Below are 60,665 nucleotides of genomic sequence, written 5' to 3'. Positions count from 1 at the left end.
TCCAAAAAAGAAATCCATCTGAGCATTTCAATGGGTAATTAAATGTTAACTTACCTTGCAGGATCATGAATAAAATTGCTGCAATACTTAAAGTTACGAGGATAATGCTGAAAGCCAAACCGACTTGACAGATCATTGATCTGAAACATTGTAACGGTAATGATAGTTGTGGCAATGTAAAGCAGCTCAGGTACCTAAATTTAATCTTGTAAAGTTTGAACATTCTTACAATGGCATGAAGGTTTACACCATTTTTTTTCCTCTGACATCACAAAAGGTATGGAGAGGGCTAACTTACTGTAGACAATTATGTTAAACAGGAAATTCAAAAGATTTCATGGATATGGGGGGAGATAAGTTACAGAGTAAAACTGATGGTCCCGCCCTGTCAACAAAATACAATTTAAGTTGCAGACAGAAAAAGGGACTGAAGGAACTAAAGGGAATAACCATCATAGATCAGAAGAAACTGGAATGCCACAAGTTGTGGTGATGAATGGTCGAGGCTAGTCTGTTTATAAGATTGTTTTATCTGGAGCTTAGATTATTGAGAACACAAAATACCTGAAATTTGAGATGCAATAGTGGAATGAATGTTTGAGATGCAAAAGTGGAATAATCAGAAATTATTGAATTCACTCCAGAATGAAGAGGTGATTTTCCTCGATTTTACTTTGTTGGAGTACTACAAGATCCAAAGATGGATGTCGAAGTGTGATTTATACTTCTGGAATCTGGAAGCTCAGTTGCTTTTGTTGGGTCTGGAGTCACAATGGTCATACCAGTTTAGGACAGATTGTCGTATCTGAAGGTCATTAGTGAAGGACATTGGCTTGCATGCCAATCTAGTAATTTCATTGTTACCTGACAGAAACTAGTTTTAAACAAAATGTATCCACTTTTTGCCCCAAATTGTCTCACTCTACCCCTCCTCCTCTCCCTCCCCCCTTCCCCCCCACCTCCATATCTCCCAGGAAAGTAGTCAAGACCTCTGGATTACTAACCAGAATCACGTGCCCATAAAACCATATGCATGAAACACTGAAAATCAAACCAAAACCATCACTACAAAAATCACATGGTTCAAATTGGGCTTCGTTTTTTTAAATACATGCATTGTACACTCATTTTCTCTCTACCTGCACCATGTAAAAAAACAGGTTAAAACTCTTGCAAATATATATTGTCTAAAACAAATAAATCTTAATATTTTAATTTCATACAGGATATACTTTTTGCAGAAAGCTAACACGATTCCTATTGCCCTGCACCTCCTGTTCCTAATGTATTTTCCCCAAATATCCTTTATAGCTTTCAAACTCATGTTTGTGTTTTCTTGCTGTGCATTCAGTGAGGGGAATTAACCTATAAGCGAAAGGACAATTGGTACCTTAAAAGATACTGTCCAAGAAAAAGTCAAACTTTATTTCACTGGAAATGTCAATGATACAGTTCAATGAAATTACAAACACACTCAATTTGTATCCCTTTTGCTCTCATTATTGGGCATTATTTGCCACAACTTTTCATTAACTCCTTTAATGATTGCAAGTGACCAACAATGCAAAATATTTCCATACTAAGGAAGCAATACATAACTGCCATTACACACAATGGAACCAAGATTCAGAAAAACAATTTCAAAGTAAATCTCAATTCGTGATCTGTTAGAGTATGATTTATTTTATTGCTGATCAAAATGCCAAAGGTCATGTCACTCTGAAAATAAATACCATAGCCTCCATACTCCCTCTGCGCTTAACACTGCTCTTCAAATTCAGCTTTCTTATGCCAAAAGGCAGAGTAATGCAAGTCAGTTTTAATTGGTACAGAATATATTGGTTGGTCAAATTTAATCAAAACAAAATGAATGATGCTTTTCTTTTTAATATATATTTTGGATGCATCCATTTCATTCCCTTTTTCTTCACCTACCTCACTGTTGCATTCTTCCAGGACTGAAACCTCCTGCAATCGAAATACAAGTCCAAGTCTTGCCTCCAATTTTCTCTGCTTCCTGTCACAGATCTATATTCATCACTAAAATTTCAGTATATCATCACCAGCAACTTTTTTTTAATAATAAATAGAATCTTAGTAAATTATCTCAGATGCAATAATCAGATTGCTATAATCTAGCAATTATAGTACTTGATTTTTAAATGTTGGACTAAATTCTATTAGTCATGAAAATTAATTTGCCAATTTGTGAGCCAGCAGCAAAAAAAATGTGCTCACACAAGCTGGTTTGTTGCAAAAGCCTAATTTGCTTAATATTGTCACGTACAATGGGTTTGTATTTGTGTCAAGATTCCAAGTAAAGGAATTCGCCATCACCACACAGTCTTGCCTACATGAAACCTCCAATCCCACTTTTCCAGTTGATTATATATATATCCTTAAGATCAGCAAGGCATGTGTAATAAATACTAGACCACCAGAATAAATTCTTCCAAAAATAAAAAACGTACCAAACATATCTCAATTTAATTTTTTGAAATGTTCAAAATCAAATTTAGTACATCATTCCCACTTATGGAATGAGGAATGAACCCTAATATTGATATCAATTTGTTAGATTGTTGTGCAATGGAGGGAGCAATAAATTTTGTAATAATAGAAATTGCCTATTTTATGCTCAACTTGTACAAATATAAAAAAGTGAGACTAGTTGTAATATTACCAATTGTTGGTTTACATGACCAAATGGATAAATTGAATTTAAGAAAATCAGCATTCCTTAGTAAGAACTGCTTTCCAGCAAGGATTGATATAACATGCCAAGACTTTTCATTGTGCAATGATGGGGAATATACACATCTTAAGTAAAAATACCATGCTTTCCTTCACTTTGAAAACAGCTTTATAATAAAGACAAACCATGAATTTTTAAAAAGGACAATGCATGCACTAACATTATTCAATACATCTAAAATGGATGTCTGCAGTTGTTTTGCAATCATTTCTAAGTTGAAAAGAGATTGAAATAGAAAAGCTAATAGAAGAGGGCTTAATATAGGGAAGTGCAAGGTCATCCACTTTGGACCCAAAAAACATAATATTCTCAAATTGCGAAAATTGAAACTGGGCAGTTATTAGGCTCTACATATGCAGTTATCACAAATTTTTACTTGGTATGTAACATTTAATAGGGCAATAGATTTTATATTAAAAGAGGCTTGAAAAGGATAAGTTGCAATTACAAAGGCTCCAATTATAGCTAACTTGGCATACTGAATTTACTTCTTGGATCCTCATCACAGGAAGATATACTATTCAGTTGAAAGTGAAGGATTACAAGTAAGCCAAAAGAAAATGTCCATCATCCAAGATTCTCCCGTTCCTGTATACTGACTAGTAGGTAGGAAATAAAACAAGCAATTAAAATCACATAAATAGCTTAACTAATAGTTTTACTGTTAATTGGACGTAGTAAAGTCATGTCTCCAATGCATAATGATTGAGAAGCTAGCAAATTTGGCACAGACTTTGTGGGCCAAAGGGCTTGTTCTAGTGCTGTACTGTTCTATGTTCTAACTTGTTAGCTATTTCAATTCTAATAGCCAAGTTTTATTTTGCACACAAATGTGACTACGCCAAGATCCCAACAACTGATGTAAACCAAGATGTGTTGCAATCTGAAAGTTTTGTATAATAATGCAATCTATTTTTAAATAAGTCATATTTGTGTTGAAAATAGAAACATCTTAAGGACAATTCTGCTAGGTCAAATAAAGGCCATGCAGAGAATTAACAGAGGAGATGGAAGCAGGATATTGGGATGTGCAAGCAGTGTCCCTTGTCCAAATTGGTACCTAATTTTAAACACCAAGGCGAGCCTTTTAAATTTAAGGAACCAGGAAGCGATGATGCTCTAAGTGAGGATTTCACCAGTAGATGGGTTGAGGTAGCTTTCAGAAAATGGACACATTTTGTGATTAAAATTATATGGAGATGAAAGAAGAAAATTGGGAAATGTGTTTCAAAGAGAGCACCAGTTAAGGAAACAGTGTTGAGAATATGCAATGCCATTTATCTCACCTATCATTAGTCTCACCTATATTAAGGTGCAGGAAATTGAACAGGTACAAAACTGATTTTTGAAGCATCCATCAGATAGTAGGTTTATGGTTCTGCAAAGCTTGGAGAGCAACTTTAACAAGTGTGTAAACTCTATGCGCATAAACTATTGTCTAGAAGCAAAGGGAAAGTAGCCACGGACAGATATCTGGTGTGAGTGGGGGGTTCCCGATAGGAAGAAAACTCTATTTAAGATAGTTAGTCTGCCTATAATCAGACCAGAAACACTGCATCCAACCAGTTCTACTCAGCAAGACTGCAAAGAGAGGCAGTGGTGGAGGATGTAGACTAAATTTAAGAATACTGAGAGGGAAAATACAAAAATGTATTGATTCACTCTTGAGGCCATAACAATGTTGTGAAAACAATTTAAAACAAAATATTTAAATAATTATCAAGCATATATTGAGAGAAGGTGGGAGATTAGGTGCCAATGAGAATAGTGGTCAAAAAGCATTCTAATGAAGAGGCAGAGTGGTGGGAGTTTGGGTGCCAATGAGAATAGTGGTCAAAAAGCATTCTAATAAAGAGGCAGCATGAAATAAATTAGTTTGTTTGTATGTAGCACTACTATGCTTCAATGTACATGGAATTATACTGCAGTAACATGCACACACCAAACTGCCAATAAAGATTGCAATGACAGTGATTTTGGTGGTCATGGGAAGGATAGGATGAAGAAACATTTCTCCAACTACTGCTGCAGATTGCAAGTGTTCCAAAGCAGAAAAATGCTTGGAGTACTCAGCAGACTAGTCAAATCAGGGGGAACAGTTAACTTTTTGCGCGAATTACTCTTCATTAAAATTTCACATCCTTAACATTTCCTGTTTTCAATTTTAGATTTCCAGCACTCTGTCTCTCTTTTCAATAACAGGTTTATAATGCCAATGGAATCTTTAATCTGCACCAAATTAAGGAAAACAGGATCTCGATTCAATTTCCCTTTGTCTGGATATATAGAAAGCAAGGTTCTTGTCCTAATCCATTAGTGTGTTGGACAGCAATTCTTCAAGTAGTGGACAACAGTGATACCGACACTTATTGCAACTCATTCCATCCTAAGGCACTTAATCATCCCAGAAGCATACATGTTGTCATGAAGTTCCTGCAATGGGATATTATGAAAGAAAATATTAATTGTGACAATATTCTGCATATATCATAAAGATAACACCCATACAAGCAATTTCTCCACAAACAGCAATCCCAAATACACGCAACCTGCACTTGGTGAAAAGGTCAGGAAAACCCATCTTTAAAACATCCTAGAGAAATTCAGTAAACTACAACTCAAGTAAATAGTAATTGATAATCTTTGAAATTGGAGGTGATTATGGAAAAAGTTAATAATTAATGTTTACACTCTTATCATCTCTGAAGGTGTCAATGAAGTATTAGAGTGTACTAAAAAAGCTGTATTGCAAAACAAAGTGCATTTCAACAGTGGATGGAAAAATATATTTTCCAAAAAATCATCACTAGCGTCCTGTGAACAAACAGATGTAGTAAGCTAGGGCAAAATTGGCAAATTTTGGATTAACCCATATCAGAAGACACTTCCCAATACACTAGTTATCCACATTAGTCTTCTCAATACTAAGATTTCATACGTTCCAACAACAAATTTAGGAAAGCTTTGTACTTTAGCTCATGCCTATAAAGAAGGTGGCTTGCAAAATGATATCCATTCCATCATCCAAATGGCCAACGGTATAGGTCAAATTCATTCTCCTACTCAATCATGTGAAATGACATCAAGACAAACCACCTAAGCTATACAAAATACCTGTTCTGCTGTGACCAACAACTGGTTTCACTAATTACCAGATGACATATAACAACTATTTTTGAGTTAAATTATCTATGCCTAAATATTTTCTGGGATCAAAAACTAATTTGATGACAGCATCCATTTGTGCAATGTTATAACGAGATGAAAATAAGTAAGATGTGTATATTCAAACTTGGCATGTGCAAATTTCAAAAAAATGAAACGCCACTTCACTATCTGACATAATGGTAGCTCATTTTTTGTTAACATTCCAAAAATACACTTATTAGAACTTCAGCAACAGAAAGCTGTGTTTCCACAATACAGCATTTTATTCAAAATCCTGGTTTCCAGTATTTCTGGCTCACCATAAATACTAAAACATCCACAACATCAAGGTGGCTCAGCAAATTGAGACTCTAAATCCAGTGCCTTAAGAATTAGTGGACAATATAGGTTGCTGCAGAGTAGAGTCTCACTTCAACAACCAATAGGAGAGATGTTAAATAGAAGCCAAAACAAAATGGCCAAGACAAACTGGTCCAGCAGAAGCTGAACAGCAGAGGCCTTGGAACGCAAATCCCACCATTTCTGGGAAAAGTGTATGGTCCTTTGAGGTTTCTAAATAAGCAGAGGGAACTAGAAGACAGTAGGCAATAGGGATTAAGAATGTATACCAAGTAAGAAGGTATGGACATGATAGTAGCTTTCAAAACAAAACTATATATCTGTAGGGATTATTTCAGGGATATGGGAAAAGTGGGGTAACGAGATTAAGCAGAATTCTCTTTGAAAGAGCTGGTGCAAATTTGATGGGTCACCTCAGTATTCCAGGATTTAAATACTTTAAAATATTGATATTTACCAGCACTTACCATTTAAGACTTTACAGGAAATAAATGTATCATCTGCACAAGCGTTTGGTGTTAAAAGATTTTGATCATATCTGCTCCATTAGCTACTTAAAAAAAAAACTTTCAGAATGCACCACAATCAAATGCTGGGGTAGGCTTTGGAATCCTAGCCCATTGCATTGTCAAACTGCAATTGAGAACTTTCCAAAAAAAGTATTCTGGAGATTGGTATGTTCTATTCTTATACAATGATGCACTTCCTCCAAACCAGCTGTACCAGTTGAGTAGTGCATCAGCACCATACCAAACTGCACCAGGACTGAATATCCGTTGAAGGCAAGAGGATTCTAAAATGTATTGAAATAAAGCACCTCATTGGACTCATTTATGCACACTCCTCACAGCTATATTTTTAAATTGGAAATGCATATTTTCAAGCAGCAATACAAAAAAGTATCAATCCATGAAGAATGCATAATTTCTGAAAATTTATTATGAAAACAGCTTTTTCCCTCTGCTACCATTTTTGTGGATATAAAATCAGCTATCAATATTTGTTGCTTCTGTGTAGCAAGAGAAGTCCATTTCAACAATTCCTTGTGAACAGTTCAGAGGTGTGAATGGCATGGATGATAGTCTTTTTTTTCTTTTTCTGTTAATATGGTTGAGAAGGGTTCCTTAAGCATGCAAGCCTCACAGAGTGGGAGCCTTCCCCCCCTCCTCCAGGGACTTCAGGCCAGGCTGACGGCTTCCACTTAGGCCAGAGCTGGAAAAGCTTCTGGATCATCAACATTTGGAACAGAGATGCTAGACTGTAAAATTAAGAAGAACTTTGATTAATAGTGCTTAACATGCAGCAGAATATATATATTTTTAATCATTCAAGTTTCTAGCGCTTGTAATTAAACGTTAGTGCTTAGTATATCTGCATACAAATATCACATGTCCTCTTCATATCCCTGCCTACCTGTTCTGCAATGATCAGGAATCTATGGATTTGGTTTAGAGAGAGCATTGAAACAGACCCTTCAGCCCACCAAGTCCACACAAACCATTGATCACCCTCACACACCAGCTCTATGCCATCCCACCTCCTCATCCACTCTATACACACCAGAGACAATTCTATAGAGACCAATCAATCCACAAACCACAAGTCCTTACGACGCAGGAGGAAAGTGGAGCACCGGGACACCAATGCGCCCATGGGAAAACGCTTAAACTCCACTCAGACAGCACCAGAGCCCAGGTTCGAATCCGGTCTCTGGCACTGCGAGGCAGCAACTTCACCTGCCGCAGCACTGCGCTGCCCAGCTGGGATGGGAATATTTGGAGTGTCATGAACACTATGAACCAGAATGTACAATATGGAAACGGGCCTTCTTGCCATATGGAAACGGCCCAGCTTGCCATTGTCATTCAAGTTGGCAATTTGGGCACGACCCACTTGCTTACTATCCATATATTTGTCCAAACTCTTACCACTTATTTTTCTGACCTACCTTTAACTTTCCAAATGCATCACTTCACACCCGTCAGGATCACATTCCATCTGCCAATGCTCCACTCAACTTTCCAGTTGATCAATATCATGCCTAAAATAATCCACTTCACTACCGGCACTACCAATTTTTATGTGACCTGCAAACTTACTAACAATTTCTCCTACATTCAAATCAAATTAATTGATATGTATCAAGGATTAAGGGTCTCAGATCATTGAGATAGCATTTCATTGTCCATGCTTTCAACCTGCTGCACGACATGTACATCTAGGGAACAAAATTCCTGCACCCACATTAAAATCGCGCCAACGATCATCCATCCATTCTTCCTACCAAAATGCACCACCATAATTTCTTTGAAAAAATATCACGCGTCATGGGACTACCATTTCACCACCCCATGTCTTGTCAGCCTCATCCTATCCTTCACAAATACCCCAGTTGAAAGCTTTTAGTTAATGTTGTTATTGTAACTAACTCGATGACCCCCCTCTGGCAGCTTGTTTCATATACCCACCACTCTCTGTATGTAAAAGTTGCGCTCAGATTCCTAATAAATCTTTCCCCTTTCACCGTAAACCTATAACCTCTGGTTCTTCATTACCTTCTCTGGGTAAAATACTTTATGCATCTACCCTATCTATTCCACTCATGATCTCATACACCTCTATAAGATCACCCTTCTTCCTTCCGCGCTCCAAGGAATAAAGTCCTAGCCTGCTCAAACTGTCCATGTAGCTCAGGCCTTGAAGTCATGGTAACTTCCTCGTAAATCACCTTTGCACGTTATCTAGCTTAACAACATATTTCCTATTGCAAGGCAACCAAAACTGAACGCAATAATCCAACGCGACCGCAAAAACGTCCTGTACATCTTTAACATAACACCCCAACTATACTCAATACCCTGACTGATGAAGGCCAATGTGCCAAAAGCCTGCTTGACCACCCACACTCCAAAGACGTACAGTTTTGTAGGTTAATTGGCTTGATATAAATGTAATTGTCCCTAATGTGTGCAGGATAGCGTTAGTGTACGGGGATCACTGGTCAGCATGGATTAGTAGGGCCAAAGGGCCAGTTTCCGCTCTGTAACTCTAAACTAAACTAAGAATGCTGTACCATGGATGCCAATATTGGATGATCCTTCATTGTGGATGTCAACATTCATACACAAATCTAGCCGGATTGTGTATAAATAGTTAAATCATGGAAGCTGTCCTTTCAACATATATATCCAAATGCAGATTCTCTAGAAATTAAGTTATGATCAGCAGCAGAAACTATGGCCAGATTTCTTTTGTGTGCCTCACAAGTAAAATTCACCATGCCAATCGCCTCAGTTTGAAAGAAACTCAAAGAACACAATGTTTTAGTAGTGAATGATAATGCTATTAGCCAGTGTGGACAATTACGTTTTCATTAACACTCCATTGTACATAAATACAAAAAGCCGTTCTCCCAAAACTAAAGAGCAGCCGTTGATACCTTGTCTGGTCTCATTCCACGAATGCTCCTGCCACTGCCACCGCCGCCACCACCACCACCACCACCACCACCACCACCACGGCCACGGCCACCTCGGCCTCGGCCGCCACGGCCTGGGCGACCCAGATCACCAAAATTGATCTCCAGCTGAGAGGTTATATCGTTTGCTGGTTTGCGGAAGTGATGGTCCAGACCAGATTCATCAGTAGAGACCTAATATTTAAAAAAATTAATGCAAATTTAATCTTTCAATGCAATCGTTCTATAAATCACTCAAACAAATCTTTTGTTACCTCAAAACCCAATGAATTTTCCAAAACACAGGCAGCATAAGATCATCCCATCCTTAAAAATTAACACAATCAGAAAACAATGAAGCTCTACTTTTCTTAAAACGAATCCTGTAGTCCGAATTGGAAAACCCAAAAAGGGTTTCCAAATATAGGATTCTCCTTTTAAAATTGTACAGTTTTTTTTGGCATCAGCTCAAATGCTACACACTTGAAAATACAACTGGGAATACGACATACCACAAAAGAGGAAATTAACTGAATTTTCAAAAATAGTCATGGGGTCACACAGGGTGAAAACAGGCCCTTTGGCCCAACTTTCCCACACCGACCAACATGTCCCATCTAAACTAGTTCCACCTTCTTGCAATTGGCCCATATCCCTCTAAACACAACCTATCCATGTATCTGCCTAAATGCTTCTTAAACATTGCAATAGCACCTGCCTTTTCTACCTCCTCTGCCACTCATTCGATACACCCACCACCCTTTGTGTGAAAACGTTGCCCCTCAGATTCCTATTCTTAAACCTATGTCTTCAGGTTCTCGATTCCCCTATTCTGGGCAAGAGACCCTGTGCATCTTCGCAATCTATTCTTCTTATGATTTTGTCCACCTCTATAAGATCACCCATCGTTCTCCTGTGCTCCAAGGGATAGAGTCCCAGCCTGCTCAACCTCCCCCTAGAGTCCTGGCAACATCCTCGTAAAAATCTTCTGTCTCCTTTCCAACATCTTTCCTATAACATGGTCCCAGAACTGAACACAATACTCTAAATGCAGCTTCGCCAATGTCTGATATCATTACAACATGACTCCCAACCCCGATGACTGATGAAGGCCAACGTGCCAAAATACTTTTTGACCATCCTATCTACCTGTGATGCTACCTTCAGGGAACTATGTACCTGCACTTAGATCCCTCTACTCAACAACACTCCCCAGAGCCCTACCTCTTACTTTGTAGGTCCTGCCCATGTTAGACGTTCCAAAATGCAACACCTCACATTTCTCGGTGTTAGAATTTGGGAAGTCATGTTGCAGTTGTGTGAGGCTACATTTAGAGTATTGTCCTGAGTTCTGGGCACCGTGCTATAGGAAAGATGTTGTCAAGCTGGAAACGTCACAGCAAAGATTTATGAGGATATTACCAGGGCTAGAGGGTCTGAGCTATAGGGAGAGGTTGTGTAGGTTGGGACTCTATTCCTTGGAGCGCAGGAGGATGAGGGGTGATCTTATAGAGGTGTAAGAAATCTTGAGAGGAATAGATCAGGTAGATGCACAGTCTCTTGCCCAGAGTGGGTGAATTGAAGACCAGAGGACTTAGGTTTAAAGTGAAGGGGAAAAGATTTTAGTACTCTGAGGGGTAACTTTTTCACACAAAGGGTGGTGGGTGTATGGATCAAGCTGCCAGAGGAGGTAGTTGAGGCAGGAACTATAACATTTAGGGACAGGTTTGGAGGGATATGGACCAAATGCAGGCAGGTGGGACTAGTAAAGCTGAGACATGTTGGCCAGTGTGGGCAAGTTGGGCCGAAGAGCCTGTTTCCACACTATAGCACTATGACTAAATTCCATCAACCATTCCTCAGCCCACCTACACGGTGCAATTTTTGACTACCATCTTCACTTATCTACAATACAACCCACTTTTGTATATTCTGCAAACTTGCTAATCTTGCCATGTACATTCTCATCCAAATCATTGATATAGGTGACAAACAGTAATGGGCTCAGCATTGAACCCTGAAGCACACCATTAGTCTCCAATCGTGAAGTAACCTTCCATTATCACCCTCTGATCACCCTCTGCTTCATGCAATGAAGCCAATATTCTATCCATTTAGCTATCCCTCCTTAGATTCCATGAGATCTAATATTTCAACAAGAATGCCAATGTTGATTATGAGCCAAGGATATATAAAAGTCCCTCTACAATTGTGAACCTTAATTTAAATTGCACTTCAAGAGCAGACAAGTTTACATGCAACTTTCAAGGAAAGAAACAATATAAGCCATATTATCAAGTTGCACTCATGGAGAGATTTGGGCAACTCACAAAAAGTTGCAAACCCCAAGGCCTCAAGATCCTGGAGAAAACCCAGGTCGCAGAGAGAATGTACAAACTCCGTACAGACAGCACCCGTAGCCGGGATCAAACACAGGTCTCTAGTGCTGCAAGGTAGCAACTCTACCGCTGTGCCACCGTGCTGCAGGTATTAATGCAGAGGTCCAACGAAGTTTATTTTTGAGTTGGTTTGTGGAAGATTTCAGTAAGGAAAGGGGTTGAAATAATAGTCAAAATGGATGGCCTCACTTAAATGCTACCTAGGGCAAGAATAGAATAGGTCAGATGAATGCCTGGCTGAGGAACTGATGCAGGGGGCAAGGATTCAGGTTTTAGGATTTCCAGCAGGGCTATATGGGTCGAACTTAATCAGGAAAGGAATGAGTATGCAACAGGTCCAACAGCAAACTCCATCGCCCTGGCTCTAAACTCATCTCTGGAACACCTAAACAACAAGGACACCTAATCATCTGTTAGCTCTGGCTTCAATGCCACAATTCCACCCAAACTCATCTCCAAATTAATGGAACTAGGAGTCAGCACTACACTCTGCCACTGGATCCTCGACATTCTGACCCATAGGCCAACTTCAGTGAAGATAGGCGACAACAAAACCTCCACAATAATTCTCAATGCTGGTACGCCGCAACAATGCCTTCTCAGTCCCCCACTATACCCCCTATACACTCAACAGTGAAGCCAAATTCTGCTCTAACTTCATCTATAAGCTTGTAGATGACACCACCGTGGTGGGCCAGATCATAAACAATGATGAGGCGGAGTACAAGAAGGAAATAGCCGAGTATGCTCTAATCAGCATCAATGGTGTCGAAATGGAAATAATTGAGAGCTTCAAGTTCTTTGGAGTGAACATTACCAACGACCTGTCGTAGACCAACCAAATTGAAGCAACAGCCATGAAAGCACACCAATGCCTCTACTTCTTCCAAAAATGGAAAATGTTTGGCATGCCTGCAATGACTCTTACAAACATCTGCAGATACACTGCAGAAAACACACTGTAGGGTTGCATCACAGCTTGGTTTGGGAACAGCTCTGCCCAAGACTGCAAGAAATTGTGGATGTAGCCCAGTCTGTCACAGATCAGACTCTCAACCATCTACAGTTCACACTGCCTCGTGAAAGCAGCCGACACAATTCTCACCCCAGTCATTCCTCCTCCTTCAGAAGTGCATGATATTAAGGGAATAGATTAGCTAGAGCTTCATATTCTGTATTGATAAAGGTACAAACCTCCTTCCCAGATATCAAGAAGCAGCTAATTACTCAGATGAGGAACCATGATCTTACTCTCCTGGTTATTTTTGTTTGGGGGGGGAGAAACAGTTAGGATTGAAGAATCAAATCAGATCAAATAACATTTTGTAACCTTTTGTAACCTTTACCTAAGCAGCAACAGGGCGTTAAAAAGTTTTCATTCCAGAAAATTCTAAATACAATTAAAAGTCATTTGACCAACAACACTCATGGCTGCAGGTTGCCCAGAATTTAGCCTACTGTGCAGGAACTTTTAAAATGAAATGACCCATTAAATGTGATGCTGATCATCCATTTTTTTTTTTGAATAAGCACTTCTATTATCAGGGTTTAAGCAAGCTTTACCAGATTATAAATGGATTGAATCCTAAAGTCTGCCCATATCTAGTGTTTTCCCTTTGTTGAGACTCCAAACATCCATTATGCTCTCAACATTGATCCCAAAGATTAGTACACCAGAGAATTATATAACAGGTCCAAAACCTCCTGTACAATTATATCATTGAAGAAACGAGAAATTTCTGTTGGCAAAATTTAGAGCAGACAATTTCCATGAGGTCTTAATTAGACTTTAATTCTGCAACAAAAATTATAAACATGCAGTGACATTTGTAACATCACAGCCAAAGTGACATACTAATAAATAAGTTCATGACAAAGCACGAGCTCAAGTATGCAAATACACTAAAAGAAAATTGAAAAATTAGAATGAATTACCGTATATTCCAAAGGACTGACATCTTCATTCTCAAAACGTTTCTAGCAAATAAAAATGCAAAAGAAATCTGAATACACATTGTTGGTAATGACAGAGTTACAAATATGCATGGTCACTAACCACTGAAAAGGAAAAAAAACAATATTCATGGCTAGGCTCAGGAACAATTTCTTCATCTCTGTTATCAGGCTTCTGAACGGTTCTTTTAAAAGCTAGGTCGCGGTTTCGATTCCCCTCAACTACAGTGATTACATTGGACTTTGTCTAACGAAGTGATGCGCTACACTGCTGCAAACCATATTCTCCACTTTGTATCTTCTCCTTTGTTCCATCTATTGTACTAGAGTTTGAACTGATTGTATTGATGTATGATATATCTGTTTGGGATAGCATGCAATATCATGCTTTTCATGGTACCTTAGTACACGTGACACTAATAAACCTAAACCTTATACAATTTATAAAGACGAGAAACAGTTCAGTGACTTTCATAATAGTGAAACTGATATTTTCACAAGTTCTATGAAAAAATATTTACTGCAAAAAAAAACAAGATAATGAAGGTAATATAACAGTTTTGTTCTGCAATCCAAATTGTGCCATGCGTACCTCCTCAGTTTTAGGCTTGCGCAAAACGAAACCCTTTTTCCACTGACTGCTATCACAACCCTCATTGGGTTTGCGAATATTAAACTCAGCTTTTGCCCGTTCTTTATCTTGCATGGCTTTCCATTCGTCGAGAGTCATTTCCTTTGGACCTTCCTCCTTGACTTCTTCTACTTCATTTTCCCTGAGGGCAGGTAAGCATTAATCAGGATAGAACCACAGAAGTCCAATTTTGAGCTGTAATATTTTCTGAACAAGAACCAGATTGCACACTTGCTCATGACAAAATCTTAAAACTTAAACTTTATTCTATTCTATTTGCTTTTCCAACGAGATATTTTAAGCAACCACGGTCGGAGTTCACAAAATTTCAATTATATTTCAGCGAATATCAGAATCACAGAAATAGTTACAACACAGGAAGCTCCCAATCTGCTCATGTCCATGCTGGCACTCTACTACATCAATTCTAATTCCACACCCTTCCTCTCTGTAGTCTTGCAAATATTTATTTATCTGTGCAATATTTACCCAATTCCCTCTTGAAGGCTACAATGAAATCTGCCTCCACCACATTTATAGGCAGTGCATTCCAGATTCTAACCACACTGAAAAATAACACACCATTTTCTTTCATAGCCCACTTAATTCTCATTACATCACATGGAATGACATCAAAAGCTTTCTAGGAATCCATGTACACCACTTCAATTGCAATATCGTCACCAACACCTTAACTCAAAACGTAGTTAAATTGGTTAAATACAATTTATTCTCAAATCCTTGCTGGCTGACATTAAATCATTTTCTACCAGATGAATATTAATTTGGCCCCAAACAATATTCCTAAAACTTTTCCTACTCTTCGATAGCTGCTGCTCATATCTAGAGACGTTTATCTTGGCCAGGCACCTGGTATCAACGACCAATGACATCATGATTTCCTCCTATTATGCTCCCAAAATTCTACAATACAAATGTCACCAAATTGCTCTTCCACCTTTAACACCAGTCACCTGGCCAGGCTCGTTTTCCCAATACAAGGTCCTGTATGATCCCTCCTCGAGTTCAACTATCCACATACTATTTAAGGAAACCTTGGAGACAACCAACAAATTCTGCCCTATCCAATCCTCTTGCCCCGACTAAGTCCCAATCAATATTGGGGAAGATAAAGTCACCCACTAAAACAACCCTGTGGTTCTTGGATCCTTCAGTAATGTCTACATATTCCCCCACTGGCTGTTGGGTGGCCTATAATATAATCCCATGAAGGTAATTCATCATCATCATCATATATATACAGCCGGAAACAGGCCTTTTCGGCCCTCCAAGTCCGTGCCGCCCAGCGATCCCCGTACATTAACACTATCCTACACCCACTAGGGACAATTTTTCCATTTACCCAGCCAATTAACCTACATACCTGTACGTCTTTGGAGTGTGGGAGGAAACCGAAGATCTCGGAGAAAACCCACGCAGGTCAAGGGGAGAACGTACAAACTCCTTACAGTGCAGCACCCGTAGTCAGGATCGAACCTGAGTCTCTGGCGCTGCATTCGCTGTAAAGCAGCAACTCTACCGCTGCGCTACCGTGCCGCCCTTATTTGTACCTTATTTTTTAGTTCAACCCATAATGCCCCAGTAAACATATCCACCAGCATGCCCTGAGTATTTCTGTGCCATTCCCCCCGATTAGTAAAGCAACTCCTCCGCCTCTTTTAACCCCCCCCACCCCTCCAGTCCGAAACATCAAAACCCAGGTACGTTAAGCTGCAGTGTTGTCCCTTGTGTTTTCGTAATGGCTTCGTAATGGAACCTCATAATTCCAAGCATTGATCCAGGCGTTTTTAAGTTCATCAGCTTTACACACAATATTCCTTGCACTGAAGTAAATGCACTTCAGCCCTTTTACACGTAAAGGGGGAAAGGGTAACTACAGAGAGAGTGGGATCCCACCGCAATCAAAGCTGTCATCCCAGTGTGGAACCACATGAGATTGGCAAGGTCCTCAATGAGTATTTCTCCTATGTTTTTACCGTGGACAAAGACAAGAGGACTAAGGAACTAGGGGCAGTCACTGGAAGTGTTTTGAGAGCAGTCAGTATTAGGGTCGAAGAGGTGCGGAAGGTACTGACACGTATGTAGACAAATCCGGACCAATCAGATATATCCGAGAACATTGTGCGAAAGGAAATTGAAGAAGCCCTGACTGAAATTTATGAGTCGCAATTAAATACACGAGGGTGCCGGAAGACTGGAGGGTGGCAAATGTTGTGCCTCCAAGAAGGGCTGCAGGGAAAAGGCTGGGAACTGTAGGTCATTGAGTTTAACATCTGTAGTTGGAAAGTTACTAGAGAGTATTCTGAGGGATGGCATATACATTCATTTAGATGGACAAGGTCTGATTAGCGAGAGTCAGCATGATTTTGTACATGGGAGAACGTGTCTCACAAATCTGATTGAGTGCTTTGAAGATGGTTAATGAGGGCAGAGCAGATTTTCTATACATGGGTTTCAGCAAAGCATGCAATGTGGTTCCACTTGGTAGGCTACTCTGAAAGGTTAGATATCTAATGGGAAACAAGGAGAGATAGCTGAATAGATAGAAAATTAGCTTCAAGGAAGGAAGGAGGATAATGGAAGGTAATGGTGAAAAGTTGCTTCTCAGACTGGAGGCCTGTGACTAGTGGTGTGCCTCAGGGTTCAGTGCTGGGCCCATTACTGTTTGCCATCTACATCAATGATTTGGATGAGAATGTACATGGTAAGATTATTAGCAAGTTTGTAGATGATACAAAAGTGGGTAGTATTGCAGATAGTGAAGATGGATGTCAAAATTTGCAGCAAGATCTTGATCAGTTGGCCATGTGGGCTGAGGAATGGCAGATGGAATTTAAAAAAAAAGAAATGTGAGGTGTTGCATGTTGGATAGTCTAATATGGATGGGTACGACCAACAGTGAATGGTATGGCTCTGCAGACTATTGTAGAGCAGAGGAATCTAGGAGTGCAGGTACAGAGTTCCTTGAAGGTGGCATCTCAGGGTGGTCAAAAAGGTTTTTGGCACATTGGCCTTCATCAGAGTATGGAGTACAGAAGTTGGGAGGTCATGTTGCATTTATACCAGACATTGGCGAGGCTGCATTTAGAATATTGTGTTCAGTTCTGGGCACCAGGTTATAGGAAAGATGTCGTCAAGTTGGAAAGGGTACAGAGAACATTTAATTTAAGGGGATGTTGCCAGGACTTGAGGGTCTGAGCTATGAGGTTGAGCAAGCTGTGATTATTCCTTGGAGCACAGGAAGATGAGGGGTGTTCTTATGGTGGTGTACAAAATCATGAGAGGAATAGATCAGGTAGATGCAGAGTCTCTTGCCCAGGTAGGGGAATCAAGAACCAGAAGACATGGGTTTAGGGCAAGGGGGAAAAGACTAATAGGAATCTGAGGGGTACCTTTTTCACACAAAGGGTGGTGGGTGTATGGAACGAGCTGCCAGAGGAGTTAGTTGTGGCAGGGACAATTGCAACGTTTAAGAAACAATTGGACAGGTACATGGATAGGATAGGTTTAGAGGGATATGGGCCAAACACAGGCAGGTGGGACTAATGTAGATTGGACATGTTGATTGACGTGGGCAAGTTCGGCTGAAGGGCCCGTTTCTACGCTGTATGACTCTAGTCTTTCCCAGTTGGCTCTTTGTCCAATTGAAATCTGGTTTGCATCTAATCAGTCCCATTATCACTTGGCTATTCATCATTTCAGATATATCCCTATATAGCCCATCATATCACTCAATTCCCTGGTGTTAATGCAGTCACATCTAGTTAAAAAATAAAATGGCTTTATGCATATTACAGAAATTAATCCACCTTTCTACCTATATCTACTGACATATTAATTAAAAGAATGCACTCATCCTATATATTTTCCACAACATTCAAACGCATTCTAACTGCCCCCATTCCAGCAAGTACAGATTCTGATTTTGTTCCACTCTCATTCCAATGCTTCAAGCTGCAATACTGGCACCTATCCTTTCCATTCCTGTACTCTTAAAACATACTTAAATAGTAGTATTCAGCTTTCAATTCAAAACTGATCTAAGCAAATACTGCACATATATTCTTGCGGCAAGGAATTACATTTTGCACATCAGGTTCACCAATTTCATTCAATGCAGCAATCTTCCTTATTTTCACGTGCTCTATCTGAACTGCTTTTTTGCCCATCTTTCCGACAGGGCAGGAAATTTCCAATTTCATCCAGTTGCACTAATAAACAATTTGGGGTTAAGTTTTATTAAAGTCGCAATTTTTAGGAACTTTTCTTGTACATTCACAGATTGCATCATAATATAGAATATGCATGACAAAGAAGTGAATTGTAGAAAAATTAAATACTCATGCACTTCATATTGAGTTTAAGATTGTGTAGGAATACACTCCGGATTAGTTACAAGGACTAGATTTTGACTATTGAAATTTTCACACATCCCTGATATCACTGCAGAACAAACATATTTTCCTATAAGACGCCATAGAATAGTAGCAAAATATTTCAAGGTTCTTCACATGATCACTCAATCACACAAGATGTTTGTAGCAGATACCTAAAGGTTCAACAAAGTCAAGTATGCAAAGAGAAGAAGAAGAGCAACAATGTGAATTGGTAGGTGGAGCACGGAGCGGAGGTTGTGGATTGTAAGACCAGGACCTGAAGGCGCAACATAAGTGGAGGAACAATTAAATTTCCGGATTATCAGAAGACCAGAATACAAGGAGTGGAATTCTTGCAAAGGTTATAGGACTATTGCTAACAGAAAACTAAAAAAGGAAGCAAGACCATGAACGTTTAGGCAAATAATTTTAGGATAAACATTTAAAAAACTGCTGGTTAAATCAAGGGTAGATACAAAAAGCTGGAGTAACTCAGTGGGTCAGGCAGCATCTCTGGGGAGAAGGAATGGGTGACAAGAATGAATGCACTGGGATGGTCGAGCCTAAAGATAACAAAGATATGGATAATGGTTTAAGCATAGGCCAAAACAAAATGAACAACATGGTAGTGGAGAAAGGTGGTTTCAGTGCTGTCGTTCAAAACCCATTTCAGGATCCAATGGTATCACATTATGGCAAATAGACCTGGAACATCTAACTATCCTACGCCGATCATTCTACCTACCCCGGGAGTTCAGCTCGGTGATCATCACAGCCGTCTATATCCCACCGCATGCGGACACCGACGTGGCACTGTCGACCCTACACGATGTGTTGTGTCAACACCAAAACAAGAACCCTGATGCGGCTGTGCTGGTGGCTGGAGACTTCAATAGGGGAAATCTCAAAAAGGTCATGCCCAACTTCTACCAACACATCACGTGTGTCACCAGGGGGGAAAGAACTTTGGACCACTGCTACACGCCGTTCAGGAAAGGCTACAAGGCCGTTTCTCTCCCTCCTTTTGGGAAATCTGACCACGCTGCCATTTTCCTGCTGCCAGAGTATAAACAACGGATAGTACGGGAAGCGACAGTGACGAGGGACGTAAAGCGGTGGGCTGACCATTCAGAGGCCATGCTGCAGGATGCACTGAGCGAAGTCGACTGGAACATGTTCCAAGAAAGTTCCAGAGACATAAATGAGTTTGCGGAAGCGGTTACGGACTTCATTGCCACTATAGCCGATACCATCATCCCCACGGTAAGGGTCAGTATCTTCCCTAACCAAAAACCCTGGGTGGACAGGTCTATTCGCGTGGCCTTGAATGCTCGCACCGCTGCTTACAACTCCGGCCTGGCATCCGGCAACATGGACGACTACAAGGGAGAGTCCTACCGACTGCGAAGGGCAGTGAAGGATGCAAAAAAGAGGTACCGGGACAAGATGGAGTCACAGATGGAGCAGCAGGACACCAGGCGCCTTTGGCAGGGGCTACGGACTATAACTAGCTACAGGTCCAGCACCCCCTCAACCGGAAGTGCCGGCTCCTCCTTAGCTGATGACCTGAACTCTTTTTACGCACGGTTTGAGACGGGTAACACCACCAGCTCGCCGTCTAAAAACAGCACCGAAGGGGCGCTGGCTAGCGAGGCTGGAGGGGGATCCACCGCCGGGGATGTGCACACGTTCTCGGTGTCCGAGCATGAGGTGAGGTGGGCTCTGACGCGTGTGAACACGAGGAAAGCTGGAGGCCCAGATGGTATATCTGGGCGAGTACTAAAGTCTTGTGCTACTCAGCTTGCTCCAGTGCTCACCACAATATTCAACCTCTCCTTGGCAAAGTCCGTGGTCCCTGCATGCTTCAAAAGATCCATCATTGTACCGGTGCCAAAGAATGCCTCTCCAGCGTGTTTAAATGACTACCGACCGGTGGCCCTCACCTCGGTTGTCATGAAATGCTTGGAGAGGCTAGTCAAGAAGCACATCTGCGCCCTCCTTCCTCGCAACATGGACCCACTACAGTTCGCATACCGTCCGAACAGGTCCACGGATGATGCGGTCTCCCAGGTTCTACACACCGCTCTCTCTCATCTGGACAGCCAGGGGGGCTATGTGAGGATGCTGTTCATTGACTTTAGTTCAGCATTCAACACAATAGTCCCCAGCAGACTGGTTGAAAAGCTGCTGGAACTGGGGCTTAGCACCCCTCTGTGTGCCTGGGTCCTGGACTTTCTCACTGCCAGGCCCCAAGTGGTCAGGATGGGGGAACACACATCTAGCTCCCTCACCCTGAACATAGGATCCCCCCAGGGCTGCGTCCTTAGCCCCCTACTGTACTCCCTGTACACACATGACTGTAGGGCCAGGTTCAGCTCAAACTCCATCATCAAGTTTGCTGATGACACTGTGGTGGTGGGCCGGATCTCCAACAACGATGAGAAGGCCTACCGGGAGGAGGTGGCTGATCTGGCACTCTGGTGTCAGGACAATAGCCTCCTCTTGAATGTCACTAAAACAAAGGAGCTGATTGTGGACTTCAGAAGGGCTAAACATCCAAGGACGTACACGCCACTGGAGATAAATGGGTCTATTGTGGATAGGGTGAGCAGTTTCAAATACTTGGGAGTCCGCATCGCAGAGGATCTAACGTGGGCAACGCACATTGCCGCACTGGTGGGTAAGGCTAAGCAGCGCCTTTACCACCTTAGACAACTGAGGAAATTCAGAGTGTCGCTGAGGATCCTTCATTGCTTCTACTCTGGGGCTGTAGAGAGCATCCTGTCCGGCAACATTACAGTCTGGTTTGGGAACAGCTCTGCCCAGGACAGGATGGCCCTGCAGAGAGTAGTGCGTTCGGCAGAACGCACCATGGGAACTACACTCGTCCCCCTGCAGGACCTATACATCAGGAGGTGCAGATCCAGAGCAAGCAAGATCATGAGGGACCTCTGCCACCCCAGTAACGGACTGTTCCAGATGCTACGGTCAGGCAAACGCCTCCGCTGTCACGCTGTGAAAACGGAGAGGATGAGACGGAGCTTCTTCCCACAGGCCATCAGGACTGTCAACTTTGATAACCCCAGAGACTAAATTTTTGTCGACACTTTTTGTGCTATGTTTAGTAACTTATTAACTTTATTTATATGCATGTAACTGTAATTCTTTTTGTGCACAACCCGCAGGCATTGCCACTTTCATTTCACTGCACATCGAGTATGTGTATGTGACAAATAAATTTGACTTGACTTGACTTGAGTTAACTGTCAAATGATGAATCTGATGTGGACATTTCAGACCAAACTTTCAGTCTTCTTGACAATTATTAAAGGTAAATTTTAGCTTATTCAATATTAGATGTCAAACAAAGGGTGGTGGATGTATGGATAAGCTGCCAGAGGCAGTTGAGACAGGTACTATCGCAATATTTAAGAAACAATATTTAGACAGGTACAAGAATACGATAGGTTTAGAGGGATATATGCCAAACGCAGGCAGTTGGGACTAGTGTAGATGGGGCACGTTGGTCGGTGTGGTCATGGGGCCAAAGGTCCTGTTTCCACGCTGTACGACTATGACTCTATAAATGGATTAATTAAAAATATTTTCTTAAAACTTACTTGTTCTCAGAATCAACTACTTGTTGCTCATCTCCCTCAGGTGCCTCTTCAGTAACAGCAGATTGATCAAGTTCGCTGCCATGATTGGAGAAGGTAGCATAAAAGATAAATTTAGTCAGGCAGTCTTCAGAACAAGGAAAGTGAAAGTACATGCTGTTAAATTAAAAATAAATCAAGTTTTTAAATACTAACCCAAGTTCATCCTTCACAGTTCCCCAGTTATGCGATCCACTGCCACCTCGTTTGTCCTCTGGTTTCAGACTACTGGAAGAGAAACTATTCTCTCTATATTTCTGCTGTATATACACAATTAATCAGTTTTTAAAAACTCATAATAACATCACTAAGTTGAGGGCATCCCCGGGTTATGAATGAAACTTATGGAAATCAAATTTTACACAAATTTTCCTATACATCTTTCAAGCTAGTATAATAATGTTTCATGGTATTCATCAATGACTGAATGCAGTAAGGGGTGGCACAGTGGTAGAATTTTGCGGCCTTGTTGCGCCTTACCCAGTTTTGCCACCAGAGACCCGGATTTAATCCTGACTATGGGTGCTGTCTGTACATTGTACGTTCGTTCTCCCTGTGACCGCCTGGGTTTTCTCCGGTCACTCCAAAGACATGATGGTTACATTTGAAAACGTTCCAAAGATGTGTAGGTTTTGTAAGTTAATTGGCTTTTGTAAATTAGTTCTATGCTGCACACTAAGGACAGCGTATGGATGATTACTGCTCAGCGTGGACTCAGTGGGACAAAGGGCCTGTTCCACGTTCAACTCTAAACTGAACTGTATATATTCCGTTAGTTTAATTGTGGGTAGTTTTCGGGTGATTACTTAATGAAACGAAAGAATTATAGCAGGTGTATTTAGTGCAGTATATGGGTAGCTAAAGTAAACCGATATTTCAGACTTGCAGAGAAATAGTCTTAGGAACCGTGCTTCGGAATAGAACATGTGCGTAACCCAGGGACTGCCTGTACAGGTACCCATTATACTATCATGCAATTCTTGGCACCAACAGTAAACAGAAGTCCATTTCTTAATGAGAAAGATTTCATTTTACTTTAAGCTAACATTTTTAGCAGTACTTCCAGGTCAATATAACAAAATAAAAAACCTTAGAACCTTACAAGTTTTTTTACATTAAAGGACATTTGGACAGGTACATGGATAGGAAACGTTTAGGCCAAACGCAGGCAGGCGGGACTAGTGTTGATGGGGCATCTTGGTTAGCATGGTCAAGTTGGGCTGAAGGGCCCGTTTTCATGTTGTATGACTATGCTTACTTAAGTTAATATTAACTTACGATCGGTCACTTCCACTGTGCCTGTCAAATTCACGTTTTCCACGGGAGTCAAAACCATCACCTCTTCCCAAACCACGTCCACGTCCACGCCCTCTTCCACCTCCACGTCCTCGCAGGGGTCTTTCACGATCTAGCGGCCGACTACATTAGGAATTAATTTGACATTATTATTATCTGAAGTATTATGCCAATAAATACACACCACATTAATGCTGACCATCATACATACATCAGACGTGTTGATGTTAATGTCTGAATGAATTTGCTCCACAAAGAAACTGTTAAATAAGTACTAGTAATTTCCAAAATATCATAGGCTACTAAACATGTTACTTAATCATGTAATTTCCCTAGATAAAGGTTTGGGGTACTCAGAGTAAATAAAGTTACAATGTTTAAGTGCTAATCTGCCTTTAATATAAAAGTTGATTGAAATATTCCAACATCCATTAGGTGATCTGTAATTGAGCCTTCTCTGAAATAAGATCTTGACACCTGACATCCATCTCAAAAACTGACAAGTAAATGGTGCATACCCAAGCCAGAAGCATGGCCAATCAGTACAACAGCAAAAAGATGAGGATGCAAAACATTGGTCACAAGATCAGCCATCTCATTGCAGCCCTTTGGTACCAATTGCCATTTTGTGTTTCCTGATCACAAGCAGTTTGTTCTCACTCTAGATATCTGTTTCTTCCATCAGTTACATCCCACATCAGTGCCTTCAGGACTCTGCCTCTTCATTGAACAGGGGGAGCCTACCAGTCTCTCCACCAGCTACCTTCATCTGGCTGAGATTTCTCACACCAAACAACTGCTTTAACTCCATTCACTCCCTTTGAATCAAAGGTGTACCAATGGGAACACTAAGATCCCAAGCTATGCCACCTTGTTGTATATAGATAGTCTTTTTCACCCCATACCCATTACATTGATGATTTATTGGTACTGTTTCCTGCTCTCACATAAAACTCTAATTTCATCACTTCTGCTGACAATTTCCATTTTCTTCTTATTTTCACATAGTCCACCTGACTTTTCCCTTCTTTAACATTTTTGTCTCCATTTCAGCACACAGGTTAATGTCCATTAAAGAATCATAGAACCCCCCCCCCCCAAGGTCACAGGGAGAACAAACTCTGTACAGACAGCTCCCATAGTCAGGCTTGAACTTGGGTCTCGGGCGCTGTAAAACAGCACCTCTACTGTTACGCCACCCAATTATCTTGCCCTCACAATTGTGTTTCCCCAAAAAAAACTTAGCTTTTCCTCGATTGTAGCTGTTACCCAATTTAGATTCCTTCCCTTACTTCTCAACGATGTAAACTTTATTTCCTGCACTTTTACTTTTACTCTTCCCTCCAGTGTAAGGTCCCCCACAAACTACCAGTCTTCATGCGAACAGATTATCCATACTTTCCATATCTTAAATATAATGCATCATTTGACAAACATTTTTATCCCTTTTAGCATTCTTAAAGTGATAGCTCCTCCACAACTCTCCAGCTCTATCAACAACATGTCAATTCAATGCAAGAAATGCAACACTTGCCCTTTTTTCTCTTCCTTCCTGTTCACCCAAGCTCCCATACACTTCTTCCAAATACAGTGGCAATATACCTAGAAAACGACTAATTTAAGAAACCCCATTCATGCTTGGGATAGTCTCCTCTACAATGGAGGCCAAATGCAAATTTGGTGACAAGTTTGCAGTAAGTCTCCATTCAGTTCACATGGGCATCCCCAAACATCCAGTTGCTTGCCACCCTAATTCTCTATCCCATTTTCATTTTGATTTGGCTCTGGCCTCCTGCCATGTTCTAAAGCCCGAAGTATGGCGAAAGAATAGCTTATTTGCTTGCAACTAAGCACCTAAATCCTCAAGATCAACATGGAATTAAAAAATTTCAGATAACCACCCTTGTGTAAAAACTCACCAACCCTGAGGAAACATCATCAACCTGTAATATTAACTAATTTTCTCTCTTCAGTTGCTGCCAAACCCAAATATTCCCATCATTGTTTTATTACTGATTTCCAGCAACTATAATAACTCTCAATTTCAGTGTCTCCCCCTTCACACTTAGTCAAATTGAACTCCATCTGCCATTTCTGTGCCGATCCACTGGTCACAGACTGCCAGCCAGAACACCATTCCGCCACGACCCCCTGTCTACGAGTAAGAGAGTTGTGAATCCAAATGACCAATTCACCATGGATTCCATTCATCTTAATCTTAAACTCTTCTACCACAAGGAACTTTATTATATGCCTCATTCAAATCCATGCAGACAGCATCCACTGCTCTACCCTCAATCAAGTTCATAAGACATGACCGGCCATAGGCAAAGCCATGCTGATTGTCTCTAATTAGCCTGTTCTCTGCCAAATTCAAGTAAATCCTATCTCGAAGATTCCTCGCCAATAGTTTCCCTATTGCTGATATGGTGCTGTATAGCTAAAAAATTCCTGGACCTTATCTAGTTTCCCTTTTTGTACAAATAAACAACATTGACTATATCTAGTCCTCTGGGACCTTACCTGTGGCTGGAAAAGATACAAAAATTCTCCTCTGGGCCCCTTAAATCTCCTCTCCTGCATCTCTTAATTGCCTGGGATACATTTCATCAGGTCCTGTAGATTTATCTACATTAATACACTTCAAGAAACCGAACACCACCTCCTTCTCGATCTCAAACTACCCGAGCATAATAGTATCCCCCACACAAATGTCACCACCATCCTTCAGATTGCATCTCCCCCTGTCAATTAATCTGTGATTATAGGACTTCACCACTTGTGCCATTTACTCTCTCTTGGTCTCCATCCAATTACAGAAATTCCCTAAGAACACCCAACCTTTCTCAACAGTTGAAAATATGCACTATATTTTTTAATTTTCCCACTTCAGATGCAAGATCACAGGCCAAAACTCTCTCTCTCGACAGACACTGCCTGAGCTGATGAGCATTTTCAATGTTGTTTCATATTTCCTGCATCTACAGCTTGCTTTTTGACGAGATCTTCCTCCATTCTCACATCTCCTCCCTTGGATAAAACCAAGGCTTCTGCCATAGCTCAGCATGCGTGTTCAGTAGCCTCTGTCAAAGTGCTGCCATTGCTGCATTCAAAGAATGGAAAGCAAGGTTTACATCCACCTCAGTGCCCATTTATAAAATGTTCAGATTTAGGACCAGTTGTAAAACAAAATTACACTCAAAATATTCCAATGTATTGTACAAAGCTATTATTAAAAATACTAAAAATAATCTAGATTAAAAATATTTACCATTACTAACGTTAATAGCTAATATCTCTCATTCAGCTGTGCTCATGCCAATTTAAATCTGGCACAGGCTCAAAGAGCGCTTGTGAGCCTTCACTGTGCTACTAGAATACGCAAGCAGTCTACAAAGGGAGAACAAGTCAGGGGATTGCCAAAACCCACCAGGTGGAAGATGCCACTACTGGCTCAGGCAGATATCAGCAGTGAAAAATCAAGATTTAAGCAGGATTAAGTTCCAGCATTAGCATTGGTGCCAGGGTTGAAGATCTTTTCCATTTTTGAAAGGCAATGTAATATCAAGTAGCTATATGGCTTACACTTACATCTTTTTATAATGCTCATGACAAAAAAAGAATGTCAACCAGTTAACTTTAGCAAATTAGGCACAAAATGCTGGAATAACTTAGGGGTCAGACAGCATCCCTTGAGATAATGGATAGGTGATGTTTTGGGTCGGGACCGTTATTCAGACTGAAGAGTCCCAACCCGAAATGTCACCCAAGTCTGAAGAAGGGCCCTAACCCAAAAATTAACCAATCCAATTTCTCCAGAGATGCTGTCCAACCCACTGGGTTACTCTAGCATTTTGTGTCTATCTTTGGTATAAACCAGCACCTGCAGTTCCTTGTTATAACATACTAGCAAATTAGGGTTCAGAGAAATTCAGGGTGCTTTCATCTATGTGACAAAATCCACTTGTGCAGGTAAACAGGAAGCATATTTAAAGTACTAATCTGATATCAAGATATAATGTATCAAGCCCCTCAAATAAAGTATTGAGGGGGCATTGTTTTATTATAGGAGACAGAACAGTACAGGACAAGAACAGGCCCATCAGCTCACAATGTCTGTGTCGAACATGTCTGTGTCGAACATGATGCCAAGACCATCACGTAACCCATGCCCCTGCATATCCACAGAGAAAGCTGCTGTTAAAGCAGGCTGGTCTCATTTGGACACGGTTTCAAAGCAATATCAAATCCACACAATTTAATTGGATAGCAGTTCTCTTGGATAGCTTTGCTTCTTCAAATCTTATAAATGGGAAAATAAAAAGTGAAAAGTAAGCCATTTAGTTTCCCCAAAACTTTCAAAGGAATAGGCAAAAATATACTGCTACACAAACAAATTTGAAAAAGGGTTTGATGAGGATGGCAACATCTCAATAAAGTTTGCAAATGCAAGATTACACCAGTTCAGATTAACTGCTCACCACTATGTCTCAAGAGTAATTGGGGATGGACAATAAATGCTGCCTTTGTCAGCAATACCTAGATCATGAAAAAATAATAATCAAGTGGCCACCTGTGCTGAATGAATTCTCAGATTCCATCTCTTAAATCTATTTAAGTGGTAAGTTGCTTTAACTGAGAGAAGTTTTAAGTACAGGTACATGGATATTTTAATGCAATTTATAGGGCTTTGACCAATCCACACCTTTGTTTATACAAGGATATATTTACCAGAGAGGAATGGCAGGAACCAAACTGGATTGACTTGTCCTCAATTCATTGAATGAATAAATGGGGACCCGATTGAAACATTCAAAATTCTACCAAGGCTACGTAGACTGGAGTAAAACAGTGATGCGGTAACACAGTGGGTCAGGCAGCATCTGTAAATGGAGTCAAAATGCTTCTTCAGGCTGAATGTAGTGAGGGGAGAACTACAATTCCTTTACTGCAATCAGTCTAAAGGGTCTCGACCCAAAAAAGTGATCCATTCCATTCATTAAGACACAAAATGCTGGAGTAACTCAGCGGGACAGGCAACATCTCTGGAGAGAAGGAATGGGTGACATTTCGTGTTGAGAACCTTCTTCAGACTGAAAGTCATGGGAATGGGAAACGAGAGAGATAGACGATGATGTAGTAAAACAAATGAATGAAAGATATGCAAAAAAGTAACAATGATAAAGGAAACCAGGCCATTGTTGGCTGTTTGCTAGGTGAGAACAAAAAGCTGGAGTGACTTGGGTGGGGGAGGGATGGAGAAAGGGAATGCAGGGGTTACTTTAAGTTAGAGAAGTCAATATTCATACTCCTGGGTTGCAAGCTGCCCAGGCAAAATATGAGATGCTGTTCCTCCAATTTGTGTTTAGCCTCACTCTGATAATTCCATTCTATTCACAGATACTGCTGGATAAACATGTGGAATTCTTTAACAAAAGTGATGATGGAGACAGAGATGGGGCATACATTTAAAGGAGATAAATAGGTTTCTGGATACAAAGGGCATCAAGGCATGTGGGAAGATGATAGGAATCTGGCTTTGAGGTAAAGGACTGACCATAGTTATACTACATTGTGGAGTTGGTTTGAGGGCCAACTGGCTTATTATTGGTTCCCAACCTGGTGATGCTGCATTACAAGAATACACATACTCGAAACAGGAATAAAAACAAAAAACAAAAATAGGCTGCAGAGTATACAGATCACTTATATAAGTTGGCGGATAAATGACAGACGATGTTTAATCCAAGCAACTGTGAAGTGTTTGGGGGGTCAAATTCAAGGAAAAAATATAAAGGGGGTATTAGCCACAATCAGAAGTTGAGCAGACTCGGATTGTTTTCTCTGAAACACCGGAGATTGCAGGACGATCTGATAGAAGAATATAAATTGATGACAGGCCATGACAGAATAGACAGCCAGAACTTTTTTTCTCTAGGAAAAATCTAATACTAGAGGGCAAAGCTTTAAGATGGGCAGGGCAAAGTTTAAAGGAGGTGTGTGGAGCAAGTTTTTATTTTACACAATGTACATGGTACGCACTGCTGAGGCTGATGGATAAGCATATGGATATATTTGGCACAGACATTGTGGGCAGAAGAGTCTGTTCTTGAGTTTATCTGTTCTATGTTGTATGCAAGTATTCCGAAGACATATCAAACCAACTATATAACCACAAAGTCCTCCCTCATTGAGTTGGGAGTGGTGGTAGAGAATTAAAACACAAGGGGCAGTGATTTGAAGAATGATCCTATCTTCAACAATATCAAAGCACAGGATGTAAACAAAACCATTTCAGCTGGAAATATCAACGGGATGATCTAACTTTGCATCCTTGAAATCCTCATTGAGACAATTCACATGACTTCAAGAAACAGCTGAGAGCACTGAATGCAGCAAAAACTACAGGAGATCATTGGGGCAGGTACTATAACAACATTTATAAAAGGATGGTTTAGATGGATATAGGCCAAATGCAGGCAAGTGGGACAAGTGGGACAAGTGTCAAATGGGGCATCTTGATCAGCATGGGCAAGTTGGGTCAAAGGGCCCATTTCAATGCTGTACGACTATGACCAGAAAATACTCTGGATTATAGCATTGAAATGCTCCAAAATTAGTTCTTCCATTATACAAGCTGTTCCCAGTTACAACACAAGCATCCATTCAACAATGCAACAACTTTGGCTGATAGGTCCTGATCACTTTGAGTTTACATTTCACTGGGACCATTCAATTCCAGTGCTCAAGACCTTTGTATGTACATGGACCCATTACATGATGGGAGTGATTGCTTGAGCATCGTTTCAAGCGACAAAACTGCTGTCAATCAGCACCAAGAGGAAGACACACAAATGGTTGGAGTCATACCTAACACAAAGATGATTGTAGTTGGAAATCACACAACCATGCAGGAATTCCCAAGAGCAGTGTTCTCTGGCCAAACATTTCTGTCTGTTCCAAATGACCAACTATCATACACTCATAATTGCACAAAGTTCATCCCAGTCAGCTCACAAAATAAAGCAGTCCACACCTACATGCAGTAAGTAACACAGTCAACATTTAGGCATGGTCTGATAAGTGGCTAGTAACATTAATGCAGTGCTACCTATCTACCTTCAACATGGTATTAGCATTGCCAAATCCCTCGGCAATTCCTGGGAGTCACACTGACCAAAAAAATCAACTTGACCAGCCAGAATTTGTGGATACAAAAAATGTTAAGTGACTGACATTCCCGAATAACATTCCAATTCCACCAGATACATGACAGGATAGAATACTCCCCATTTAAGTGCACATGTACAGCTCCAACAACCAAATGCTCAAGATCAAAAGAATATAGTAGCCTGCTTCACAGCTTCCCCATCCTATTTGTGGAAGAAAATAAATATCCTTCCTCACTTAATTTTGATTGGAATTGAACAAGGTAATGAAAGGGTGCTTGGATGCGACAATTGGCATCTCTTGTTGGCCAGGTGCAGAAGAGGTTTGTCGGAATTGGCAAAGTAAGAATAGACATATTACCTCTTGTCTGGGAATGTGTTGAAGGGTGGATGGTAAATGTAAACATGAAATAGTAGAGGAGATAAGGAAGCTTGTTTTTCCTTTGTGAGAGGTTACAGTAGACCACCCGCACCCCTTACCGCTCGTAGCATAGAAATGTTACTGTAAATGGGGGGCTTATGATTGGCTCGGAGAGGGTGGCGCGGTCCGCCTAAAAGGCGAGATAGAATAATGTCAAGATGCCCTTGTATTGTGTTTGACTTGTATTAACTATCTGTTGTTGAATTAGATTGACATAAACAAAAGAATGTTATGACTAATGAAATAATTGGTACCCCTGTAGTTGATAGAATATTTTCGTAGATTTGGATCTAACAAAAAACAAAGGTTGTTTACTGCAAAGTATAACTGTTGGCTAATTCTGCTGTGAAGTCATCTCTCCATGATATCATGTAATAAAGTCTCGAAGCAAACCTGCAAAAAGTCTCCGCTTTTCATTTTCCTTTAATTTCCCTCTAAATTAATTTCTTCCACACTATTCCCAAAATATTCAATCCCCCACCCTATTTCCAAAATATTCAATCTCTCCACCAGGAAGGCTGCAGTATGTGCACTGTTCACAGAATGCACTTTTGTTGCGTGGTTGCTACATAATTACACTTCCCAAAAACCACATCTACAAATAAGGACAAGAGCTTGAAATACAAGGAACAATAACTTCCCCACGTTCCCTTCAAGTCACACACAATCCATCCTTAGAAATAGCATGTTCTTCCATTGCTGACCCAAATCCCAGAATTCTGGACCTAAATCTTTGTATTTCTTACTCAACAGTACCGCTGGAGCATCTTGACCAGAAAGGTTGCAGCAGATCATATAAAAAGCCCAAAACAAGGATGGCTTTGCCAAAGAGAAACAATAATGCAACAATACACACTCGAGAATGTCTTTGCCCTACAAAACAGTTGATGCTTAAATTAAGGCAAATTGCATTATGATACATTTATCCCTGGATTAAAAAAAAATTCTAATCTCTGCCTTGAATGGCTCATCATTTAATATAGAGATTCCCTGATTCTAAACATGCCTGCCAAGTAAAATGTTAAGTCCATATCTACTGCCTCAGGCCTCTTAAGAATTCTGTATGTTTCAGTGAACAAACTGGGATATATTATACTCAATTCCCTGACGCAGTTTGTTGAAACACCAGCTCAAATTCCCCTGGCACCTCACTCTCCAGTTTCCCAATATAGGTCCTCTAAGCTTACAGTGTTTACATAGGAGCCAGTGCATGGGAAAATGACAGCATGGATATGCCGGCTGCTGCGGGGCTGCAGGTATCTTCTGTCATGTGGGAACTTAGCTCACAGCCGCATTTCCAACTTGCGAATTGTTCGGGTTACGAACAGTTCTCAGAAACTGAACTTTGCCACAACCTAGGGAGGACATTTATGAAAAACACTGTTTTACTTCTTCTATTTTCCTCTGTGAACCAACTGTCAATCCATCCTAATATCATCAATTTTGTTTAGTAAAATGATTTCAATAACAGACCGTACAAGAAAATTCAAAAGACATCAAATCAACATTTGGCCCTTATTTAATCTTAATTTAAACCTGATAAAACACTAAACCGGTCAAAAATGACATTTCATAAACCCATTTCAACTCTGCTCAATCCTGTTATTTCTCGGTTCAATTGAAGAGTGGGGAAAACAGAGAGGCTTTGAAAAAATATTTATATTTTTAATATATTTTTTCAGTTAAGGTACTAAAAGGTATCTCAACAAAGTAGGAGGCAAAATAGAATAACTTTACACAACTTTTACTGGAGGATAATACTGTAAACTAATAAAAACCTTGTGGAGCTGCGTTGTTATTTAAAAGAACTGACTGCAGAGATAGTAGATGCGTTAGCTTTCATATTCTAATATTCGCTAGACTCCAAGAAAAGATTTGAAAGCCAATAACAATGTCTTTTTTCAAGAAAGTAGTGAGTGGAATAAAAACAATCCATAGTTCCAAATAATCCAATATCTGTCATTGGGAAAATGATCACTTATAAAGGAAGGTAATACATAGAGATATGGAACCCATGAAAGTAAATAGGATGGTGGAGCAGGCTTGAGGAGCCATTTGACCTACTGTTTATATTTACAAGCCAGATGCTTTGTCAGCCACAATCAAATTCAATAGGTTTTTTTCCCAAGGTTGCTGATTACTAGTTACTTAAGCCACATACAAGCCTTTAGTAAAGAAGCATATCTGAAAGACATGCTTACAGGATAGGTTTTGAGGGATATTGGCCAGATGTGGATAAATTGGGCCAACATATGTTGGTTGTATGTTGGTTGGCATGGACGTGGGCCAAAGGCCCCGTTTCTGTGCCATGTGACTATGGCTGTTTGTTCTGAAGCAGGTCTGAAACAAATGATTCTGCCATGGACAATAATTTGTCTACCACCAAGTCTTCAAAAATATTCAGTTAAAAGTCTCAATTTCTGATTGTTTTTTCACTATAGTATAGTTCAAACTTATGAAAATAACCTATTCACACCCTCCTGAAATATGAAATATGAATAACCTTGCATGGAAATCTGAAGTGAAATTATGCAAGATGATCTTCTACCAGGACTAATGTCTTCTGCCTGTTTCAATGAACAAATTCCCAATTGTTTTTTTGGACATAATATTGAAAATAACCACAAACACTTTAGTCCCCAGCAGATAGTTAGTAAAATATTTTTTAAATGAATCTGTCTACAGAATAATGAGAAATTGTATTTTTAAACAAGAGTGTCAACCTCAATCAGTTCAGATTATGACCAAAGAAATTATATTTTCAGGATTTTTTTTTTTAATGAATCAGAAGTATAATGGCTATTAATAGGCGAGTCCAGAGCCAGTTCCTCTGGAATATCATAATTTTACTGTATTTGAAATCAACTTGAATGTTCTATGCAATTCTATTACTGTGCAATAGATTGAGAGGAGGGACTTGAAACAGACTAAACAAGGTGCAAAGGTTCAAATGAAGAACATCAGAAGATACTGTAGATGCCGGAATCCTGAGCAAAAAAAAACTGCTGGAGGAACTCAGAAAGTCAGACAGCATCTATTGTAGAAACTCTTGAAGAAGGACCCTGACCCAAAACATCATCTGTCCATTTCTCTCCACAGATGGAACTCTTGAGTTCCTCCAAGAGTTTGTTTTATGCATAAAATACTATGCATGTCAAAACATCCCCACTTTAAACTTTAAGCTAGCACTTTGGTTTTGTATGTTGCAGTTCCGTAGAACTAATGTAACTTTAGTACCTCTGCAATGATATTTGAAACCAGAATTCATCCATGATAGAATTGACACGAGGTTGGCGAGTGATTTTTTTTTTTACAGCCCAGAAGACATAGTCTGCACTATTTATGGTCCACTAATCTTTCACTTCTATACATCTCCTTCTCTCAACAAATCATGTTTATCTCCCCATCCACTCAATTAGCAGAAATGAATTTAAGCCAGTTACATGCCTGATAATGATTCGATGCATTCTCAAAGTAAAAGGTTTTTTCACAAATTCCTTAGTTAACAAATCATCTTTCATGTAGAAACAAGGAACTGCAGATGCTAGTTTATAAAAATGAACACAAAGTGCTAGAGTAACTCAGCAGGTCAGGCAGCATCTCTGGAGAACATTGATAGACGACGACTCGGGCCTTTCTTCAGACTGAAACCGGTTGAGTTGCTCTAGCGCTTTGTGTCCTTTATTATCCTTCATTTTGATTTTGGATTTTTCATGGAGTAACATCTCTATGAAGATTTTGATATGAAGAAATATTTTTCAGTATAATAAAACCACAAATCTTTTCAATATTTTCTAGACTACTTATCAAATTTGGTAGGAAAAAAACTGCAGATGCTGGTTTAAATCAAAGGTAGACACAAAATGCTGGAGTAACTCAGCGGGTTAGGCAGCACCTTAGGGAAGGAATGGGTGACGTTTCGGGTCGAGATCCTTCTTCAGACTGATGTCAGGAGAAGGGGCGGGACAAAGGTAGGATGTAGTAGGAGACAGGAAGACTAGTGGGAGAACTGGGAAGGGGGAGGGGAAAGAGGGACATAGGAACTATCTGAAGTCAATGCTCATACCACTGGGATTAAACTGCCTAAGCGAAATAGGAGATGCTGTTCCTCCAATTTGCGCTGGGCCTCACCATGACAATGGAGGAGGCCCAGGACAGAAAGGTCAGATTGGGAATGAGAATGGGGAATCCCAATTCATTGCACGGTAGCGCAGCGGTAGAGTTGCTGCTTTACAGCGAATGCAGCGCCGGAGACTCAGGTTCGATCCTGACTACGGGTGCTGCACTGTAAGGAGTTTGTACGTTCTCCCCGTGACCTGCGTGGGTTTACTCCGAGATCTTCGGTTTCCTCCCACACTCCAAAGACGTACAGGTATGTAGGTTAATTGGCTGGGTAAATGTAAAAATTGTCCCTAGTGGGTGTAGGATAGTGTTAATATACGGGGATCACTGGGCGGCACGGACTTGGAGGGCCGAAAAGGCCTGTTTCCGGCTGTATATATATGATGATATGATATGAAGCACAATGTAAAATGACATGCATTCCCTCATCTTCCCTAGGCCACGAAAAATAAATTTAGCACTGTCAGTGTAACACCGACACATGCCTGTATCTTAAAGCAGAAAATTTATGGAATGGATAGTTGCTCGGAGTTCTCCCTGTGCCTGCGTCAGTTTTCTCCTCCCACATTCCAAAGATGTACCGGTATGTAGGTTAATTGGCTTGGTAAAAATCGTCCCTAGTGGGTATAGGATAGTGTTAATATCTATAGTGTCAAATATCTCCTCCAGCAGATCGGTCAATATACCTACCACCCTTTGTGTAAAAAGGTTGTCCCTCAGGTTCCTATTAAATCGTCCCCTCCTCACCTCAAACCTGTTTTCTGGCATTTATATTCCTTTTTTTTCCGCCCAAATTGCCACTGTACTTAACCAGTGCAAAATTAAAGGGCTGATACAAGTCCCTCAAATCAATTGTAAGTTTAAACACATTTAGCTGCTCTCTGACAAATGCAATTGGGATACAAAACCAAAACTAAGCAATGTTTGGGCTGAAAATAAAGTGATTATATCTATAGGAAATCTCTAAACTCCACTATTCTCACACCACGTCATGTAATTATAAAACCTCAGGTTGTTCAAGAAAATGATCTAGATTTTACCAGCAACACCTTTGCTCAGTCTACCTGACCTACCTGATCTCCCGGTTTCCAAACACTTTAATTCCCCTTCCCATACTGACCTTTAAGTCCTGGGGCTCCTCCATTGTCAGAGTGAGCCCAAACGCAAATTGGAGGAACAGCACCTCATATTTTGCTTGGGCAGCTTACAACCCAGCGGTATGAACATCGATGTCTCTAACTTCACGTAACCCATGCACCTCCTCTCTCGCCGTCACACCCCCACCCAAGTCATTGCTCAAGCTTCAAAGTCGCCTTGTTGAGTGTCATGGTCTGTAATTTGTTTTCACCTAGCCCACAACTAACAACAGCCTGTTTCCTTTATCATTGTTACTTTTTTTGCATATCTTTCTTTCATTTGTTCGATATCTATGTATATCACGGTCTATATCTCTCGTTTCCCTTTCCCCACACAGTCTGAAGAAGTCTCGACCCAAAATGTCACCTATTCCTTTTCTCCAGAAATGCTGTCTGACCCACTCCAGCTCTTTGTGTCTATCTTCGGTGTAAACCAGCATCTGCGGTTCCTTCCTGCATATACACCAATGAGCTAAAACATTACGACCACTGACAGTCGAAGTGAATAACATTGATTACAATGGCACCTGTCAAGGGGTGGGATATATTAGGCAGCAAGTGAACAGTCAGTTCTTGAAGTTGATGTGTTGGATGCAGGAGAAATGGGCAGGAGTAAAAACCTGAGCGACTTTGACGAGGGCCAAATTGTTATGGCCAGACGACTGGGTCAGAGCCTCTCTGAAGCGGCAAGGCTTGTGGGGTGCTCCCAGTCAGCAGTGGTGAGTACTTACCAACAGTGATCCGAGGAAGACAAACCAGCGACAAGGTGTTGGGCGCCCAAGTCTCATCGATGCGCAAGGGCAACGAAGGCTATCCCGTCTGGTCCGAACCGACAGGTCTACTACTGTGGCACAAGCCACAGAAAATTTTAATGGTGATCACGGCAGGAATGTGTCACAATACACGGTACATCGCACCCTGCTGCATATAGGTCAGTGCCCATGATGACCCCTGTCCACCGTCAAATTGGGCACGCGAGCGTCGGAACTGGACCTTGGAGCAGTGGAAGAAGGTCGCCTGGTCCGATGAGTCCCGTTTTCTTTTAGATCACGTGGATGGCCATGTATGTGTGCGCCGTTTACCCAGGGAAGTGATGGCACCAGGATGCACTGTGGGAAGACGACAAGCCAGTGGAGGGAGTGTGATGCTCTGGGCAATGTTGTGCTGGGAAACCCATTTGGACGTCAATTTGACACGCGTCACCTACCTAAACACCGTTGCAGACCAGGTACACCCCTTCATGGCAATATTCCCTGATGGCAGTGGCCTCTTTCAGCAGGATAATGCGCCCTGCCACATTGCACACATCGTTCGGGAATGATTTGAGGAACATGATGTGTTCACAGTGTTACCCTGGCCTCCAAATTCTCCAGATCTCAATCCGATTGAGCATCTCTGGTTTGTGCTGGATCGACAAGTCCAATGCATGGCAGCTCCACCTCGCAACTTACAGGACTTGAAGGATCTGCTGCTAATGTTTTATTTTCTAGATACCACAGAACACCTTCAAGGGTCTTGTAGAGTTCATGCCTCGGTAGGTCGGCGCAGTTTTGGCGGCACACGGAGGACCAACAGCATATTAGGCAGGTGGTCTTAATGTTTTGGCTCATCAGTGTAGATTTTACTGGCAGTTCTCTGTTGTACATACGGGGCAAGTATACTCTTGGATTCTGTACAAACTGTAGGATCAACAACTACATTCATTTAAACAACAGATCTAAGGCCCTTCAGTGGCTCCATCAATAAACAAAAGATAGTGAACATAAGTAGCAGAACTGCTAAAGAGTGCAGTGCCACAAAGAGAAAAACATGGCTGTCTTGCATCAAGAAATGCAAACAATTGCAATAGACAATTTATATAGACAATTGCAATAGACAATATGCAATTTATCTCTGCATTAAATGGGTTCTTAAATTCAAGCCAAGATCAGATTTCATCAGACACAAATTCATAGGCAACCCAAACTAGTTCATTGGGTGGGATGCTATCGGGAAGTTTCACTTGTGAAATACACATGTAATCCTTGAAGGCAAATACATCAACGCGTACAAGAATCTCAAGTTAAACAGGGCTCTTGGCGCTCCCGCTTTACAACCTATTGTGCAAATATTATTTACTTAGTATGACAATAAAGATATATTGTATTGTATTGTATTGTAAGCAAAACAATTTTAACAATCAGTCTATTTTTCCCAGAAAAATTAAGTCTCCAACAGCACAGAAGTCAGTTTGCAGGTTGTGATCTGCAGAGATATTACTCCTGCTAATGGCCGTCAACATGTAACATTGTTAATATTAACAGGGTCTTTTTAAAGCAAAAATTAATGGTAAATAAAGGAATAATTATGGTATCATTTAAATTGAGTTACTAAAAAAGATAGGGGTTAAGTTCAACTTCCAAAAGGAACTCCCTCCTCCAATTTCCAGAGCTATACACAATCTTTTAAGTCATGCTAATCTATTTTCTAATATGGCAACATTTTTTTTGGTTTACAATGAATGCTTTGTATCTCCATTAGCGACAAGAGATATAAACAATAGAACAGCACAAACCTTTCCACATACAAGTAGAATCCACATACAAGTCAGAAAAGGTCAGGAACAGAGCAAGGAAGACCGTTGGCTGAGAGCAAAGTAAGTGTTAATTGCTGTGTGTAAAGGCAGTTTAAAAATAGCGCCAAGAGTCCGTTTGAAGTCAGTCAGAAAAGTGCATAACTCAAAGTTTGTCAGGAAGGCGGTATAGAAGTGAGTACCTGGATTGGTTGATCAATTAAAGTAGAGGCTTGGTAAATTGGCCAATTAAGTAATTTAGTGACTGATATAAGCAAGACTTGCACAAGGGGTGCAGCCCTGTTGAGGGAAGTGCCCTGTGAGAAAAGTGCGAGTCTTCGGCGAGGAGGCTGAGGTGAGGAGGTTACGCTTGTTTTTGCGCCTGAATTGTTTTTGACTTCGCTGAAGTAATGGCGGACAAGTTGGTGCAGTGTGTTTCCTGCAGGATGTGGGAAGGTAGGGACACCGCTGGAGCTTCTGGGAGCTACACCTGCAAGAACTGTGTCCAGGTGCGGCTCCTGAATGGACGTGTGGCGGAGTTGGAAAGGCAGCTGGAAGACCTCAGGGCCATCCGGGAATACGAGTGTTTCCTGGACAGGACCTACTGCGAGGCTGTCACGCCAAGGGTCCAGGTCGAGCGAAGGTGGGAGACCGTTTCAGGGGGGAGCGAACGTGGACTACAGGAGATCCCGGTGGCTGTGCCTATTGCAAACAGGTACACCCTCTTGGGAGCTGTTGGGGCAGAAGACGCTTCCAGTCCGAGCAGCGGACAGGTCGGTGGCTCTAATCCAGGCAAGGAAACTCGACCGGGGAGACCGAAGTCTGGAAGAGCCATAGTAGTGGGTGACACCATTGTCCGAGGTACGGACAGTAGATTCTGTGGTGACAGGCGGGACTCGAGGATGGTCTGTTGCCTCCCTGGTGCCAGGGTTCAAGACATCACGGGGCGGCTTCAGAACATCTTAGCGAGGGAAGGCGATCAACCGGAAGTAGTTGTGCATGTGGGCACAAACGACGTCGGGAGGAAGAGGAAGGAGATACTGCAAAGTGAGTTTAGAGAGTTTGGAAGAAGACTGAGAAGTAGGACGTCAAAGGTGGTTGTCTCTGGACTGCTACCTGTACCTCGTGCTAGTGAGGGCAGGAATAGAGAGATCGGGGATATGAATGTATGGCTGAGGGGCTGGTGCAGGGATTTAGATTTCTAGAAAACTGGGATCTCTTCTGGGGTAGGGGTGACCTGTACAAAAGGGACGGGCTACACCTTAACAGCAGGGGAACCAACATTCTGGCAGGTAGGATTGCTACTGCTACAAGTGTGGCTTTAAACTAAGTAGTGGGGGGACGGGGTTGACAAACTGGGAATATGGAGATGGAGTTAAAGGGGAAGCAAATACAGGAGAAATTGCAAAGGACTCACGAATGAATTGGGAGGGAAGTTCTAGAAGGGATAAGAGAGTAAGGTCAGGGCCAATTGTGACCGGTGTGAGGGGAGGTGAATACGGAAATAAAAGTGTTGTATTTAAATGCGCGAAGTATAAGAAATAAAGTGGATGAGCTTGAGGCTCAGTTAAACATTGGCAAGTATGATGTTGTGGGAATCACTGAGACAAGGCTACAAGAGGACCAGGGCTAGGAACTGAATATTCAGGGGTACACAACATATAGAAAAGACAGACAGGTGGGCAGAGGGGGTGGGGTCGCTCTGTTGGTGAGGAATGATATTCACTCCCTTGCAAGGGGTGACATAGAATCAGGAGATGTAGAATCAATATGGGTAGAAATGAGGAATTGTAAGGGTAAAAAGACCCTAATGGGAGTTATCTACAGGCCCCCAAACAATAGCCTCGACATAGGGTGCAAGTTGAATGAGGAGCTAAAATTAGCATGTCGCAAATGTAATGCTACGGTGGTTATGGGAGATTTTAACATGCAGGTAGACTGGGAAAATCAGGTTGGTAATGTACCCCAGGAAAGAGAGTTTGTGGAGTGTCTCCGAGATGGATTCTTAGAACAGCTTGTACTGGAGCCTACTAGGGAGAAGGCAATTCTGGATTTAGTGTTGTGTAATGAACCTGATCTGATAAGGGGACTCGAGGTAAAAGAGCCATTAGGATGCAGTGATCACAATATGATAAGTTTTACTCTACAAATTGAGAGGGTAAATCGGAAGTGTCAGTATTACAGTATAGCAAAGGGGATTACAGAGGCACGAGGCAGGAGCTGGCCAGAATTGACTGGAAGGAGGCCCTCGCAGGGAAGACGGTGGAACAGCAATGGCAGGTATTCCTGGGAATAATGCAGAAGTTGTAGGATCAATTTATCCCAAATAGGAGGAAAGATTCCAAGGGGAGTAAGAGACACCCGTGGCTGACAAGGGAAGTCAAGGACAGCATAAAAATAAAAGAGCAGAAGTACAACAAAGCAAAGAGTGGGAAGCCAGAGGATTGGGACTCTTTTAAAGAGCAACAGAAGATGACTAAGAAGGCAATATGGGGAGAAAAGATGAGGTACGAGGGTAAACTAGCCAATAATATAAAGGAGGATAATAAAAGTTTTTTTAGGTATGTAAAGAGGAAAAAAATAGTCAAGGCAAATGTGGGTCCCTTGAAGACAGAAGCGGGGGAATTTATTATGGGAAACAAGGAAATGGCAGACGAGTTGAACCGGTACTTTGGATCTGTCTTCACTAAGGAAGATACAAGCAATCTCCCAGATGTTCTAGTGGGCAGAGATACTGAAGGAAATCCACATTAGGTAGGAAATGGTGTTGGGTAGACTGATGGGACTGAAGGCTGATAAATCCCCAGGGCCTGATGGTCTGCATCCCAGAGTACTTAAGGAGGTGGCGCTAGAAATTGTGGACGCATTGGTGATCATTTTCCAATGTTCTATAGATTCAGGATCAGTTCCTGTGGATTGAGGAGGGTGGCTAATGTTGTCCCACTTTTTAAGAAAGGAGGGAGAGAGAGAACGGGAAATTAGACAAGTTAGTCTGACATCAGTGGTGGGGAAGATGCTGGAGTCAATTATAAAAGACGAAATTGCGGAGCATTTGGATAGTAGTAACAGGATTGTTCCGAGTCAGCATGGATTTACGAAGGGGAAATCATGCTTGACTAATCTTCTGGAATTCTTTGAGGATGTAACCAGGAAAATTGACAGGGGAGAGCCGGTGGATGTGGTGTACCTTGACTTTCAGAAAGCCTTTGACAAGGTTCCACATAGGAGATTAGTGGGCAAAATTAGAGCACATGGTATTGGAGGTAGGGTACTGACATGGATAGAAAATTGGTTGACAGACAGAAAGCAAAGAGTGGGGATAAATGGGTCCCTTTCAGAATGGCAGGCAGTAACTAGTGGAGTACCGCAAGGCTCGGTGCTGGGACCGCAGCTATTTACAATATACATTAATGACTTGGATGAAGGGATTAAAAGTACCATTAGCAAATTTTCAGATGATACAAAGCTGGGTGGTAGTGTGAACTGTGAGGAAGATGCTATGAGGTTGCAGGGTGACTTGGACAGGTTGTGCGAGTGGGCGGATGCATGGCAGATGCAGTTTAATGTGGATAAGTGTGAGGTTATCCATTTTGGTGGTAAGAATAGGAAGGCAGAGTATTATCTGAATGGTGTCAAGTTAGGAACAGTACAATGAGATCTGGGTGTCCTAGTGCATCAGTCACTGAAAGGAAGCATGCAGGTACAGCAGGCAGTGAAGAAAGCCAATGGAATGTTGGCTTTCATAACAAGAGGAGTTGAGTATAGGAGCAAAGAGGTCCTTCTGCAGTTGTACAGGGCCCAAGTGAGACCGCACCTGGAATACTGTGTGCAGTTTTGGTCTCCAAATTTGAGAAAGGATATTCTTGCTATTGAGGGCGTGCAGCGTAGGTTTACTAGGTTAATTCCCGGAATGGCGGGACTTTCATATGTTGAAAGACTGGAGCGACTAGGCTTGTATACACTGGAATTTAGAAGGATGAGAGGAGATCTTATCGAAACGTATAAGATTATTAAGGGTTTGGACACGTTAGAGGCAGGAAACATGTTCCCAATGTTGGGGGAGTCCAGAACAAGGGGGTCACAGTTTAAGAATAAGGGGTAGGCCATTTAGAACTGAGATGAGGAAAAACTTTTTCAGTCAGAGTTGTGAATCTGTGGAATTCTCTGCCTCAGAAGGCAGTGGAGGCCAATTCTCTGAATGCATTCAAGAGAGAGCTGGATAGAGCTCTTAAGGATAGCGGAGTCAGGGGGTATGGGGAGAAGGCAGGAACGGGGTACTGATTGAGAATGATCAGCCATGATCACATTGAATGGCGGTGCTGGCTCAAAGGGCCGAATGGCCTCCTCCTGCACCTATTGTCTAATCCAGCTTTGGCAAACAATTTTTTTCCAACCACTACAGCACAAGTGTTTGCCCAAGCCATTTCAGCCATATCAAAACACATCAGGTCAAATCAATTATTAGAACTACAATAGGAGGCTCATACTTCAGCAGTACTCATTTTCTTCCACATGGCACATTTACATCCAGTTTGCACATACTTTTCAGTAACAAATTCGCCTCCTTCAGCTTTTTCTTCCACTGGTCTATCAACGCGCCTTTCACGAGGTTGTGGTCTTCTATCCGGTCTCCTGTCACCAGGTTTCCCTTCGCTTTGGGAGTGCTGCAGCTCAGGTTTCCTGCCAATTCTCCTGACGCCTAAAATACAAGTTTGCAATGATAAATCTTACAATAAACAGTTGCAGTAAAAGTGATTAATTCCATTGGATAAGATATCTGACATAATGCCACATCTGAATCTCAAAACATTGCAACATCCTCCGAAACAGTATAACGTTGGGAATATTAACTATTTGACAGGAAAAACAACAAAATATTTTTCAAATATCAAGTTGCTGGTAAAGGCTGCAGAGGGATCTGGTTATGTTAGTTCATAAAACAGAAAGTTTACATGCTGTTAAAGTTCACAATTCAAAAGACTTAAATAATTATCCTTCACTATAAGGGGACTGGAGTACAAAACTAGTCTGATGCATTTAATCATGGTTTTGGTAAAACCATATATTTGAGATTTTGTCTCCACATCCAATGAAGATATATTTGCTAACAATTCATTAGAGCTCAGATTGAGAGATTTCATTGAAACAACATACCGTGCCGTCCATAATGTTTGGGACACAAAGTATCTGCTGCTGTACTCCACAAATTGTGCACATTGTCAGATTTTATTAAAGACCATTTTTATACATTTTGGTTTCACCTGTGTTTATACATGGTCCCCCCCATTTCAGGGCACCATAATGTTTGGAACACATGGCTTCACAGGCGTTTGTAATTGCTCAGTTGTGCTTAATTGCCTCCTTAATGCAGGTGTCAGAGAGCTCTCAGCGACTAGTCTTTCCTCCAGTCTTTCCATCACCTATGGAAACTTTTATTTTATCAACATGAGGACCAAAGTCGTGCCAATGAAAGTCAAAGAAGCCATTACGAGAAACAAGAATAAAACTGTTAAGAGACATCAGCCAAACCTTAGGCTTACCAAAATCAACTGTTTGGAACATCACTAAGAGAGCACTGGTGAGTTTACTAATCGCAAAGGGTCTGGCAGGCCAAGGAAGACCTCCACAGCTGATGACAGAAGAATTCTCTCTATAATAAAGAAAAATCCCCAAACACCTGTCCAACAGATCAGAAACACTCTTCAGGAGTCAGATGTGGATTTGTCAATGACCACTATCCGCAGAAGACTTCATGAACAGAAATACAGAGGCTACAATGCAAGATGCAAACCACTAGTTAGCCGCAAAAATAGGATGGCCAGGTTACAGTTTGCCAAGAAGTACTTAAAAGAGCAACCACAGTTCTGGAAAAAGGTCTTGTGGACAGATGAGACAAAGATTAACTTATATCAGACTGATGGCAAGAGCAAAGTATGGAGGAGAGAAGGAACTGCCCAAGATCCAAAGCATACCACCTTATCTGTGAAACACGGTGGTGGGGGTGTTATGGCCTGAGCATGTATGGCTGCTGAAGGTACTGGCTCACTTATCTTCATTGACGATACAACTGCTGATGGTAGTAGCATAATGAATTCTGAAGAGTATCGACACATCCTATCTGCTCAAGTTCAAACAAATGCCTCAAAATTAATTGGCCAGCGGTTCATTCTACAGCAATTCAATGATCGCAAACATATACTGCTAATGGAACAAAAAATTTCAAAGCTAAAAAATTGTCAATTCGTGAGTGACCAAGTCAATCTCCCGATATGAACCCAATTGAGGATGCCTTTTATATGCTGAAGAGAAAACTGAAGGGAACTAGCCCCCAAAACAAGGATAAGCTAAAGATCAAGTCAAGTCAACTTTATTTGTCACATACACATACAAGATGTGCAGTGAAATGAACGTGGCAATGCCTGCGGATTGTGCTGAAACTACAAAACAGAATAGAATTTTTTTTTTTTAAAGACACAACACAAAAGAATAAATCAATACAGTAAATTAGTCCCTGGTGATATAAGAGTTAACAGTCCTGATGGCCTGTGGGAAGAAACTCCGTCTCATCCTCTGTTTTCACAGCGTGACAACGGAGGCGCTTGCCTGACCGTAGCAGCTGGAACAGTTCGTTGCTGGGGTGGTAGGGGTCCCCCATAATGTTGCTGGCTCTGGATTTGCACCTCCTGATGTATAGGTCATGCAGGGGGGCGAGTGTAGTTGCCATAGTGCGTTCAGCTGAAATTGTGGAGTACAGAGGTAAATAAATAAATGATGGGTCTTTGTCCCAAACATTGAGGGCACTGTACATGCCCAGAAAGGGGATTATAGTTTCAGAGTCATGTTTTAGCCATTGGTGCACTTCACTGAGTGGATTGTAATCTTTAGAATCTTCTGGTTCAGTGAATTGTTGAATATGTTTAAGACTTAGGTCAATATTTATATATCAATGAATATGGGCAAAATAAATTGGAACTGATAAACAGGATCAGTCACAATAATGAATGAGGGCACCATTTGGACATTGAACATGGCTATTATATATCCTTACTTCTAAATGGAAGTTTTAACAGAACTGGATTTTGGTCGGTTAAAACTAAAAATTAGAAGAGTAGCGCTGTTCAATTGTCTATTTAGGAATGAAAGCAGCAGAATAAAAGCCAAATCCCCAATCCTGAAATGTGCTGCCAGGGGTGGTGGTGAGAACAGATACAATTGTGGCATTTAAGGTTTTTTAGATAGACACATGGATACAAAGGGAATAATGGGATATGGATCATTTGCATGCATAAGAGATTAGTTTATCCTGGCATCATGTTCAGAGTGGACATTGTGAGCTAAAGATCCTATTCCTGCGCAATTTTCAATAACCTCTACACTAAAACTAAAATTGATGATTATGACCTTTATATCCCAAGGACATCCCAAAGATTATCACGTTTTGCATCTGTATGGTGCAACAAATTTCAATAGTAAAAAGAGTAACCAATAAAATACATACACCCACAAGTTTAAAAAAAAGACAAAGTGCTGGAGTAATTCAGCAGGTCAGGCAGCGTCTCTGGAGAACATGGATTGGTGACATTTTGGGTTGGGATCCTTCTTCAGACCGATTGTGGGGGATGGGGGTGAGAAAGAGAGAAGATGGACAAGAGGTGAGGCAGGAAAAAGCCTTAACTACCGCACCCGTTGTTCAAGATGTGGCCTCCTGTACATCAGCTAGACTAAGCATAGATTCGGACGTGTTTCACCGAACACTTGTGCTCGGTCCACGAAGGCCTACTTGATCTCCCGGTTGCTGACCATTTTAATTCCCATTCCTATACAGACCTTCCGGACCTGGGCCTCCTCCAATCTGAGTGAGGCCACATGCAGATTGGAGGAACAGCATCTCCGCTTGAGTAGCTTACAAGCCAATGGTATGAACATTGAATTCTCCAATATTAGGTCATTACAAACCTCAACTCCCCATCTCCCTTCTTCCCCCACACCTCTTCTCTTCTGTGCTCCGCCTGGACTCACATCCATTTCTCCCCTTCCCCTCCATTTCTTCCTCTAGCTTCACAATTTGCAACTCTTCAATCCTTTTATCTCACATCGTGTCTTTTCATCTTTGGCATTTGTCCAAACATCTGGCTATTAAAATCCCTGTCACCTGTATCAACCCATTACTTGTATCATTTGTTTACCTGCCAGGCTTTATCCCCACTCCTCTCTTAGAGCTTTCTGCCCTGCCACATCCTATCCCCCCATCCACAATCTGTCTGAAGGTCCCGACTAAAGCATCACCTATCCATGTTCACCGGATATCCTGCAAAACCCTCCAGCACGTTTTTTTTGTTGTAAACCAGCATTTGCAGTCCCTTGTTTCTACATACCTAGAAAATAAAATGCAGACCAGGTGACTGTTTTGCTGAGCATTTCTACTGAACCCTCAAGAGTAACCCAGGGCTTTCACTCAACCAATTGTCTATCCCTTGCCTACCTGTATCGAGCCTCCTACAATGTTTAAAGGAAACTCAAAGCAAACTCAAGGAACAGCATGTTAACTTCCAACTTGGTTGTTCACAGGATACAAAATTCAATAATTCTGATAATCAGCCATTCCAGAATTTATCTCGCTGCCAGCTTACATTCTTGGTATATCTCTTTTGCTCCTCCAAATATGCTTTTTTTCCCCTCAGTTGGCAGTACCAATCCTATATCATTCAATCTTTGCCATCTACCAATCTATCAGACTTTTTTTAATTTTCTCTCCTCACCCCTTCCCTGCAACTTAAAACTTGCACCACATCCTCCCTCATTTGCATCTAGAAATGTGAAGAGAGAGATGGAGGCAGAGATTCACTTGCCCAGCTACCAACCTTGTCCATTGCATTCAGCGCATGGGTCAGCCCAAATGTAGACTAGGTGACCACTTTGCTGAGCATGGACACTCTGAATCTCCCAGTTTATCATCCAATTTAATTCCCCTTTGCATTCCCACACCGACCCATTTGTCCTCAGGCTCCTTCATTGCCTGGGTGAGGCCAAACACAAACTATAGGAACAGCATCTCATATTTCACGTGAACAATCAACAGCATGAACATTAAAAGCTCCAATTTTAGATAACCACCTGAACATCAATTTCAGATAACCCCATTCCCTTTTCCTTTTTGCTCTCCTCCCATCAAACCTGGTCTTCTCAAAACACAATACCCCTCAGTTCCCTATCGCCCATTTCGCTACTGTCCCACAACTTAGTATTCCCTTTCCCATTTAAATGATTCTGAAATAACCATTTTACCTTGAAACAAACAGGACATAAGAGTACCAACCTGAAATGTCACCTATCCATTTTCTCCAGAGATGTAACCTGGCCCGCTGAGTTACTCTAGCATTATGTGTCTATCTAACTGAGCACAGATGCTTGCATAATTTCCAAATAGTAAAACTTTAGTAACAATTACACAAGCTGTAAATGAAAAGTTTGCAAATCTTCAGTTACATTCCATTACCTGCCCAACTGTCAGGCAACTCAATCATATATCTTATACATGAGGCTTGCTTTTGACACAGAACACAAATTGACACCGTTCTGTATATTTGAAGCTGATTGCCCAAACATGCTTCGTGGCTGTTAATATTCATCAATACCTCAGCCGATGGGTTCACTAACACCAATTGATTCAATGACCCTCCCCCCCAATATAATAAATATCCTGCAATTTAATTCCCCAAAATTATGTAGGGCTATCTTCATCAGACTGCAACTGTTCACAATGGTGACCCACCATCACCTTCAAGAACAATTTGGGCTAATTAAGGTCAACAAATATTTTTATTGATAATTGTAGCATTTAGTTCTACTCACAACTCTTCAGTTAGTGGCTTTGGTTAGCAAGTTACTAAAGCTTTTCAATGTACCTCGGTGCACACGACAATAAACTAAACTGAAACCAAACTAGCTGTAGACAGCAAAAACGTGGATTCAGATTTGGGTCGATTAAATTGCAACATTTGTGCAACTCTCAATCAATGACCAATTTTAGCAAAAGAACCCAACTCTCTCTCTATATATATATAAAAAAGTTAGCCCCCCTGCTTATTGGCCGCCACTCCCGTCACACGGCCAGGTCCCATTGTGACGTTGAACGCTGAAGACGGCCATGGGGACTGGTAAAGTGATTTTTTTTTTAAACATAAAAATGTCTCTAACTTTAAAAATATAAGATCAATTTGAATGAAACTTGCATTAAGGTGACCCCAGGACAATGGTGAGTAAGGTGGGCCTAAAATTGTCGCGCTATCGTGTGACGGGGGCACAAAAACAAGGCATGATCAAACAAACAAGATGACAGTTTTAGTTGTGTTATATATATATATATATATATATATATATATATATATATAGACATAGATAGTTGGGTTCTTTTGCTAAAATTGGTCATTGATTGAGTGTTGAGGCACAAATGTTGCAATTTAATCGACCCAATCTGAATCCACGTTTTTGCTGTCTACAGCCAGTTTGGTTTCAGTTTAGTTTATTGTCATATGCACCGAGGTACATTGAGAAGCTTTTGTAACTTGCTAACCAAAGCCACTTGACTGAAGAGTTACGAGTAGAACTAAATGCTACAATTATCAAATATATATATATATAAAAATTAAAAACTGTCATCGTGTTTGTTTGATCATGCCTTATTTTTGTGCCCCAATCAATAGACAATAGACAATAGGTGCAGGAGTAGGCCATTCAGCCCTTCGAGCCAGCACCGCCAGTCAATGCGGTCATGGCTGATCACTATCAATCAGTACCCCGTTCCTGCCTTCTCCCCATACCCCCTCACTCCGCTATCCTTAAGAGCTCTATCCAGCTCTCTCTTGAAAGCATCCAACGAACTGGCCTCCACTGCCTTCTGAGGCAGAGAATTCCACACCTTCACCACCCTCTGACTGAAAAAGTTCTTCCTCATCTCCGTTCTAAATGGCCTACCCCTTATTCTCAAACTGTGGCCCCTTGTTCTGGACTCCCCCAACATTGGGAACATGTTATCTGCCTCTAATGTGTCCAATCCCCTAATTATCTTATATGTTTCAATAAGATCCCCCCTCATCCTTCTAAATTCCAGTGTATACAAGCCCAATCGCTCCAGCCTTTCAACATACGACAGTCCCGCCATTCCGGGAATTAATCTAGTGAACCTACGCTGCACGCCCTCCATAGCAAGAACATCCTTCCTCAAATTTGGAGACCAAAACTGCACACAGTACTCCAGGTGCGGTCTCACCAGGGCCCGGTACAACTGTAGAAGGACCTCTTTGCTCCTATACTCAACTCCTCTTGTTACGAAGGCCAACATTCCATTGGCTTTCTTCACTGCCTGCTGAACCTGCATGCTTCCTTTCATTGACTGATGCACTAGGACACCCAGATCTCGTTGAACTCCCCCTCCTCCTAACTTGACACCATTCAGATAATAATCTGCCTTTCTATTCTTACTTCCAAAGTGAATAACCTCACACTTATCTACATTAAACTGCATCTGCCATGTATCCGCCCACTCACACAACCTGTCCAGGTCACCCTGCAGCCTTATTGCATCTTCCTCACAATTCACACTACCCCCCAACTTAGTATCATCTGCAAATTTGCTAATGGTACTTTTAATCCCTTCGTCTAAGTCATTAATGTATATCGTAAATAGCTGGGGTCCCAGCACCGAACCTTGCGGTACCCCACTGGTCACTGCCTGCCATTCCGAAAGGGACCCATTTATCCCCACTCTTTGCTTTCTGTCTGTTAACCAATTTTCTATCCATGTCAGTACCCTACCCCCAATACCATGTGCCCTAATTTTGCCCACTAATCTCCTATGTGGGACCTTGTCGAAGGCTTTCTGAAAGTCGAGGTACACCACATCCACTGACTCTCCCTTGTCAATTTTCCTAGTTACATCCTCAAAAAATTCCAGTAGATTTGTCAAGCATGATTTCCCCTTCGTAAATCCATGCTGACTCGGAACGATCCCGTTACTGCTATCCAAATGCTCAGCAATTTCGTCTTTTATAATTGACTCCAGCATTTTCCCCACCACTGATGTCAGACTAACTGGTCTATAATTACCCGTTTTCTCTCTCCCTCCTTTCTTAAAAAGTGGGATAACATTTGCTATTCTCCAATCCACAGGAACTGATCCTGAATCTATAGAACATTGAAAAATGATCTCCAATGCTTCCACTATTTCTAGAGCCACCTCCTTAAGTACTCTGGGATGCAGACCATCAGGCCCTGGGGATTTATCAGCCTTCAGTCCCATCAGTCTACCCAAAACTATTTCCTGCCTAATGTGGATTTCCTTCAGTTCCTCCATCACCCTAGGTTCTCCAGCCCCTAGAACATTTGGGAGATTGTGTGTATCTTCCTCAGTGAAGACAGATCCAAAGTAACGGTTTAACTCGTCTGCCATTTCTTTGTTCCCCATAATAAATTCCCCTGCTTCTGTCTTCAAGGGACCCACATTTGCCTTGACTATTTTTTTCCTCTTCACGTACCTAAAAAAACTTTTGCTATCCTCCTTTATATTATTGGCTAGTTTACCCTCGTACCTCATCTTTTCTCCTCGTATTGCCTTTTTAGTTAACTTTTGTTGCTCTTTAAAAGAGTCCCAATCCTCTGTCTTCCCACTCTTCTTTGCTATGTTATACTTCCTCTCCTTAATTTTTATGCTGTCCCTGACTTCCCTCGTCAGCCACAGGTGTCTCTTACTCCCCTTAGAGTCTTTCCACCTCTTTGGAATAAATTGATCCTGCAACCTCTGCATTATTCCCAGGAATACCTGCCATTGCTGTTCTACCGTCTTCCCTGCTAGGGCCTCCTTCCAATCAATTTTGGCCAGCTCCCGCCTCATGCCTCTGTAATCCCCTTTGCTATACTGTAATACCGACACTTCCGATTTTCCCTTCTGCCTTTCCATTTGCAGAGTAAAACTTATCATGTTGTGATCACTGCCTCCTAATGGCTCTTTTACCTCTAGTCCCCTTATCAGATCAGGATCATTACACAACACTAAATCCAGAATTGCCTTCTCCCTGGTAGGCTCCAGTACAAGCTGTTCTAAGAATCCATCTCGAAGGCACTCTACAAACTCTCTTTCCTGGGGTCCATTTCCAACCTGATTTTCCCAGTCTACCTGCATGTTGAAATCTCCCATAACCACCGTAGCATTACATTTTTGACACGCCAATTTTATCTCCTGATTTAACTTGCACCCTAAGTCGAGGCTACTGTTTGGGGGCCTATAGATAACTCCCATTAGGGTCTTTTTACCCTTACAATTTCTCATTTCTATCCATACTGATTCAACATCTCCTGATTCTATGTCACCCCTTGCAAGGGAATGAATATCATTCCTTACCATCAGAGCAACCCCACCCCCTCTGCCCACCTGTCTGTCTTTTCTATACGTTGTGTACCCCTGAATATTCAGTTCCCAGCCCTGGTCCTCTTGTAGCCATGTCTCAGTGATCCCTACAACATCATACTTGCCCATGACTAACTGAGCCTCAAGCTCATCCACTTTATTTTTTATACTACGCGCATTTAAGTACAACACTTTAACTTCTGTATTTACCTCCCCTCTCACATCGTTCACAATTGGCCCTGCCCTTAATTTCTTTTCCGCTCTAGAACTTCTGTTCCCATTCTTCCGAGAGTCTTTTGCAATATCTCCTGTATTCCCTTTTACCTCATCTTCATATTCACAATTTGTTAACCCCTCCCCCCCACTACTTAGTTTAAAGCCACAGGTGTCACACTAGCAAACCTGCCTGCCAGAATGTTTGTCCCCCTGCTGTTAATCACACGATAGCGCGACAATTTTAGGCCCACCTTACTCACCATTGTCCTGTGGTCACCATAATACATTTCATTCAAATTGGTTTTATATTTTTAAAGTTAGAGACTTTTTAACGTTTAAAAAAATCACTTTACCAGTTCCCATGGCCGTCTTCAGCATTCAACGTCACAATGGGACCTGCCCGAGTGACGGGAGTGGTGGCCAATGAGCAGGAGGGCTAACTTTAATACATGCACCCCCCCCCCCCCCACGAGGACTGGCGCCCGCTCTACCCACCCCCTCCCCCCCCCCCCCCCACACGAGGACCAGCGCCCGTCCCTCATCCGCTCATCCCCCCCCGGGGAGGACGAGCTGCGTTTTCTATGTCAGTCCGCGCTTGGGGCACGTCGATCTATTAGATGCTCTCCGACTTAGTGGGTGAGTGGGGGGAGGGGAGATGGAATGGATGAGTGGGTGAGGGAGGATGGAGTGGGTGAGAGATCGGGGGGTGGAGTAGGTGAGGGGAAGGGGAGGGTGCTAGGCCAATGCAGGAAAGGTTTGGGGGGTTGAGGAGGAATGGAAGAGTGGGAGGGGGAAGGGAGGGTGCTAGACCAATGCAGGGGAGGTTTGGGGAGTTGGAGGATGGAGTGGATGAGTGGAGGGGGAGACGAGATAAGGGGGGTTGAGAGAGGATGGAGTGGGTGAGGGGAGGGTGCTAGGCCAATGCAGGAGAGGTTTGGGAGGGTGCAGTGGGTGAGGGAGGGGGGTGAGGGGAAAGCGGCAGGATAAGGGAGGGTTGAGGAGGTGGGGGGAATAAGGGGGGGTTGAGGAGGTGAGGGGAGGAGGGTTGAAGTGGATGAGTTGGGGGGGATAGGAGGGGATAAGGGCGGTTCAGGGAGGATCGAGTGGGTGTGGGGGGAGGGGAGGATATAGGGGTTGGAGTGGGAGAGGGGAGGAGAGGGTGCTAGACTAATGTTGGAGGTTGGGCGTCCATCTTCTCTTAAAATTCTACATCATTATTGCAATATTCATCATAAACTCGAATAGGTCACGGATTAACCACAAATCAAGTATTCTATGGTGTAGGAAAGAACTGCAGATGCTGGTTTAAATCGAAGGTAGACAGAAAATGCTGGAGTAACTCAGTGGGACAGGCAGCATCTCTGGAGAAGGAATGGGTGATGTTTCGGGTCTAGACCCTTCTTCAGTCCATAGAGGTATTCTAGGTGATAGATATACTTTTTGATATATACTAAAATCCTTGCAACATTCAGAAAGCCTGGTCAAATACTTTACCATACTGATTCAGTGGAGCTCCAGCAACCAAGAGCTCAACACTTACCACACCAAGGAATAAAACCTTTAGGTTCTGCTAAAGAATACCGTTAAAGCAGAGCTTGCAGTAGTAACCTTTTGAATGCAGTACACACTTATACAAGGGAGTGATACAAGTTCTTGAAAGAACTTAAGTTCTTGCAACGTTAGATTTTTAAGCAACATACTTTTCAATTTAGTGGGAAGAAAGCAGTATAACGTGGTAATAAAACTGGCTTACCAGACATCCCTCCTCTCTTAGTTTCAATTAGTTAATTAACAGTTTGTCAATGTCAATGTTATCTACAAATCTACAGGTGTCCCTAAAGCATAGCACATTCTCATATTGTATACAGTTATTTAAATAAAGTTACATTTAAATATTCAAATTTCTTCTAAGGGAGCAAAATTTGTGTGGAGACAGAAAATGTTCCCACGGTTCAAATAGTAATATAATGCAACAGACTTTACAGAGAGAGAGCAGATGCTAACATTTTAGTATGAGAAAAAATAGCAAATGTAGAAATAGGAAAATAGTAATAGTAGATGGAAGGTGCTGTGGCTGACAAGATGGTATAGTTAGGAGGGATTTAGATTCCTGGAGAGAGAACAAATGTTAAACGTTGGATGGGATGAAAGGCTTATTTAAAAAATGGAAAAACAAGTCTTGATGAAGCATACCCCAGCAACAAGGTTGGGTATTGCAAATTCCAATTACAGTTTTCAATTCTCAGTGGTGACAGTAGATGCTAGAGGATTATCCATTGAGAGAAAGAATAAACTTTCATTTAGAAAGACAAAAATTGGAGACAACAACATGAATTTTTGCTGCAGATTATAGGGAGATTCGCTGAAGGCAGTGTGTTTGATGCAAAGTTATTGAAGAAATTTCACAACATAGGATCTATGGCAGCATGGTAAAATAGATCCAGAACTGGCAGGTTGGCAGGAAACAAGGGGCAATGATTGGTAGAAACAAGGAACTGCAGATGCTGGTTTACAAAAAGACACAAAATATAGGGGAAACTCAGCAGGTCAGACAGCATCTCTGGAGAACATGGAGACCACCAAATCTGAGTATTCAAATTTCATAATTTCCTTACTTGGATATTCAAGTGTTAACATTTTCAAATTCCTATGTGTGAATTTCAACAGTTCATGGTCAACTTCTTGTTTATTAAAAATTTGTATGCCGTGACATTTCAGATTGTTTTAAGTTACCAAGATCATGGTTCATTTGGTATCTAACAGTCATGCGTCCACCACAGCACATCTTCAAATTCCCTCAGTATCCAAAAATCCATGAATTTCAATCTCACAATAGAGAAATCCATTATCCTTGAGGTAGGAAATCCCAAAAGATTTACAAGTCATGGGTGAAGAAATTTCTCATCTTGTCCCAAAGAGCCAAGCTTATTTTTCAAAGCTATGCCCCTTTGTTTTAGTTTTTCACTGAAGAAATATAGCCTCTTGACAACTACTTGGACAATCTTCTAAATTCCCATAAGTTTACACCAATGGCTTAATGTAATTAAAGATCTGCAGCAATTCTTTCAGCAGCTCATCACAATCTTCTCAAAGATAGACACAAAATGCTGGAGTAACTCAACGGGACAGGCAGCATCTCTGGATAGGATTGGGTGACGTTTCAGGTCGAGACCTTCAGACCCGAAATGTCACCCATTCCTTCTATCCAGAGATGCTGCCGGTCCCGCTGAGTTACTCCAGCATTTTATGTCTATCTTCGGTTTAAACCAGCATTTGCATTTCCTTCCCGCTTAATCTTCTCAAAGATAATTAACACAGGCTTTGTTAGCACCAGGGATCCCAAAACGTTTAATTTACCTTTCTAATCGATTGCTATAACTGCAGTCACTTGGTGTCATTTGGGATATAACCAGGAAATGTCAGCCTTGTCATCAGTGTACAGTTCCCAAGAGCGAATAACAGTCCAAGCACTCAAATGAATTTGACTGAATATAAACCTTGAGGTTTATATTGATACAGCAAAAGGCCCAATTTACCATGTAACTTTTTTACTTGTTATCTGCCATTCACAAGTACTATTTGCCACTTCCAATGCACATCTGCAAAAGAATGAATGCCTCTTTTGCCAACTCTTCTAAAACTGCTTCACTGTATAAAGGAGACGTACTTAATAATTCACTAGTAGGAAAGAACTGCAGATGCTGGTTTAAATCGAAGGTAGACACAAAATGCTGGAGTAACTCAGTGGGACAGGCAGCATCTCTGGAGAGAAGGAATGAGTGACGTTTTAGGTCGAGATCCTTCTTCTTCACCCACTCCTCTCCAGAGATGCTGCCTGTCCCGGCTGAGTTACTCCAGCATTTTGTGTCTACCTTCTAATAATTTTCTAGCCTAGCTTCACTAAGGAATTTCAGCATCCAAATGTTTTATGTATATTGGCTTATTTGTTGCAACAACATAATTGCTTAACAATGATATTTTAAATGTACTGGTTCACCAGGTGATAGAGCCTACATGCACACTTTTTATAATTTATTCCTTGTGGAGAAACATGTCACAAAAATTTGACATGCCTATTTTTGAGAAATGATAAAGAAGCGCAGAACAAGCCAATAATTCTTGGATTTTTCAGCAGATGCTTCGGAATTGGGGAATTGTGCTGATTTGGGAGCAAACCTCCAGGGCCTGATATTGGTCAGTTCACAAGATCCAATTTTCCAGCATTCTTCATTCATCTACTTGGCTGCATGCTCCTTTCTGCATTAAAGTTCCAAGTTATTGGACTAATTTTGAGACTGCACCGTGTAATCATGGCCGTTCAAACATAAGAATTTTCAATTATATTTCAAGTGCAATAACCTTAACTATAGTGGGACAACCTGACACTGAAGGGACATGGCGGAGTGAAATCTAAGGCATTCTGTACACTAGAAGAGAGTTGAAAACATGGTTGCTTAAACAAGATGGTGGCCGTCACTTTAAAGTTCCTATATTGGAAGGGAAAATTGTATAATTTATTGCGAATCAATAGATCAGTACAAGCACATTTTATGTCAAAACCCGAATATCCTTTCTTTCCAAATTGATTATGTTCTGACTCCCACCCCTCACCCACGTGTTCCTTCCAGTTTCACAACTTTACAAACTTTTGTACTAACTGTACCTAAATTATTCTCTGTGTTAATTGTTTCAACAAACTATTACACCCCAATTAAAACAACTAAAGCATGTAGAAGTAGTAACATTACGAACTGCTGCAGCGGAAACGTGTTTGTGTCGTGAAGCTGCAAGGTATGGAGATCGTTTATACTATTTTAATCAGCTCTCAAATCTGCTGCAGAGGGCAACGAGGAAAGCCGAAAAAATACTGCAACGTTTTTGAGTTATCGTTTTTAAAATCCACGGATTCCAGCCCAAAGTTTGAGCATCTTGGACATTCGCCTGTAAACCTGCAGTCGAGACTAAACGAGCTGGACAACTGGAAAGGCGGAATTCCAGACCATTACAGTCGTACGCCCCCCCACCCTACCCCTCCGTCAGCGGGCCAGTGGCTGGGAGCAGCCCCGCCGGCTCGGTGCGCGGTGCAAGTGGGCAGCTCCCCACGCTTCCCGACACGAGGCCGGCTGACATTTGCCGTGAGCGGGGCCCAGCCCAAGGCCTGCGAAATCCCGCCTCAAGTGACGAACGCGATAAGAACAGCGCCGCAGTCAGAGCTTCCACTACCTTCTTTCCTCAAGGTCACGGGCGCCTGAGACTCTGGTTTACTGTCGTTGGATGTAACGGGCACCTTCCTATCTTTCTGAGACTCCTTCTTGAGCTGCTGCTTAGAGGCAGCCGTCTTGTTGTCTTTCTCCTTCTTGTCTTTCTTGATCTCGGCCTCTTTTAAAATCTCGAATGGGTCGGATTCATCATCAAAGAGTTGGTCGAACCGGTTGGTTACGACGCAGCCGAAGCCTTCCTGTAAATTCCCGGGCATGATGGGCCCCCGAAGCGGTGGATTCTGCTCGGATGCTGCGAGCTTGCAGAAACCACTCCAAATCGCCTAAAATGGCCGGTTAGAGACTGTCTTCTTGCTCGCGCTGCATGACGGGCCGCGCCATCCGGGCGACAGCCCGCGCCGCAGCGCCCGTCGGGAAATGTGGTCCTGGGGCTGATCGTCCGCATCGTCCTCACCCCGACAGCACCACAAACCCCAGTGTGCACCGCCTTGTTGTTGCAAAGCCGCACAGAAACGCGATGGCTAGCTAACTATGCACATTGTATCTCTACAGTTTTAGTTTGTCACTATCACGCTGCATGACCTGTGGATTTTTGTACTTGGCAAGGTCTGGAATTACCATACGCGCCTGCTGAGACCTTGCAAGGCTGGTGGTGAGGGGACACACACACTATTAAGTCATTGCAAAACCAGTTTCAGCACCGTGGTGATTGCAATGGGAATGAGATTGTCACCCATCGACTTCCAGTATATTCGTTTGTCAAGATCTGGAAATAAAAAGTAATCTTTATTGCAGTTCATCCAAAACAACTGAGCCTGTGTTCTACAGGCTGTTTCTAAGACCCTAAGCAGTAAAACATCACTGCTGCTGTAAGATGAATGCTTCCTGAGAATGATGAATGACTTTAGAAGACTTTAACTCACAACTTGTGGTCATCATTCTGCAGTATCACTGCATCTTTCCCCAATTGATGCTGTCCCTGTGAATGCCATTCCTGCATTGCATCAGAACTTGTCATCTTTAGTGCAATGATAACTGGGTCAATGATGAGACTGAGTACAGGCAGGAGATTGAGAACCTCGTGTCCTGGTGTCGAGACAATAACCTTTCAACGTCACCAAGATAAAGGAGATAGTAATTGACTTCAGGAAGCACATATCCCAGTTTGTATTTATGTTGCCGAAGTAGAGATGATTGAAAACTTCAAATTCCTAGGACTATATATCACAAACAATTTCTCCTGGACCACCCATATTGAAGCAACGACCAAGAAAACACACAAAGCCTCCTTCGAAGCCTTGGAGTCCCCAACAACTCTCACCAACTTCTACAGATGAGCCATAGAAAGCATTTTATCAGGATGCATCACAGCTTGGTTTGGGAACAGCTCCATCCAAAACCGCAAGAAATTACAGCTTATTGTGGATGCAGTCCAGACCATCACACAAACCAACCTCCCTTGCATTGACTTCATTCATACCTCATGCTGCCTCGGCAAAGCTAGCAGCATAATCAAGGACGTCGGACCCAGGCTACTCCCTCTTCTCCCCTCTCCCATTGGGCAAAAGATATAGAAGTATGAAAATACACACCTTCAGATTCAGGGACCATTTCTTCCCGGCTGTTATCAAGCAACTGGTTAGCATGCAACAAAAGCTTTTCACTGTACCTTGGTACATGGGTTTCTGTTTCAGATTAGTTTATTGTCGCGTGTACCGAGATACAAGGAATAGCTTTTGTTGCATACTAACCAGTTAGCAGAAAGACAATACATGATTACAATTGATCCATTTACAGTAGACACGTTATACGTTTTCAGTAGATACGTAGAAACGTTATCCTCATACTTATCCCTCCTTCTAACCCCAACTTTTCTTTGGTCCACAATAGATACATGATAAGGGAATAACGTTTAGTGCAAGGTAAAGCCAGATCAAGGATAATCCGAGGGTCATCTAAGAGGTAGATAGCAGTTCAACACTGCTCTCTGGCTGTGATAGGATGATTCAGTTGCCTGATTACAGCTGGGAAGAAAGCTGCCCCAAAATCTGGTGGTGTGTGTTTCACACTTCTATAGCTTTTACCTGATGGGAGAGGGGAAAGAGGGAGTGGTCAGGGTGTGACTCGTCCTTGATTATGCTGCTGGCCTTGCCGAGTTAGCGTGAGATGTAAATGGAGTCAATAGAAGGGAGATTGGTTTATGTGATGGTCTGAGCTGCGTCCACAATTCGCTGCAATTTCTTGTGGTCTTTCTTGCGGCATTAATGCATCCCTGTGGAAGCTAACTTCCCAGCCCAAAATGTCCTCCAAAGTTGCCACAAAATGGTTTCCCCAAAGTTAGCTTCCACATTCTAATACTTAAATTTCAGTCATTTGTT

General features: G+C 41.7%; 1 protein-coding gene across 2 annotated transcripts; it reads right to left on the bottom strand.

The window, feature by feature from the left end:
- Positions 1-1,404: 1,404 nt before the first annotated feature.
- Positions 1,405-58,665, bottom strand: LOC144597791 (SERPINE1 mRNA-binding protein 1-like). 2 transcript variants are annotated; one of them, XM_078407386.1, is made up of 9 exons: positions 58,292-58,665; positions 43,993-44,149; positions 24,034-24,174; positions 22,912-22,995; positions 22,720-22,794; positions 14,664-14,844; positions 14,054-14,095; positions 9,702-9,914; positions 1,405-7,520 (listed from the first exon to the last, which is right to left on the bottom strand). In XM_078407386.1, the coding sequence occupies exons 1-9, from the start codon at positions 58,542-58,544 to the stop codon at positions 7,464-7,466; spliced, it is 1,203 nt and encodes a 400-aa protein (XP_078263512.1). In that variant the 5' UTR covers positions 58,545-58,665; the 3' UTR covers positions 1,405-7,463. The 2 variants fall into 2 exon arrangements, with proteins under 2 accessions (XP_078263512.1, XP_078263513.1); XM_078407387.1 differs by having other exon boundaries at positions 22,912-22,983.
- Between the last annotated feature and the right edge of the window lie 2,000 nt (positions 58,666-60,665).

This window comes from Rhinoraja longicauda, chromosome 11 (genome assembly GCF_053455715.1).
Source record: "Rhinoraja longicauda isolate Sanriku21f chromosome 11, sRhiLon1.1, whole genome shotgun sequence".
Classification (NCBI taxonomy): domain Eukaryota; kingdom Metazoa; phylum Chordata; class Chondrichthyes; order Rajiformes; family Arhynchobatidae; genus Rhinoraja; species Rhinoraja longicauda.
This window is presented reverse-complemented; position numbering and strand designations above follow the sequence as displayed.

Excerpts from the sequence above, each read along its gene's own strand:
- LOC144597791 (XM_078407386.1), bottom strand. The coding sequence starts at position 58,544 with ATGCCCGGGAATTTACAGGAAGGCTTCGGCTGCGTCGTAACCAACCGG. Across the intron at positions 24,175-43,992 it reads GGCGAATTTGTTACTGAAAA|TCGGCCGCTAGATCGTGAAA; the intron begins GTATGTGCAAAC and ends TTCCTAATGTAG. Across the intron at positions 22,795-22,911 it reads ACTGTGAAGGATGAACTTGG|CGAACTTGATCAATCTGCTG; the intron begins GTTAGTATTTAA and ends CAATCATGGCAG.